This window comes from Prunus avium, chromosome 7 (assembly GCF_965620075.1).
Source record: "Prunus avium chromosome 7, drPruAviu1.hap1.1, whole genome shotgun sequence".
Taxonomy (NCBI): Eukaryota; Viridiplantae; Streptophyta; class Magnoliopsida; order Rosales; family Rosaceae; genus Prunus; species Prunus avium.
Genome location: NC_142290.1, coordinates 22,807,234 through 22,879,007, shown reverse-complemented (window position 1 = coordinate 22,879,007; position 71,774 = coordinate 22,807,234). Strand labels below are relative to the sequence as shown.

Genomic DNA, 71,774 nt, shown 5'->3' with positions numbered 1-71,774 from the left:
GATGTAACAAGCTGTATTGACAGCTTCAGTCCAAAAATGTTTAGCAAGATTTTTGCTATTTAGCATCACCCTAGCCATCTCAACAAGAACCCTATTCTTTCTCTCCACAACACCATTTTGCTGAGGTGTAATAGGGGCAGAGAACTCATGTTTAATTCCCATCTCTTCACAAAATTTAAGAAACTGAGAATTCTCAAATTCAGTTCCATGATCTGTTCTAATTCTAACAAGTGGCAGATGACTAGTCATTTTCTCTTTTTGCAAAAGATGACAAACAGACTTAAACCTTTGAAAAGTTTCAGATTTCTCACGTAAGAATGAGACCCAAGTGAACCTAGAGAAATCATCAACCATGACCAGAATATATTTCTTTCCACCAAGGGACAAGGTTTGGATAGGACCAACAAGGTCCATATGAACAAGTTCAAGACTTACATGTGTTTGAATGTGTTTGACCTTTTTGTGTGACACTCTAACTTGCTTACCCATTTGACATCCTTCACAAACATGTTGATCAGATTTGTCAAGCTTTGGTAGACCACTCACTAACTCTCTCTTGGACAATTTATGCAAGTCTCTAAAATTCACATGTCCAAGTCTTTGATGCCACAAGACACTTGTTTCATTCACAACCTTGTTGCAAACTACTTCTTTTGCATCATTGACACCATCAATGCAATAACAATTGTCCCTAGACCTTGACACACTCACAATCTCATTGCCACCCTTTCCAATGATTTTGCAGCCATGCTTGGAGTATCTAACTTCTACTATTCCATCATCACACAGCTGACTTACACTAATGAGATTGGATGTGAGACCCTCAACAAATCTAACATTCTTAAGCTCGGGTAAACCAGGGATACAAACAGTACCTTTCCCCACAACTTGAGACTTGTGACCTCCACCAAAAGTCACAGTGCCTCCATCAAAAGGGCTGAGAGATGAGAAAACACTCCTATCACCAGACATGTGTTTGGAACAGCCACTATCAAAGTACCAAGAATTGATGTTTGAAGCAGCAAAAGCATTTAGCACAACAAGACATTTGGCATGACCTTTTGTAATCCAAGTAGACCTAGGAACAATGGGTGAACTTATTTTAAGGGAGACAAGTTTGGCAATCTTAGTGACTTCATTTAGCAAATGATCAACCTGATCTTGCAAAGATCTGGGATTCCTTTTAGATTTTGAAGACAATTTTCTAGTCTTATCCTTTTTGTACATATGACAGACTGGTCTAATATGACCAGTCAACCCGCACCTGTGACAAGTTGGAACAAACTTAGGTTTTTTGACTACCTGCTGAACATCAAGAGGTGCAATGGCTGGAGTTTTTGACTTGACAAACTTAGTGGTAGAGCTGGAAGACTTAGAATCAAAACGATTAAATCCAAGACCGCCTTTGTCCCCATGAAGTTTTCCCATATTCAACATTTTGTCAATTTTTGTGGCACCAATGGTCATAGATATAACCTTACTTTTTGCTTCATTCAATTCACCTAGGAGCTGTTTGTTTGAGTTCTGGAACCCAATGTTACTCTCCTTGAGCACATTAACTTGATTTTCAAGATTACTCCTAATTGACACAAGTGCAACAATTTCTTTTTCTAGAGACTCAATTTTGTCACTCAACTCCTTTTTGGTTTCTTTTAAGATGAGAAGGTCATGTTGAAGTTCTTGGTTATTGGCCTCAAGTTTGAGACTCTCTTCTTTCAAGGAAAAAGTCTCTTTGAACAAGCAATCATATTTTCTTCCTAATGACTTGTATGACAGGTCATTAGACTCAAAATCAGAATCATCAGACACAGGCTGCACAGGGGCAACGAAGGCAACTTGTTGGTCTTCATCATCAGAGGAAGATGAATCCTCTTGAGACACTTCACTTTCACTCTCACTCCAGCTCACTTTCATGGCCTTGTCCTTTCCTTTGGAGTATTTTTTTCTGATTGTTTGCACAGTCAGCAGCATAATGACCAATGCCTCCACATGTGAAGCACTTGACAGATTTTCTAAAGTCTTTAGTGAAAGGTTTGACATCCTTGTTCCTCTCATTAGACCGATCAGTTGATGGTCTAAACTGTCTCTCACTACCAGAGCTACCCTCTCTAGCAAACTTTCCCTTATCCTTAAGAATTCTCCTAAATTTTTTGACAAACAAGGCCATTTCATCCTCAAAATCTGAGGATTTTTCACCACCTTTCAGAGAGGAAACATGCACTCCTTGAAGTGCAACACTTTTTGATGTTTTAGTGTCATTTTCTTCCATATTCAACTCCATCTCATAGGTTTTTAATTTTCCTACAAGCTTGCCAAGCTTAATTTCATTTAAGTTTTGGACCTCCATGATTGCGGTTTTCTTTGCTCTAAATCTAGATGGTAGAACACGAAGAATTTTCTGAACAACAAGAAGCTCTTGAATAGGTTGACCAAGACTCATGATATGGAGAGGATCTTGAGTTATTCTTTTCTTGAAGTCTAGCAATGCCAGGCGATCAGATTCAATTCCAGAAGTGGATAGTGTTGCAGATTGCAGACACGTGGTCCACCATAAAAAAAGGAAAAACCTAAACAAAATCTGTTTAGAATGAGTTTGTGAGTGTTCCATCTTGTTCTGAATGCAAATTTTATGCATGGAGAAAATCAGAAACCAAGTCTCATATAGATGGAAGTATAAATTTCTATCTATCTATAGAGCCAAAGGGTTTGTTGCAGGATCACACAAATAGTAGACTATTACTTATGGATGGTCCCAGAAATAATCAATTTATTATAGTGACATGGTTGAAGGCTGTCTCAATTACAAGAGGACTCTGTCTCTTCATTATTGGAATGGTAATGTACAGCTTGTCTGAATTTCATTATGGAGCTGAGATTTTTAGTTGGGGAGCCATTATTAGTCTCAGCAGGCCCAACCATTGTGGTCCAAAATATTAAATTCATCATCATGGAGATTAGTTTTCTAGTTGTTAAACTAGATGTAGCTTGAATTATTGTTTTTTCTCTCATGTATTCTTGGTGGATTGCTTGTCCACGTTTCTGTACAGTTTTCTGCTGTGAAATAAAATTTCATCTTTTTGTCCGAAAAAGAAAATGAGCAAAAATGTTGATTGCAGGACCACAAACACTTGAGAAATATGAATGAGAGAAATCTATTATGGTGATTTGGTTCAATGAAGTCTTCAGTTTTAATTTGATTATGTAGATGATATTTTACGTGGTGGGGAAGCAACCACTGATATCCAATTTTAATTTCATTATGGAGAAAAGATTGTCTGGAATTGGAAAGCACAAAGGCTTGTTACTCAAATCAAATGTCTCTTGCAGGTTCCTATTGGAATATAGAGGAATGCTAAACCATGGCTGTGAATTGGTGATTGCTTAGACCATCTTTGAGCATGTCATCGGTTCGGTTGGTCTTTTTCCTCTGAATATTTCTAGCTAACAGTATCCCATAGCTATAAACATCTCCTCGTATGGAAACTTGGTCTCTCATGCCATACTTTCAAGGGCGGCCCTGGGGACAAGAAAGCAAGGCGACGACCTCCAAATTGGGAGGGCTTCAATTTATATAATTCATTTATATACGTACTATATACTATGATATGAAAAAGAATTTGTCAATGAGGGTTAGTGAAATTGATACTTAGGTGACGAGGGGTAAATTTAACTAAACAAACAAGACACAACAACTCAACAATCAAGAGAACACACAGAGCATGCCACAAAGTACCTGCAGCCCTAGAAGATTACTAGTGACAACCTAGGCACTCAGAAGGACCCATCAATCTAGGCATCCCCTGTGCTAGCAACAACTATGGTGAAAGTGTGTGAAGTCATCATTATCAAGTAAACAGCAAACAGCAGATACAGATGACTAGTCAACCACCAAGAACACAAACCCAGAAAAATTTACAGATATGCAAAACATATTTTGTTTACCCAGAAACCCACTATTGGGAAAAACTGGGAGTCATCAACCGACTAGGCAATCCACTAAGTAGAAAAAGATTCTTACAAAGGAATACAAGCAAGCTCAAGCAAAACCTAGATCTATTTAGGAAGATGAGCTTTACCTCCTTTGTGCAATCTTCTTCTCCAACTTAGCAAAGCTTGAAGCTTAGTTCTTCATGGCAATGGCAGCTCCTTCTCCAGCTCGTTCATCCCATGGCACTAGCTTGCAAGCTCCAACTCAGACCGAAACCAAACTTTGGATTCAAGGGAGAATGACCAATTTCTTCAAGAAACCATACTCTTGAAGAAATCAGTCTTGAATCTGACCTAGATCTAAATGAGAGAATGATTTAAATAGCTAGATGCAGATTCATATTTCAAAAGCAGTTTTTCAAAAAGAAATCAATTAGAAAAACTCATAGATGAAATATGTGGTTCACTCTTTAGGAAGAAGAAGAGAAAGATGGCAAGCCAATCTTTCCAAAACTTCCACACAAAAAAGAACGGCTTCCAAATAAAGAATTCACTAGCCTTTACAGACAAAAGAATCCCTTAGGTCAGACTGACACATGGCAGCAGAGAGAGAAAAGAGAATAGGACAAAACAGATGGTTAACCAGCTGGAAATCCTACAGAGCAAGGATGACTAGTCATCATTTATGAAAACAGTTTTAATGCATGATTTACCTTTGTCAAATTGCTTGAACCTCCATAGGATAGATGAGAGATAAGAACACTTAGAGATGCTATTCTTAATCTAACCTTGAGCTTGATAAATACATATAAAAGTCCTATTACAAAATTGTCAAGGGAAGCCAAAAGAATTAATCAAAATTCATACATTAACAGTTAGTTCAGTTGGTAAGGTCCATGTACTATGTAGCCCCGTCTCGAGGTTGAGTCTTCCCTGGCGTTGGTGGTGAGAGTAGCCAATCTCCCCTTAAACTTTTATAAACCAAAATAATAATAAAAGAATTTATATCTAAAATTATGTTACAATTATTAAATCCAAAATTTAGAAGAGCCCAACTCAAAAAATTCCCACTAAAAAAAGAAAAAAAACTAAAAGGACATCATTGACATTGTATACCATCTGGTGAACAAAATTTGACATTTGAAATTGACATTCGAAAAAGAACATCATTGACATGTATTGTGTAGCCCCATCTAGTAAAAGGACAGCATTGATATTGTATACCATCTAGTAAACAAAGAGGACTTTCTTAGAGCATTTCCAACGCTGCGCCCCAGCCCGGGCAAGAGGGGGCCTAGGCCCACGAAGGCACTTCTAGAGCATAAATGCAGCCTGAGCAAGACGTGGGGGCCACCAACCTAAGCAAGGCCCAAGACAAAACCAGCCCATTCTCCTACTTAAGGGCTGTGATGTCAGTGCACGAATTTGAATTTATTTTTACCGTTGGGGCATGAAGTATACGCGAAGACCGCACGAGTCACGCACGCCAACAATGAAAAAAAATTCGAAATTTCATCGTGCTTTCCCCCAACAGATAGAAGCCACGTGGAGCTTCCTGGGATGTTTGATCCATTCTTTCTGCTCCAATCCAATGGCTGCCAATTTTTGGAGCAAATTGCTATCAACAACACACTAAGAATTGAGAGAGACATGAAAAGAGATAAGGCTAACAAGACAAGAGATGAAACATTTGCAAGAGAAATAGAGTATGCACACAAACAAGACATGGACAAGAAAGATTGGGAAACCATGGTCATGAATACAAGCCATATGTCCCCTGAAACAAAGTCATTTTGGAAGCAAGAACGAAGGGATGTTATGAGAAGAAGGCTGTCTGCCGCGCAAATCTCACGGCCTGGAGTTCGGGGCCAAGGGGATGTGCGTTGACACGCGGTTTCCTGCTTTTGGGTGCGGTGCGGTTGTGCGCGGGCGTGCCAGCACGGTCTACTGTGCGTCGAGATGATTGATATGTATGGGAATGGTTAAGTGGTGCGCCTGTTTGAACTCGTCTTCTAATCAAACGATTGTAGCCGAGAGAGGAACTAGTCTCGGCTGTTAGGTTCACGGCCTGAACTACAAGGTCGTTGAGTGATGGTGTTGGTGGTGGGTTTAGGGCGGTGCTCCGGCGCGTTGCTCAGGGAGCGACGGTCGTATGATATATGGGGTGAGTGAACGAACAACAGGGATGGTGCTCCGGCGCCTTGAAAATCAAGGGTCGTATGATATATTGATGAATGAAATTTCCTTACAGTCTAACACTACTCCTAGGAAAGCAAGTAAAGATATTGAAAGTGCATTACAGGAAAAATAAGTTGCTCCGTGGGAGGCTTTGGTTTGGTGTTTGAACCCTTCGAATGTAGCTCGAGCCTTGTATTTATAGGAAGAGTTCTTGGAGGAGTAATCGAGGCTTAAAATCTGCATGGTGGAGCCTGATTAGAGCAAGTGGGTGGTCCAATCAACATTTGGGACCGTGAAGTATGGTGGTGTGACCCCATAAATCCTGGTGAATCTCGGCCGCCGCCCTGATCGTGAGTTCTGAGCTTCTGGCCATGGAGACGCATTTATTGCTCTGATAGCTGGTGATCTAATATCTCAAGCTGCCAGAATTCTTGTGAGAATGTCTACGTCTAATCACTCTGATCCTCATCACCAAATCCTGACTTCAATCACTTCCCACCTTCCCTCATGCATTAAATACTTATTCGTGGTCAGTGGGTTTGCTGCATTAAACAGGCACTACTTCATTAAATGAAGCATGGGTCCTTGCTATCACGTGATGATTCGCCTTTAATGCCTTTGGCCGTGATTTTGTTCGGCCTCGGCCTTGGCCTGCACTCGAGGCCGAGATGATCATGCCTTAGCATTTTTCTCTTGTCTTCAGGAAGGCAAAGCACCCTGTTGAAACACCGCGTTCCAGCTTTACGAGCAAATGCCAGGGCCGAGAAAAGGGGCTCCTTTGGCCAGCTCATGGCCGTGATTTATTAGGCACAAACAAAGGCTTTTCCGTGACAATGGACCTAGCAACACGAATTGGTTAAATGATGAAAACCAGGTTGTATTGATAGAGTTGCCATTTCTTAATTAGTTGTATTGCTTGTCTTTTATTAATTAGTGTAATTTCTTAATTAGTTGTATTGCTTGTATTTTATTGAATTAGTAGTATTTCTTAATTAGTTGTATTTCTTGTCTTTTATATAAAGAAAGCATTCAATAATATAGTGTGATGCAATGGCTTCTAGAATGATACTTTTTTGGCCCTTCCTATTCCCATAATCCCCTTGCCAGGAAGTTGGGCAATTCTTCCACTGCCAGTGCATGCAGTCGATGCTTCCAATCATGCCTGGAAAACCTCGAGCCTTGGCTTTTTGTAAAAGCCTTTAGAGGTCCCTAGGCGTATGTTTGCAGAGATAATCCCTCGTGTAGATAGTTTCGATTGCATCACAGAATCTGACCAAGCTCTCTAGGATAATGGATAACCCATCCTAGCAATCTCATCCACCTAGTCTGCAGATGCACCAAATGCCAGCATTAGTAAAGAAGCTGTAAGTTTTTGCTCTGGGAGAAGACCAAAAACCCCAATACATCATACTTTTGAAAGAAGTGTGCGTCGTAATTGCAAACATCATGTATGATTTTATTGAACAAATGAAGTTGCATTCTATATTGCCCTAGAAAATCAAAACTAGAGTACAACGAATTTGGGATAAAGTAATATTCCAAGAGATTCTTACCCCAAGAGTGCCTACGTCTGTCCACGTTCCGGCCACGACCGGGTTGTGAACCACGGTGGTGTTGGTTTGATTGATCGAGCATACCCACTGCCATGGCAACTTGATCATCATCTGCTTCCCACTCCCTTTCTTCTTCAGCTCATTTGTGCATTCTTTCTTCATTTTCTCGCTCGGCTCTCTCCAACAACGTCCTCGTGTAATACATTGAAAGTAAAATGTGTTTTGTAAAATTTGAAAAATGAAAGGATAGAGAGGATTTATGGATGATTGTTGTGAGTTGAGGCTGTGGTTTTATAGAGAGATTTAGAAGATAGAGATGACACATGGCACAATTGTAGCAACTGAAAATCTTATTCGAAATATGAGATGTGAATTTTGTAATAAATATTGACACCTGGCAACCGAAAATCTTATCCAAATTAATCATTTAAGTATAAAAAATAAAATTAATTTAAAGTGAATAGTAACTGCCCTTTGTCATGGCAATATGTGGAAACTCAACTTGCCTATTGCAAGAGCTGGCACTAGTCACATAAATAGTAACTTGCCTCCCCTTGCCCTTTGCCATGACAAATGGGTGGAAATGTTCTTAACATAATATAGAAAATGCACTGGTGCTCTTTATCCCTAGTTATTTTTTTTTTTAAACATTTCTAACAAAAAATTGTTGCTTAATTGCCACTGAAATAATCAAATATACTGTATTAAACTTTGAATATGAGTAAATAGTTCATGTCAATTGTTTGGTGTCAACTTGTATTATTTAATTACCTGACTATTTTAAATTATTTGGACTATTAATACTCTCCTTACCTGACTAACTAATACAACCCACACACCCCGGTTTAGATAATACATGTTTAATTATAAAGCCAGGGAAAAAAAACACGCGTGAAACATGATACGCTTTCATCTTCTTCTCCCTATAATTCTCCTAATCAGCAGTTGGGCAGGTTGACTCTCGCTTCATCGACTTCGACGACGTCCAAGTTCGTGAAATTGCAATTCCATGGCCTGGTGGGGTTTGCATACCCAATTGAAGGGAGAAGTCCCCAGGATAAAGAGAACACCACAAAGTCAATTCTGCAATCAACGGATATTTATCCACCTATCGAGGGAGATTTTAACAAGTCCAAGTTCGGCTTTGACGTTCTCTCCTTTCAACAAGTACGTTGTTTGTTGCTTTCATCAATTTTCTTCATTTTGATTTAAAGTTTGGGAAATAGCTCAAAATGCCACCCATTTTATAATTTTTTTTTTTTCTGAAAATACCACCCCTCCCTATTTTTTTTTGCAACTATCACCTATAAATATATATTTATTGTCCACTTATTGGACGCATATCACATTTTCAGAAATTTGGTTCTCTCTCAGCTTGCTCATCCCCCTTTTCTCTCTCTGTCTCTCTGTCTCTGTCTCTGTCTCTGTCTCTGTCTCTCTCTCTCTCTCTAGCGCAGCTCTCTGTCTCTCTCTTTGCTCTCTCTCTCTCTAGCGCAGCTGTCTGTCTGTCTGTCTGTCTGTCTCTGTCTCTCTCTCTCTCTCTCTCTCACGCAGCTCTGTCTCGCTCTATGTTCTGAATCACAAACCCCTTCCTCGACCCCATATTTTAGGTATGTCTTCTGAATAGCTGCTTGCAACGTTGAAGCTCTACTGGATCGCCGACCTCGAATAGGTAGTGTTGATGGTTATTTTCTTAATATTTGTTGGATTCTGTGAAATTGGTTTGATTTTCATTGCTTGGGTTTCTGTTAAATTGGTTTTGGTTGTAATTGCTTTGGGTTAGGTATTTTGAATCTTCATGGGTGGAAGCACATAAAGATTGAGGACGATGATGATGTCAAATTTTTTATGAAGTACAACTGTGAGGTAACACCTTCAAAGCTAGCTCCCTTACTCGTGAGTATAGAAAATAATGGACTGACAAATGATGTAGTAGATAGTATGCATATGACGATAGATAGTAGTCGGATGGGTCGTTCTTCAGCTGCCATTGTTGAAAGCGATGAAGTAACTAGGAATATTACAAATGTCGCTGATGTGGGAGGTGATGTTGGGACAGATTTTATGGATATGATTGATTTTAGCACTGTGGAGGAGATGCATGGTGGTGATAATGGTACTGAAAGAAATGAAGTGTCAGTGTACTCTGCCCCTCCTATTTTGGGCCCCTTGAACACATCTGCCCAATTGCCAATAATGCGTTTAGGAGGAGAATCTGAACACAGTCGTGAACATTATTTGAGTCAAATGGGTGAACAGAACCGGTAAAATGTGGCCGATGTAAATGATGGAGAAGCATATTTGGACACAGGGTATTCGGGAAGTGATTGGAATCCGAAAATTACAATTGGGCAAATTTTCTCTAGTAAGGGAGCATTGTTGACTGAGTTACGGTTGACGGCATTGAGAGGCCACTTTGAATTTAAGGTGCAATTCTCTTGCACTAAGAGGTTGATTGTGGTTTGTTGTCAATGTCCATGCCTATGGCGGGTCCAAGCATCGAGAATTGGAGAATACAACTTCATGATTGTGAGGTGTACAACTGTCCATGAATGTAATTTGAGGTTCGTACATGACAACCATCGTCAAGCAACCGCAGCACTTGTAGCCACTTCATTTAAAAGGAAGTTGAAGGATTCTCGGACAATATACACACCAAGTGACATAATGAGAGATGTGAAACACAACTTTGGTTTCACCATCCATTATTCGAAAGCTTGGAAAGCAAGGGAGTTAGCTCTATTGTCCATTAGAGGATCAGCCGAGGAGGCTTATTATATCCTTCCAGCCTATTGCTATGAATTGGAGCGTATGAATCCCGGCACAAAGACACACATCCAAACTGATGAGAACAATCACTTTGTGTATTTATTTATGACAATTGGCGCATGTATTAGATGGTTTTGTTCTTCCATGCACCCAGTGATAGCCGTGGGTGTTATGTTTGTAGCAAATGCATCCGATGGCAATCGAAATATATATCCTCTTGATTTTGGGATCGGGGATTTGGAGACGGATGCATCATGGCATTGGCTTTTTGATCGGTTCATAATTGTATATCATTTTGTACCCTTCTAGCTTATGATTTGGTTATGTTTTTGAGTTAAACTTGTGCTTTTAATTCTTTTTGTGTTTATCTTTCAGCTTTAGGTAACAATGATGGCTTTGGATATGAAATGATGTAATCCATGTGTGTTAAAGCCTGATTTGGATAAAGGGATGAAGAGCTTAAAAGACAAACTCATTTTGGCTACAGCCCCCTGCCAGTCCAGTTCCGTAGGTCATATTGCAAGCTTTGTTTCAGCAACCTACACAGCTCGGATGAGGCAGCATTCTTCATGAAAGTTGTTCCAATGGGTGTGTACTATTACACATCCAAAATTCAGCCCCATTGGATAAATATGGAGTCTGTTACCTAGCAAACACAGAGCCATGCTCAGGATGGATTTTATCAGCGCGCAAAATGAGTTAGCAATTTGTTTTGGCCTTAACTTCCTCCTCCGACCTTGGATTGGCCCAAATGATATATGGCTGGAAAGAAGACATTCTGAACTTCAAGTTTGAGTGCTTAAAGTCTTAATTTGCTTAAGGGAAGCCCAATTCGTAAGCCCTTGAAGTTGCTGGTCATGCTGACCTCAGGATGAGCTATTGTTTCTGGTTGGAAGCTTGGTCATGGTGAGCTAGGCATGAGCTATTGAGCTGGTTGGAAGCTTGGTCATGGTGACATGAAGATGAGCTAGGGCTGCTGGTGGGATTTATTGGTGAAGTGCATCAACCAATTCAGATTTTATAATGCAAGTGTTGTATGCATTAGTGAAGTGCATCAACCAATTCATCTTTTATAATGCAAGTGTTGTATGCATTAGCCATATTGAATTCAGATTTATCACTCCCCTCTCCCTATAAATACCACATCCATTCCACATTCAAGACACAACAAATCCTGGGATTCACAACCCCACAATTCACTCCAACCATCCTCAAACACTCTCAAAATCCCAAACACTCCAACAATCACCAAAACAACTCCAGCAAACCTCTCTTCCATTTCCCTACGAATTTCATCTTCCTTAGCCATCACCACTCACTCAAACTCATCCCAAATCACCTCCATATCCTTCATACATCTTTCTAGAAGTGGGGAAGCTCTTGGAGAAGCATTAGAAGTGGAGAAGCACTTGGAGAAGCCTTGGACACCACAAGAACTTCAGAAAAAGGGTTTTTCTACTCTTATTGCATTCATTTTGTTTTCTCATTTCTGTTCAAGTCTCTTTTCCATTATGAGTAGCTAAATCCATAACTAGGGCTTCGATGTAACCTAACATGAATATTCTGGGTTTATAAGTTTGGAGTTTCAAGTTTGATTCATGATTCATGTTCTTATTCATTATGCTTATAAGTTAACATGCTTGTTTGAATGATTGATCACCATTAGAACTTGTTTGTTAACTATCTTGGTTTGAATTAAGAGTATACACCATGCTTTAATTCGAATTGAACTATGAATAGGAAGAGTATGTATGGACATTCGACAACAGGGATTAGATACATACTTGGTTGTTTAAAATGTTCTTCTATGCTTAATGGGTTCCTAATGCTTAATTTTAGGTTAGACAACAAATGATCAAATTAGGGAATTAGGAACACAAGGTTAGGACCAAACACCATGGCCTAATCATACTTTAGCTAGAATCAATCTTTGAATCTGAATTAGACTTGTTACTTGAATCTTTATAACCCAGAATTGAATTGTTATGGTGATTCGAATGCCCTAGTCTCAAAATCTGTTTTCCAACTCTTAAAACCACTCTTTGTTACATTTGTTTACTTGTTTTTGTTTGCAATTTCATTTTGCTTCTTTTGTTCAACAATCACAACCACTCTTGTTTTAAATTCTGTTTTAGACATAACCTCCTACTTTCTTGAATTTGGTAATCTAAGTACATAACTAGTTTTAACTTCTCAGTCTTCGTGGGTACGACCTCGTACTTGTCTTGCTATACTACTAATTGCCCCGTACAATTGCGAGTTAACATAATATTAACAACAAATTTTGGCGCCGTTGCCGGGGACTGAACGAAAGTTCTTCCCTGGTTATGTGCCCAAGGTTACCCTATTCTTTTTAGTGTTTCTAATTAATCTAATTTTCTGTTTCAGGTAGTTTATGTCTAAAAAGCCATTACTTGAACAAGTGAGGTCTTCGTTCCAACGTTCTAGATCTTTGAACGCAGGACCATCATTGCAACCCAGACGAGTGACCTCTGAAATTCAGAATCGTCTAGAAAGGGAGTTGTCAACTGCAAAAGAGCAAGCTCTTGCTACATTTACAAGTCTTGCTCTCCACACTGAACTTCCTGGTTCTTCACTTTCAAATTCGGAAGCAAGTTCAGACCAAGAAGAAGAAGAAATGATGGCTGCCATTGAGTTCATGGGAGAACTTGATATCCCAACAATTCCAGCATCTCCTTCAAGCATTTTGCTGCCCACTGTAGCTCGAAATTATGAGCTTAAATCTTCTCATCTTAATATGCTGCCTTCCTTTTATGGTTTACCTAATGAAGATCCATTAACCCATATAAAGGATATTTTTAATGTTGTGAGTTCTTTTCCCTTGACAGGTGTGACAGAAGATCAACTTCGAATGAGAGTGTTTCCATACACTTTAAAGGATAAGGCGAAGTATTGGTTGAATTCTTTGAAGCCTGGTTCACTCACTACATGGTCTGCCATTCAAAAGAAGTTCCTGGAAAAATACTTCTCCACGCAAAAGACCGACATGCTTAGGGACAAGATCTTGTTATTTGCACAGCAAGATGATGAATCGTTTTGTGAAGCATGGGAGAGATTCAATGGGTTGCTCAACCAATGTCCTCATCATGGGATTCCATTGAAGCTTCAAATGCGTATGTTTTATAAAGGACTAACCCCTTCTAGTCATAATATAGTCACCAATTTTGCAGGTGGTTCTTTTAAAACCAAAACTCCAGAAGAAACGTACGAACTCTTTGAGGAGATAGCAATGGAGACCCAACATACGGATACAAGAGGTAAACGTGTTATTAGTGGTTCTAATGATGCTTCTAGTGTGCAGATTTCAAAACTGGAACAAAAGCTAGATGCTCTTCTTGCATTAAACTCAAGAAGCCCTCCGAAGGAAGTGTGTAGCATTTGTGAATCTCATGACCATGCTACCACAGCTTGTCCACTTGGGGCTGGATATCCAGAATTTGTGCAAGAACAAGCTAAGTTGGTAAATTCCTACAACCAAGGTCCAAGAAATGATCCATACTCTCAAAGTTATAATCTAGGTTGGAGAAATCATCCAAACTTTTCATGGAGAAATACCCAGAATCAAGCAAATCCCCCTTCATTCCAAAGGCCACAACAATCATCATCATCATTGGAAGATATAGTGAAGCAGATGGCAATCAACCAATCCAATTTTCAGCAAACTACACAAGCTGCCATCTCCAAATTGGAAGTCCAATTAGGCCAAATAGCTGTTGAAATAACTCAAAGAGTGCCTGGGAAATGGCCAAGCCAAACTGAGATCAATCCAAAGAACCCAGAAGCCAAGGCCATTCATGTGCTCAGATCAGGTAAGATCATTGATAATAAAGATAATTCTAATCTTTCAAATGATGTTGTGATTGTAGAAGATAAAGACGAGGAGACCATGGCCACGGAAGGAGAACAACTCAAAACTTCTCAATCTGCTCCTAAGGCCAAATTAGATTCTCAGAAATCCGATCAATTCCAATTGCATAAAAGGGATGACAAATTTGTGCCACCACATCTTCAAGAAGATAGATACGTGCCACCCGCTCCATATGTTCCACAGATTCCATTTCCAGGCCGTCTTAAGAAAGCAAAGCAAGATAAGGCTTTTAAAGAGATTTATGATATTTTGAGTAAAGTTAATATCAATTTGCCTTTGCTTGATCTTATTGAACAGATTCCTGCATATGGAAAATTCATCAAGGACTTGAAAACTCACAAGCTCAATTTCGCTCCAAATGAAGGAGTAAAGCTCGACCAGAATGTAAGTGCTGTATTGCAAAGGAAGCTTCCACCAAAACTAGATGATCCTGGCAGCTTTGACATTCCCATTAACATTGGAGGCAAGAAGGTTGGAAGAGCCATGTTGGACTTGGGAGCAAGCATCAATGTTTTGCCATATTCAGTTTATCAAGAGCTTGGCTTAGAAGGGATGAAGAAGACTTCAATGCGACTTGAACTAGCTGATCATTCTATAAAATATCCAAAAGGTATTGTAGAAGATATTCTAGTTCAAGTTAATACACTAATTCTCCCTGCTGATTTTGTAGTGATGGACATGGAAGACAATCCAAATGGAGATCGTGTTGATCCCATTCTCCTAGGCAGGCCATTCATGGCCACTGCAGACACAATCATCAAAGTGAAAGATAGCACCCTCTCCATGACTGTTTTGGGTGAAACTGTTGAATTTAAAATGCTTAATGCTCTATCTCAACCTCCTATCTCTCTTGATTCTTGCTTTTCAATTGATGTTGTGGATCATGAGGTTTCTTCCAAAATTTTGCAGAGAAAGTCTAATGATGCTCTAGAAGCTGTCTTAACACAAGAAGAGGAAGATCTTTGTGAACCGGAGTTCCAAGAAGTGGTGGCTGCCTTAGAAGTGTTTCCGCCATACCCACCATCCATTAGGCCACCAATCGAGCCTCTTGGACCATCATCCACGAAATTGGAGCCATCCATTGTCATCCTACCAAAGCTAGAACTTAAACCTCTTCCCAATAATCTTAAATATACATATTTGGGTGCTAACGAAACTCTCCATGTTATAATTGCTGCAGGTCTCTCCTCACATGAAGAAGAGAGCTTAATTAAAGTTCTAAAAGAGCATAAAACAGCCATTGGGTGGACCATAGCAGACATCAAAGGAATTAGTCCAAGCATGTGCATGCACCGGATTTTAATGGAAGAAGACAGCAAACCATCTCCTGATGCCCAAAGGAGGCTAAATCCCAACATGAAAGAGGTGGTTAGAGCTGAAGTTTTAAAGTTGCTCGATGTAGGAATCATCTACCCAATTTCAGATTCTAAGTGGGTGAGCCCTGTGCAAGTTGTTCCAAAGAAGTCCGGAATCACCGTTGTGAAGAATGAGAAGAATGAGCTAGTTCCTACACGAACTGTCACTGGTTGGAGAGTTTGCATTGATTACAGGAAGTTGAACACATCCACTAGAAAAGATCATTTCCCCTTGCCTTTTATTGATCAAATGCTTGAACGTTTATCTGGCCATGCTTACTATTGTTTTCTTGATGGTTTTTCAGGTTATAATCAAATTCCCATTGCTCCGGAAGACCAAGAGAAAACCACATTCACATGCCCATTTGGTACGTTTGCTTATAGAAGGATGCCATTCGGTTTGTGCAATGCCCCAGCAACTTTCCAAAGATGCATGATGTCAATCTTTTCAGATATGGTGGAACGATTCATTGAGGTATTTATGGATGATTTTTCAGTTTTTGGTTCCTCTTTTGATAATTGTCTTCACCACTTGTCTCTAGTGCTTAAAAGATGCCAGGAAATAAATCTGATTTTGAATTGGGAGAAGTGTCACTTCATGGTGAGACAAGGCATTGTACTAGGCCATGTGATTTCAAGCAAGGGAATCGAAGTGGATAAAGCCAAGATCGATCTCATCTCAAATCTTCCACCCCCTACCTCTGTTAAAGGAATTAGAAGCTTTCTAGGTCATGCTGGATTCTATAGAAGGTTCATCAAAAATTTCTCAAGCATTACAAGGCCATTGTGTAATCTCCTTGCTAAGGATGCTGTTTTTGAGTTTAATGAAGCTTGCATGGAAGCTTTTTCTACCTTGAAGAGGGAGCTAACTTCAGCCCCTATTATCATAGCTCCGGATTGGTCTTTACCATTTGAAATAATGTGTGATGCCTCTGACTTTGCTATTGGTGCAGTTTTAGGTCAAAAGAAGAACAAGCTGCCCCATGTGATTCATTATGCTAGCCGGACCTTGAATGATGCTCAAATCAACTACTCCACAACAGAGAAGGAGTTGCTTGCTGTGGTTTTTGCTTTAGAAAAATTTCGTTCTTACCTTGTTGGTTCTAAAGTAATTGTTTATTCTGACCATGCAGCTCTTAGATACTTGCTCACTAAGAAGGATGCCAAACCACGCTTGATTAGATGGATTCTCTTGCTGCAAGAATTCGATTTGGAGATTCGAGATAAGAAGGGATGTGAGAATGTGGTAGCTGATCATTTGAGCAGAATTGTGGTTGAAGAAAAAGGAGCAGCTATGCTACCCTTGAATGAGACTTTCCCTGATGAACAACTATATGCTGCCCAAGTCAAAGAGCCATGGTATGCTGATTTTGTTAATTATCTTTCTTGTGGTGTTCTTAGAAATGATCTAACTTCTCAGGACAAGAAGAAGTTCTTTTCCATGGTGAAACATTATGTCTGGGATGAACCTTTCTTATTCAAGCATTGCCCGGATCAACTCATCAGAAGATGTGTTCCAGAAGAAGAGCAAGAAAGCATACTTAGGCATAGCCACGAATTGGCTTGTGGAGGTCACTTTGGAGCTAAGAAAACAGCACTTAAAATTCTGCAATCTGGTTTCTTTTGGCCCACTCTATTCAAAGATGCGTTTAATTTTTGTGTTAAGTGTGATAGGTGCCAAAGGATGGGGAACATAAGTCGCAGGAATGAAATGCCATTGAATAACATACTTGTTGTGGAGCTCTTCGATGTGTGGGGTATTGATTTCATGGGACCATTCCCATCTTCCTTTGGTTATACTTACATACTTGTTGCTGTTGATTATGTGTCTAAATGGGTGGAAGCCATAGCCACCAAAACCAATGATTATAAGGTGGTGCTGAAGTTCTTGAAGGATAATATTTTCACAAGGTTTGGTACTCCAAGGGCTATCATTAGTGATGGAGGCAGCCACTTCTGTAACAAGCCATTCGAAGCACTCATGAAAAAGTACAACATCACCCATCGAGTCTCTACACCATATCATCCGCAAACTTCTGGTCAAGTGGAAATAAGCAATAGAGAAATTAAGCACATCCTGGAGAAGGTGGTGAACAATACAAGGAAAGATTGGGCAGCCAAGCTCAATGATGCATTATGGGCTTATAGGACTGCATATAAGACTCCCATTGGAATGAGCCCTTATCGTCTTGTGTTTGGGAAAGCTTGTCACCTGCCAATGGAGCTTGAACACAATGCTTTTTGGGTCATCAAGAAGTTGAATTTTGATCTAGACAAGGCAGGCCATGCAAGAAAGTTTCAGCTCAATGAATTGGAAGAAATTAGACATGAGTCTTATGAGAATGCAAAGCTTTACAAAGAACGAACCAAGAGTTACCATGACAGAAACATTCAACGGAAAGAGTTCTCCAAAGGTATGTCAGTTCTTTTGTTTAACTCACGTTTGCGTCTCTTTCCAGGAAAATTGAAGTCTAGATGGCAAGGCCCATTCACCGTGGTCAATGTTTCTCCCTATGGAGCTGTGGAGATTCAAAACCCTAAAGATGGCTCGACTTTCAAAGTAAATGGACAACGTTTAAAGCCATTCTATGAGGGAGTTTCAGCTGGCATCCAAACTGGCCATGTGGTAGATCAACTTCCCTTCGTACCATCAAATTAGCTGATTGCACAATGTCTTGCCAAGACAGTAACTAAGGCGCTTCTTGGGAGGCAACCCATGTGTTCAAGAAGAAGGTGCTTGGTAGCAATCGACCTAATCGCATCAAGGGGAAGCATTTCAATCCTTTCTCTTTACTTGTTTTGTTTTTATTTTAGTCATTTTAAGTTTCTGTTCCTTTTTATAAATAAATAAATATAAAAATAAAAAAAATAAAAAAAAATAAAAAAATTTCTTATAAGCTAACTTTTGGTAACCCCAGTGAGCACCTCCGTCAATACAGTGTCTAGGAGTTCTTTAGGCGACACCTTCGGTGTCTAAGAAGTTTGGGTTTTAAGCGGGACCATTGTGACCCCTCCAACCTTCCCGGATCCCCTGGCTGTGTTTTCTGAGGGCCTTAACTGGTCATCCATGAGTTGCTTATATATTCATTTTTTTTTATTTATTTATTTTTCTCTAAACCTTTTTCTTAACTTTTCCCTTTATCATTTACTTGTTCTCAATCATCTTTACTTTGCTTTAACATTGAGGACAATGTTTAATTCAGGTCTGGGGGGAAGGTTTTCAAATTTCATTCATTTGTGTTTCAATTTTCGTTCATTTGCCACTAATTTTTTTTTCTAAATGTCATAAAATCGATGCTATGGAGCTGCCATTGAGGTTTTCATATCAGAATTTTGCACTTCACAAAGCTTTGGCTCTTAGAATTCTGGTGGCTAAAGTACCATGCTCAAATTCTTGAAGGAAAATAGTGGAGACTACCCTAGTGAGCTATATCGAGCCTAATTGCTTTCTTGAGAGGGTTTAAAGTGTTCTATTCCATACTTATTTTCTTCAATTCACTCTAATTGATCTCATCATTTCATTTTGATCGAATACTAAGGATGATTCTCTTTTGCAAATATCATATGCTTGCTCTCATTCATGAATGAACTCATTGAAGTGATGCTAGGCTATGTGTGTATAACCATTCTATATGCTTTCTTTTCACCCTACCCATATGTGTGTTCCATTAGCCCTCTTGAAGCCAAACACTCAAAGCCTTTTCTTTTATCACCCTCATCATTTTCCCTACCTTTGTATCTCAATCTGAGATACTTAACCTCTTGTAGCCATACCCTATAACTTAGAAATATACCAAGGTGTGCCAAGATAAAGTTTGATGCAAGGAAGTTGCTGCCGTGTACCTAAATGAAATTTGGTGTGAGTCTGTGCAATAAAGTTAAAGAAGTTGCAAATCAAATCAGCAAAGATGGAAGTGTTTCAATATGATCTAAGTGTGAAAAATAAAGTCTATGCCAGGTGATACCATGAAGTTTGCTGCCATGCCAATCTAAATCAATGATGCCTTGCAGATTAATGAAGCATGCAACCTTGGTATGTTCTTAAGTTATTTGTTTTTCCTTCCAATTCTTCCATTTCCCCTAAACCTTAGCCTTTCATTACAACATTGTGAAAGACCTAGCTGATCTTTGAGGATGTATTCATGGGTGCTGGTAAGTATGTGTATATCTCTATTCTTAGTATTTAATTCCTATCATGAGATCTAACCAAATTTGTGCTTCTATTTCATACACTCACTTATGCTTTCTTGAGAGAATTAAAACATAGGTTCTGAGTGATTGAGTGTTAACTGTGAGAATTAGAGTCGAAGCATGTTCTCTATTCAAGGTTTGAGTATGCTTGCTTTGAAACTGTGTGCCTTTGAGCTATAGCTTCCACTTGTACACACTGATTGATGACCTATCTTGGTGTTGGAGGTATGACTAAAGTTTTCTTTCATTTTCATTAGTTGATTTCAAAGTTGTTTTTCTAACCATTTTGTTTTGTAGAGTTAGAAAAACGTTTGTGGGTATCGTATCTGTTAAACCCTCAGGAGACACAACTCCTCCTACTAGGGATGCCTAGAGGTTTAAAGGCTTGTTGCATACGCTCAATGCAATCGAGTTACCTACGAAAGTGGTCTAGTTAGTTTTGTTTTTCACTTTGTTTTGTGTTGTTTTGCTCGAGGACTAGCAAAATCTAGGTTTGGGGGTATTTGATCGGTTCATAATTGTATATCATTTTGTACCCTTCTAGCTTATGATTTGGTTATGTTTTTGAGTTAAACTTGTGCTTTTAATCCTTTTTGTGTTTATCTTTCAGTTCATTGAGCTTTAGGTAATAATGATGGCTTTAGAGAGCATAATTCATGCAATTCAAGCATGTTAAGGCCTAATTTGGATGAATGGATGAAGAGCTTAAAGACAAACTCATTTTGGCTACAGCCCCCTGCCAGTCCAGTTCCGTAGGTCATATTGCAAGCTTTGTTTCAACAACCTACATAGCTCGAATGAGGCCACATTCTTCATGAACGTTGTTCCAATTGGTGTGTACTATAACATATCCAAAATTCAGCCCCATTGGATAAATCTGGAGTCCGTTACCTAGCAAACACAGAACCATGCTCAGGATGGATCTTATCAGCGCGGAAAATGAGTTAGCAATTTGTTTTGGCCTTAACTTCCTCCTCCGACCTTGGATTGGCCCAAATAACATATGGCTGGAAAGAAGACATTCTGAACTTCAATTTCGAGTGCTTAAAGTCCTAATTTGATTAAGAGAAGCCCAAGTTGTAAGCCCTTGAAGTTGCTGGTCATGTTGACCTCAGCATGTGCTGGTTGGATGCTTGGTCATGGTGAGCTAGGTATGAGCTATCATTTCTGGTTGGAAGCTTGGTCATGGTGACATGAAGATGAGCTAGGGCTGCTGGTGGGATCTATTGGTGAAGTGCATCAACCAATTCAAGATTTTCTAATACAAGTGCATCACCCAATTTAGATTTTCTAATACAAGTGCATCAACCATTTCAGATTTTATAAAACAAGTGTTGTATGCATTAGCCATATTGAATTCAGATTTTCACTTCCCCTAGGCCTATAAATAGGGAAGTTCTCTAAGCTTGTAAACACACCCCAAGGGGGGAGCTCTCAAACACTTCTCTAGAGCTCCCTTCCCTTCTCTCCCTCAAATTCTCTTAGTTTCTCTTTCTAGTTTTCAATTGTTATAATGAGATCTTTGTGCTGAAATTCTCCTTAAGTTTTTCCAAGTTCTACTTAATTTTCATTGTTATGTAAATTCTTTTCTTTAGTTTCAAGTTTGATTAGTTTCCAAGTTTCAATTATGGTTTTTGTTCTTATTCATTATGCTTATAAGTTAATATGCTAGTTTGAATGATTGATCACCATTTAGGCTTGCATGTTAGCTATCTTGGTTTGAATTAAGAGTAGACACCATGCTTTAATTCGAATTGAACTATGAATAGGAAGAGTATGTATGGACATTCGACAACAGGGATTAGATACATACTTGGTTGTTTAAAATGTTCTTCTATGCTTAATGGGTTCCTAATGCTTAATTTTAGGTTAGACAACAAATGATCAAATTAGGGAATTAGGAACACAAGGTTATGACCACACACCATGGCTTAATCATACTTTAGCTAGAATCAATCCATTAATCTAATTGAACTTGGGAACTTATCTGCTTGAGTTAGTTATTTCTTTCTTCCTTGTTTTATTTATTTCCTTTCTTTTTCATTTCTGTTTTGTGTAGGAAAAATGAATTGGATCATTCAATCACCAATCCTCGTGGGATCGACCTCGCACTTACATATGCTATACTACCAAACGGCTCGTGCACTTGCGAGTATCACAAGTTGAGGATGCAACTGAATCCATTTTGGTGCAGCTGTATCTACGCAACAAGTTTTTGGCGCCGTTGCCGGGGATTGGCAACATAGTTTGGTTCTATTTCTTTTCCCTACTTGTTTTATTTTTATTTTTCATTTTCATGTTTTTCTAGACAATTTCAAGTTTTAAAGTTAATGACGTTAATGGACAAGTTGTGTTTGTAGTCCAACAGAAAAGGACAATTGCCCAACAAGCAAGAGAACTGGGTTTAAGTCCCAGCTTACACAACCCATTGGCGCTTGTTGCTTTGAAGCATGGAATTGGATGTGTGTTGATTTTCCTTTTCATTTTAGTTTTTATTTCCTAATCCTTTTAATTCCATTTCAAGTTTGTGTGTTTGTTTTAGCAATTGATGACAGCTTAATAAAAATGGAGAGAGATGGCAACCTCAATCATAAGAATGGGAAGTGTGGAGCAATGGGAGAAGTCGCGACCTCCAAGTGCATCACACTCGACCTAATCGCTTCAAGAGGGAGCATTTCAATCCTTTCTCTTTACTTGTTATTAATTTAAATTTCTGTTTCTTTTTTTTATAAAAATTTAAAAAAAATAAAAAATTTAAAAATTTAAAAAGATTTTTCATATGAGCTGACTTATGGTAACTCCAGTGAGCACTTCCGTCAATACAGTGTCTAGGAGTTCTTTAGGCGACACCTTCGGTGTCTAAGAAGTTTGGGTTTTAAGCGGGACCATTGTGACCCCTCCAACCTTCCCGGATCCCCTGGCTGTGTTTTCTGAGGCCCTTAACTGGTCATCCGTGAGTTGCTTATATATTCATTTTTATTTTTTTTTTCTTTCTAAACCTTCTTCTTAACTTTTCCCCTTATCATTTACATGTTCTCAATCATCTTTACTTTGCTTTAACATTGAGGACAATGTTTCATTTAAGTTTATGGGTGCTGGAAAGTTTTTAGCTTTTGTGTTTGTGTCTGAAAACGTAGGCTTCTTCATTGCTACAATTTTTTTTTTCTGCTACTGTTTTGAAAGTTTGGTCCACGTTGTGTTCTTCATTTTTTCATGCTGAATCCAACGACATAAAAAACGTTAAATTTGACCAAGTGGTTTGAAAGTTACATGTCAAAACAGATTATATGTTGAAATTGAGCAAAACAGCAATTTGAAACCTCACGTTTTTCTTTCTGTTTCTTTTCTTTGAGTCATTTTCAGTTTCCTTCCCACACCAATGATAAATCATGAGTCTAACTTCTAATATGGCTCTTAGGAATTTGATAAGCATTGTGTTAGGTCTGAATCTTATTCTTTTGCTAGCTAAGTCTCACATAATTATGCTTGAGCTTTCTATGCACTTTAGCCATGATTATACAACTCTTGCATGTCTTACCCAATTGTATGCATTTTTGCTTGTGTGATTCACTGGAATGTTAAGTTATAACTAAGATATGATTTAGGCCATCTTTGTTAAGCCTATTTCTTTTTCCTCCATCAACCCATACAATACATATTCCATTGTAAACCCTTTTGTGCCCAAACACTTAGCCATTTCTTTCTATCACCTTATCATCCATTAAACATCCTACCATCTAGGGGACATGTAGAGTATGATTGTATTTCAGATTGTAATGTATTCAAGGCAATAAATGAGCTATTAAAAAAAATTCAAAGAAAAAGAGAAAAGAAGTGTGGCCAATGTAGTCACGACCCTAGGGTGATATAAGGAGAAATCAAGGTGATCTAGGGTAAAGAGCCGCAAAATTGGGCCAAATATTATACAAAGTATGTAAATGTCAAAATCAAATTGTGAAGTGATTCAATTGCAAAATCTGGTGTTGTGAGCTTTTCAATTTATGTGCCTTACATTTCAAATGTCCATGATCTTGTTTATATGACATGCTCTACTTTGTTCCTTAGACTTTGTGCTTCATTATCCATTACTTTTCTAACCATTACATTACATCCATGAGTAAAGTCCTATTGATTTTGGTTTAGCTTGGCAAACTTGTGTTCATTCTTGCAGGAATTCATATTGTTGTTTGGGAAGCATGAGTTGTATCTTCATGGCTACTTCACACACACACCTTGAGCATGATTTTTGTGAGATTGTGGTAGCACTTGAATAATGTTTAGAACTTCCTTAGTGCTTGTTTTGTTCCTTGTTGAGCCATGTCTATGAAGTTTAACATTTTTGTCCGGTTGGAAGGTTAACGTTTTTGTTTTTTTTTGTTTTTTTTGTTTTTCTTAAGAACTAACAAATCTTTTAAGTTTTCTAATTACTTTGTTTTACAGAGTCAGTAAAACGTTTGTGGGTATCGTATCTGTTAAACCCTCAGGAGACACAACTCCTCCTACTAGGGATGCCTAGAGGTTTAAAGGCTTGTTGCATACGCTCAATGCAATCGAGTTACCTACGAAAGTGGTCTAGTTAACTTCTTATTTTGTTTTATTTTTCTTCGTTTTCCTTTTGTTTTGCTTGAGGACTAACAAAATCTAGGTTTGGGGGTATTTGATCGGTTCATAATTGTATATCATTTTGTACCCTTCTAGCTTATGATTTGGTTATGTTTTTGAGTTAAACTTGTGCTTTTAATCCTTTTTGTGTTTATCTTTCAGTTCATTGAGCTTTAGGTAATAATGATGGCTTTAGAGAGCATAATTCATGCAATTCAAGCATGTTAAGGCCTAATTTGGATGAATGGATGAAGAGCTTAAAGACAAACTCATTTTGGCTACAGCCCCCTGCCAGTCCAGTTCCGTAGGTCATATTGCAAGCTTTGTTTCAACAACCTACATAGCTCGAATGAGGCCACATTCTTCATGAACGTTGTTCCAATTGGTGTGTACTATAACATATCCAAAATTCAGCCCCATTGGATAAATCTGGAGTCCGTTACCTAGCAAACACAGAACCATGCTCAGGATGGATCTTATCAGCGCGGAAAATGAGTTAGCAATTTGTTTTGGCCTTAACTTCCTCCTCCGACCTTGGATTGGCCCAAATAACATATGGCTGGAAAGAATACATTCTGAACTTCAATTTCGAGTGCTTAAAGTCCTAATTTGATTAAGAGAAGCCCAAGTTGTAAGCCCTTGAAGTTGCTGGTCATGTTGACCTCAGCATGTGCTGGTTGGATGCTTGGTCATGGTGAGCTAGGTATGAGCTATCATTTCTGGTTGGAAGCTTGGTCATGGTGACATGAAGATGAGCTAGGGCTGCTGGTGGGATCTATTGGTGAAGTGCATCAACCAATTCAAGATTTTCTAATACAAGTGCATCACCCAATTTAGATTTTCTAATACAAGTGCATCAACCATTTCAGATTTTATAAAACAAGTGTTGTATGCATTAGCCATATTGAATTCAGATTTTCACTTCCCCTAGGCCTATAAATAGGGAAGTTCTCTAAGCTTGTAAACACACCCCAAGGGGGGAGCTCTCAAACACTTCTCTAGAGCTCCCTTCCCTTCTCTCCCTCAAATTCTCTTAGTTTCTCTTTCTAGTTTTCAATTGTTATAATGAGATCTTTGTGCTGAAATTCTCCTTAAGTTTTTCCAAGTTCTACTTAATTTTCATTGTTATGTAAATTCTTTTCTTTAGTTTCAAGTTTGATTAGTTTCCAAGTTTCAATTATGGTTTTTGTTCTTATTCATTATGCTTATAAGTTAATATGCTAGTTTGAATGATTGATCACCATTTAGGCTTGCATGTTAGCTATCTTGGTTTGAATTAAGAGTAGACACCATGCTTTAATTCGAATTGAACTATGAATAGGAAGAGTATGTATGGACATTCGACAACAGGGATTAGATACATACTTGGTTGTTTAAAATGTTCTTCTATGCTTAATGGGTTCCTAATGCTTAATTTTAGGTTAGACAACAAATGATCAAATTAGGGAATTAGGAACACAAGGTTATGACCACACACCATGGCTTAATCATACTTTAGCTAGAATCAATCCATTAATCTAATTGAACTTGGGAACTTATCTGCTTGAGTTAGTTATTTCTTTCTTCCTTGTTTTATTTATTTCCTTTCTTTTTCATTTCTGTTTTGTGTAGGAAAAATGAATTGGATCATTCAATCACCAATCCTCGTGGGATCGACCTCGCACTTACATATGCTATACTACCAAACGGCTCGTGCACTTGCGAGTATCACAAGTTGAGGATGCAACTGAATCCATTTTGGTGCAGCTGTATCTACGCAACACGCCTGTTTGAACTCGCCTTCTTAATCAAACGATTGTAACCGAGAGAGGAACTGGTCTCGCCTGTTAGGTTCACGGCCTGAACTACAAGGCCGTTGAGTGATGGTGTTGGTGGTGGGTTTTGGGCGGTGCTCCGGGGCGCTGCTCAGGGAGCGACGGTCGTGTGATATATGGGGTGAGTGAACGAACAACAAGGATGGTGCTCCGGCGCCTTGAAAATCAAGGGTCGTATGATATATTGATGAATGGATTTTCCTTACAATCTAACACTACTCCTAGGAAAGCAAGTAAAGATATTGAAAGTGCATTACAGGAAAAAAAATAAGTTGCTCCGTGGGAGGCTTTGTTTTGGTGTTGAACCCTTTAAATGTAGCTCGAGCCTTGTATTTATAGGGAGAGTTCCTGGAGGAGTAATCGAGGCTGAAAATCTGCATGGTGGAGCTTGATTAGAGCAAGTGGGCAGTCCAATCGACATTTGGGATCGTGAAGTATGGTGGTGTGACCCCAGAAATCCTGGTGAATCTCGGCCGCCGCTCTTGATCGTGGGTTCTGAGCTTCTGGCCGTGGAGACGCATTTATGGCCTGGATAGCTGGTGAACCAATATCTCAAGCTGTCAGAATTCTTGTGAGAATGTCCACGTCTAATCACTCTGATCCTCACCACCAAATCCTGACTTCAGTCACTTCCCACCTTCCCTCGTGCATTAAATGCTTATTTGTGGCCAGTGGGTTTGCTGCATTAAACAGGCACTACTTCATTAAATGAAGCCTGGGACCCTGTTGTCACGTGATGATTTGCTTTTAATGCCTCCGGCCGTGAAATTGCCCGGCCTCGGCCTCGGCCTGCACTTAAGGCCGAGATGATCATGCCTTAGCATTTCTTCTTCTGTCTTTAGGAAGGCGAAATACCCTGGCGAAACGCCGCGTTTCAGCTTTACGAACAAGTGCCAGGGCCGAGAGAAGGGGCTCCTTCGGTCAGCTTATGGCCGTGATTTATCAGGCACAAACACCTCCCATGGCAAAAGTCATGCCAGGCAGACGGAAGAAGCTAAGAATTCCCTCGCAAGGAGAGGGCACCATTACAAGAAAATGCTCAAGGTGCGGTTTCACAGGCCACAGTAAAACCACCTGTAAAAAAAATATTCCACTGCGCAATGTATCTTAGAAAATATGATTTCTGTTGCTTTGTTAGGTAATGTCAACTTTAATTTTATTTGTGGTGGGTTTCGTGTTTTTGGTGAATGTGAATTGTGTTAAATTTGCGTAATTTGGGTTGCATTGCTATACAGCATGCTGTGTTCCCTATTTATTGCGACAGTATCGCTATCATATTATAATTTTATTGCCGATGCATGGGGGAAATAGGGAGCAAATACAAGGTCAAATGTCCTATGTGTTTGACTATATATAGTTGGTGAAGGAGCATTATGACTGTTAACCCCAACAGATTGTTGATGTCTTGCCAAGAACACCCTTGAATTTATGCAATGTGCCCAAGCCAGTCCCAAAGCTAGACTCACCCTTCTGCCTGATGTGTGCAGGCACTCCAAGTTTCCCAACCTCACCCTATTCACTCCATCATGTGGCCCAATAAAATCCACCACTTGGTTGGTGACAATCACCGCCAACCCAAACTTATTTGCTAAAGCCTTCAATGTCCCAGATATGTTGAAGAACATTTTAGACCGCCGTTTCAAATCTGCCAGTGTTGTCTGATACTGTGATCTGAACAATGCAGCAATGGAGTCAATGACAATGAGTTTCACAGGTAACCAGGTGTGATCAATAGTAATAAATGCTTGTATGTCTTGAAGGACATGGATGAGTTGTTGAGCATCATGAACGCCATGAACATATATGTCTTCCAATGGCTCCATCCCTATTAAGTTGGGGTATGATGCATGATAAAGGTTGCCTACTTGTTGCAATCGACAAAATGAGAAGCTGAATTCTGTGAATATGTAGAGGAAGGAGCCCCCTAGTCCGCCATGTGAGGGTGGGAGCTGAGCTCTAACCGTAAGTTGGAGACAAAGTTGCGTCTTTCCGAACAGCTCTCCCCTACCAATTCTGTTATGGAGTTGCAGGGTATCCCACGGCCCAAGCAGCCATCTAGTATTGGGCATTCAATGGATAATTTAGGGGTTGAAAAAGGAAGGAGCATGAGGTTTTGTGGTGTCATGTTTCTGTAATTTAGGGGGGGATGTGATGGTGATGCAAGGCATGATTTGTATATATAGAGTCCATATTGAAGGTGTGTAATGTAGGCCATCTGTCTTTTAAGGGATGTATACTTCATCCCTTTTCCATTTTTTAATTTAATTTTGGTTTACTTTTTTGTAATTTTTTCTTCTAAGATATTTTAAAAACCATGCTGATGCAGTACCAATTGCAATAGGATCGTATTGCAACTCTATTGTACTCTTATTGACATCATATTGCCATTAAACACATGCTTATTGTGGATTTATTGCCTCTATATCGCCACTGAACTGGACACGGATAAACTGTATAAGCAGAAATACAAAAAGAGGCTTCATAATTCCATAAAATCTAATTTTCAAACTTACATAATACAACTAGAGGCCACCCCATAGTTACATAATACAAAAAGAGGCCACCTGAACATGATTCCATTTTACATGTTGTTTCCACTACATTTTACAGCTAGTCCAAAGTCATATTAAAGTGTCACAAATTTCATGCTGTTGCCACATTCCAAGTTGCATACTCTTCAATTGCGGCGACCGCGACCCATGAAATTCATGACCCCGCCCACAGTGATGTTGTCCCAGTTTCCTTTTGGATCCACTATTTTTGCAAACTTACGAAATAGTTCGAATCCGGTTTCCACTTGTTGTTGCTTCAACTGGGCCATTTCATCAGATTCCTTGAATACCATAATTGCAGGGGCAATTTCAATTTTGGCTTTCATACCCTTTATATGGAGGAGATGCATGCGGGCATGATAACGAGAGCAAAATGTGCGCTTTCTTATGACATCCCACCTCGCTTGGCCCTCCACAATTTTTGAAACTATGCTGCATGGAGATTTTTCCAAAACATGGTATTGCCTCGACATTGCTGAATGCCATGGACCAAGTCTGCAGTGAGTGAATTGGGTGACTTGGCTTCTGTTTCAGTCTCCCTTCCTTCAGTAATTGAAAGCGTTGGGTTTGGTGTGAGGTTATGGTCCATGGTTTTGGATATTTATTGTAGGCTGGTGTAGGACTTAATTGGAGAAAAATGGGACTAAATGCGATGTGAGTGAAATCAGTGGGGAAGGTAATGGCTGCAAGGAGTTAATGTCATGCAAGTGTTTGTGCCTGATAAATCACGGCCATAAGCTGACCGAAGGAGCCCCTTCTCTCGGCCCTGGCACTTGTTCGTAAAGCTGAAACGCGGCGTTTCGCCAGGGTATTTCGCCTTCCTAAAGACAGAAGAAGAAATGCTAAGGCATGATCATCTCGGCCTTAAGTGCAGGCCGAGGCCGAGGCCGGGCAATTTCACGGCCGGAGGCATTAAAAGCAAATCATCACGTGACAACAGGGTCCCAGGCTTCATTTAATGAAGTAGTGCCTGTTTAATGCAGCAAACCCACTGGCCACAAATAAGCATTTAATGCACGAGGGAAGGTGGGAAGTGACTGAAGTCAGGATTTGGTGGTGAGGATCAGAGTGATTAGACGTGGACATTCTCACAAGAATTCTGACAGCTTGAGATATTGGTTCACCAGCTATCCAGGCCATAAATGCGTCTCCACGGCCAGAAGCTCAGAACCCACGATCAAGAGCGGCGGCCGAGATTCACCAGGATTTCTGGGGTCACACCACCATACTTCACGATCCCAAATGTCGATTGGACTGCCCACTTGCTCTAATCAAGCTCCACCATGCAGATTTTCAGCCTCGATTACTCCTCCAGGAACTCTCCCTATAAATACAAGGCTCGAGCTACATTTAAAGGGTTCAACACCAAAACAAAGCCTCCCACGGAGCAACTTATTTTTTTTCCTGTAATGCACTTTCAATATCTTTACTTGCTTTCCTAGGAGTAGTGTTAGATTGTAAGGAAAATCCATTCATCAATATATCATACGACCCTTGATTTTCAAGGCGCCGGAGCACCATCCTTGTTGTTCGTTCACTCACCCCATATATCACACGACCGTCGCTCCCTGAGCAGCGCCCCGGAGCACCGCCCAAAACCCACCACCAACACCATCACTCAACGGCCTTGTAGTTCAGGCCGTGAACCTAACAGGCGAGACCAGTTCCTCTCTCGGTTACAATCGTTTGATTAAGAAGGCGAGTTCAAACAGGCGTGTTGCGTAGATACAGCTGCACCAAAATGGATTCAGTTGCATCCTCAACTTGTGATACTCGCAAGTGCACGAGCCGTTTGGTAGTATAGCATATGTAAGTGCGAGGTCGATCCCACGAGGATTGGTGATTGAATGATCCAATTCATTTTTCCTACACAAAACAGAAATGAAAAAGAAAGGAAATAAATAAAACAAGGAAGAAAGAAATAACTAACTCAAGCAGATAAGTTCCCAAGTTCAATTAGATTAATGGATTGATTCTAGCTAAAGTATGATTAAGCCATGGTGTGTGGTCATAACCTTGTGTTCCTAATTCCCTAATTTGATCATTTGTTGTCTAACCTAAAATTAAGCATTAGGAACCCATTAAGCATAGAAGAACATTTTAAACAACCAAGTATGTATCTAATCCCTGTTGTCGAATGTCCATACATACTCTTCCTATTCATAGTTCAGGCCGTGAACCTAACAGCCGAGACCAGTTCCTCTCTCGGTTACAATCGTTTGATTAAGAAGACAAGTTCAAACAGGCGCACCACTTATCCATTCAACACTCATCAACACATCGACGCACGGTAGACCGTGCTGGCACGCCCGCGCACAACCGCACCGCACCCAAAAGCAGGAAACCGCGTGTCAACGCACATCCCCTCGGCCCGGAACTCCAGGGCGTGAGATTTGCACGGCAGACAGCAAGTTTCCCTTCATATAGCTTTTTATTTTGTCCAAATCCCTTCATATAGCTGGGTTGATTAATATAGGCAGCCGTTAATGATGTGGAGTAAATGAGATAGTAATTGGCGGGAGGGATTGGGGGGAGTAATTGGCTGGAGTCTTGGGCGGGATAGTATTGGGCGGGAGTTATTGCCCAGTTGGCTTTATGCCCTTTTTTAATATATTTATATTTTGGATTTTCCGAATTTGGTAAATTTCCCATTATGTAATTGAAATCATTTGCCTAATTCACCAACTAATACAAATTGTCCAATATGGTAATTTTCTTATTTCTCATTTCCGCAATTTCAATTCGTTTCCAATGTTCCATTTTTCCTATTATCCAATTTTCCAATTTGCCAATTTTGCAAGTTTCCTATTTTCCATTTTCCAATGTTCCTATTTTCCAATTTTCCTATTTTGCAAGTTTCCTTTTTTCCTATTTCCAATTTTCGTATTTTTCAAGTTTCCTTTTTTTCCTATTTCCAATTTTCCAAGTTTCCTTTGTTCCTATTTCCAATTTTCCTATTTGCCAAGTTTCATTTTTTCCTATTTCCAATTTTCCAATTTTCCAGTTTTCCAGTTTTCCAATTATCCAAGTTTCCTTTTTTCCTATTTCCTATTTTAAAATTTTCCAATTTTCCAAGTTTCCTTTTGTCCTATTTCCAATTTTCCAATTTTTCTATTTCCAAGTTTCTTTATTTCCAATTTTCCAATTTTCCTATTTTCCAAGTTTCCTTATTTCCAATTTTCCAATTTTCCTATTTTCTAATTGGCCTATTTCATATGTGCCTAATTTACTTTTTCTATGTTCCAATTTGTACGTGGGAATTTTCGTATATCCCCAAAGTTTCATATATTCCTCTATATATATAATTGGTTAGTTACATAGTCCTTTTTTGGCTTCAAATCCACAATTTCCATTTTGTCATTAAGGTTTGGTTTGGTTTCGTTTGTAAGGCACTTTTATTGCTGTTATTGTAATGCTCTACTGCTGTAAATGACATGCAAGTAGTAAATGGTGTAGTTTGCAATCCCATCAATTTAATGCACCAACTATATACCAATATACTTCAGACAAGTTCGTACATATAACTGAAGCTTCCTACCATTTGTTAGTTACATAGTCCAATTTTGGCCTAAAATCCACAATTTCCATTTTCTCATGAAGGTTAGGTTAATACAAATTGTAAGGCACTTTTATTGCTGTTATTGTAATGCTCTACTGCTGTAAATGACAGCCAAGTAGTCAAAGGTGTAGTTTGCAAGCCAATCAATTTAACGCACCAACTATATACCCAATATACTTCAGACAAGTTCCTACATATAACTGAAGCTTCCTACCATTTATGCAGCATAGGCACCTTCTTAACGGGAAAGGTAATTATTGTTGCTGTTATTGTTGTTCACAAGTTTTCATAATGTGAAACTGGAGACTGAATGTACGTTTATTTGTTTTTTTGCAAACTGCAGTTGTGACTTGTCCCCAGCGATACTTAAAGATGTCGGACGTACGCCCTCCAAACAACCATGTCTGTTACCCGGGAGACCTGCCGTGGCATGTGCCGTTCTCATCTCCACCTGTGACTCCCAATCACGATCCCACTTCATCTGGAAGTGAGGCTGAGAGCAATGATCCGCTTGACAAAATCTGTGCCGTCAAGCAGGATCTCCAATATTTGTCAAAGCCAACAGATTGGTGGCAGGCGAAATGTGATATTCATGGGCAAGTTATGGGAAACTTGTCAAACAAGTTGAATAAAGCTTATGCAAGCGAAGTTAAGCAAACTCTAAAAGTAATAAGTCGGAGCAAAGAGTTAGAGGCCCTCAAGTTAAAATTGGAACACAGAAAGAAATATGCTGTCGAAAAATTCTCAAAATCTGAAGAATATAACCATGACATGGTTGAATGTTTCAACAACGGCTTTGAAATGTTCCGAGATTATCCTTCGGTCATCTCACCAGACTACAATTGGAGTGAAATTGATGTAGTTGGTGTCTAGGAGGTGCTGAATATGGGTGGAGAGGGAATCGCTCATCATAGCGTCGTGCATGCATCGAGGAGGAAGGCCAAAGACATGAATCTTTTGATGGACCTCTAGTAAGGGTAAGTGCTGGTTCGGTTCATGCGGTGCTGGGTGATGTGATGTGAAAGTGTTGCCTTCCTTTTCCCTTCGCGGGATAGTATTGTGAGGGTTCGGTGGCGATTTATTTTGCATGTCTAAATTGTAGTGTGTAATGGATGTGTGTATTGTATGTAGATTGACTTCATATTGATTTCCTATTGCATGGGTATTGACTAATATTGCCTTTGTATTGTATAGATATTGTATTCATATTGCCACCCTATTGCATGTATATTGTGATACTATTGCTGTCGTATTGTGTTTATATTGCCCTAATATTGTCTCTATAGTGAATGTATATTGGCCTCATATTGCTATTATATTGCATGTATATTGAATACGGCTCATGAATGGGTTTACGGTTTAGGCCCGACTTCGTTCAAAAAGAAGACGAGGACGAGAAAGAAACAACGTGCCTTTCAAAAACAGGCAGTCAGGTGCATCATAATTGCACCGTAAGACATTGTAAGAAACTATTTTAAAAAATAATAACAACAAAAAAATAATTTACGGAAAAAGGAAGGTATGAATAAATAAGCAAATGCTTCGTGATGGGTTGAAGAAAAGGATGATTACATTTGGTGGTTTGATTATGTTTGGTGATACGATATGTTGTTCGTCTTAATCTTCATATATGTAATTGTTGTATCGATAATTGACACAAATTCATCTCGTAATCATCCAATTATTAAAGCTAAGTAAATGAAATGAAACAAAAGAAGAAGCCCAAAATAAACAAAAACATCAATTTCTAGCACCCTTTTATCACTTCTGTATCGCCCCTGTATCACCAAGGTATCACCAGTTTATTGCGTTTTAGGCATAAACGAATTATGCACTTCCTCTGCTTTTCATTTTTGACATATGTCCATTGTTTGACCTCCATTTTCCTGTAAGGAAAACAAAGAACACATGAATTTAATTTGGAATGGATAGATAGCTTTCCGTTAAACCTTTTGACAAAAAAAAGTAAACAGCAGAGCTTCTCCAAGCAAGCAAAGGCAACATTGAGTTCATGACCATTAGTTCAAACATTATGTGATCTAATAGGGATAACTAATTTTTGGAACGACTAATGAATCTTCAAAAAGATAAAGAACAACTAGTAAACCAATTTCTGCAGTTTAACTTTGCACGGGTCACAGTGCTCAACATGATATTTGGTAACCATCTCTATGCTTAGTGTATATTGCAGGCTTCTATGCATTCCAAACCTTCATTCTTCTGTGATAAAACTGTTAAATTACCATGATTTCTAACACATGGAAGTAAACAAACGAATGTGCACATTTATTTGTACATGCACACTGCGCATTTCACATCTGCGCATCTATTAATCACCACACCAACGTTTCAACGATTGAGTTAGAGGGCAAAATGATCGATTACATATTTCAAATTAATCATCTGCTCATACGAACTTGGCCCTAAAACTGTATGAATGGTAAATATACTGACAGAATAGCTATTAATCAAAAATTCTGAACAAACAAGGGACTTATTTTCCTAATATTGTGGTGGAAGCGTGTTAAGTGATTTTCCACATTTGTTCATGGGGGTAAAGTATATCTTACCCTTTTCTAAACATGATGAGGTTCCAAATTCCAATAACAACAGAATGCTAAGTAGAAAAGTAGAATTGCTGCAGAAATTGTTTAAAAGGAACAAAGTTAAAACTAATTGGAGACATCTTAAGAAAGCTGTATGCTTCACTAAGTCCAGTAACAAATTCCCAGTGCAGGAAATGAAATACACCTATATCACATAAATTGCAAAGAAAACCAAAGAGACTAAATGTCAACAATGGATACAAAAATGAGCAGAATTTAGTGGAAACGAACACGTCGTTTCAAACAAGTAAACTGTTATACATCCATAAAGAGCAACTATTTTTATATATGGAGGTGTACGAAATAGTTCAACTTGAAAATGGAAACAGTTTATGTGCCATGTAAGGAAATTAGCCACCGCTTGTAGACTGTACAATATTACACTTCACAATGTACAACAGGGCCGAAGACTCGGGAAAAATGATTTGACCTTGCTACACATAATAACTAAACTAACTAGCTCTATCAAAAAGGTTGGATTACCATATAAAGCACCTCCAGCAAAGCTTCTATGTGCAGTCTTCATATGAAGGACTTTCTGACATAATTAAGGAGCACAGTGAATTCCCAAGTCATAAGTCCAGACTGAACTCAATTCACAGACATTATGACATTTACCTCATATATATGACTCCCCCCTTAAACCCTCTATTGCAAGCTTGAGTCGGTAATATTTGATCTTCGAAGGGTCAACTTTATCCAACGAAATGCCAGCAATGAGATGCTCGATGAATTTGACGGTCATGATTCCGCAAGAGGCACTGTCGGGCCAAAAAGTTCAGAAATTAGAACTGCAGTTATGTACAATATCGATAAACTACACTAAATTCACAAAGCTTACCCATCCCGTTGTTGTGGCACATCTCCAATGCTGCAAACTGAGAATGGCGTAAACATCAACATCTTCATCCCCTTTTGCTTCACCTCTTCAACCTCAGAAGCGTCATAAAAGCGCATCTCGTACAGCACCCGTGCGAGAGTTTCGCTAATAGGCTTCAGAAATTTCACCAGCTTCGATTTTGAGGTAAAATAAATGTAAGAGTCATAGACAGTCGCCGTATGTCTAACGAAGTCAAGTTCTATGGCCACCCAATGGGACCCTTGAAGATTATATGGAAAATACACCCTCTGGACTTTGGTCCAAGCTTGCGCATACCCATGCTGCCATGTACCATGCACAAAGTGATGTATCTTCTTCTCGTAGCTGGGTGGAAGGTCAACAGTCTTTAGAGCAGCGGCTTTCCTGGATCCTAGTTTCTTTGGAGGTGCTTTGACTGGCTCTAGAAATTGCTGCAAACATTGAATATAAGGCATATTACATAGGCTTATTTACTGTAGCGCCCCCTGAAACTTTGGTCAAATCTCACTTTGCCCCCCGAAAGTTAAAATGGCCCACTTAACCCTCTTGACCATGGTTTTGTGTTCCACTTTGCCCCTTGCTGTTATCTCCATTCATAACTTCGTTAATTTTGATGACATGGCAGGGCTATTTTCGTATTTTTACCACAAATGATGATGTGTCATGTACATGGCCCACTTTTTTTCTAAAGTTAAATAACATATTAATAAAAATAAAAATAATATAATTAAATAATGTATTTGCTATTTAATTAAAAAAATCTCCTGTTCTTCGTCTCTCTCTCGACCTCTCCCCTGCTTCCTCTAACTTCACCGTCATACCACAACCACCACCCAACACAAAGCTATCCTCACCACCACCACTCCAACACCACCGGAAAATCACCCACCTACACCACAATATACACCCATCTTCAACCCCGCAAAGATACATCATTGAAAATCACCAACAGAAAAACCCTCTGAGTAATGCTTCTAAGATTTCAACCTAGAGAATTTATCAATCATCCATGTGAATGCTATAGACACAAGCTCCCCAACTTTCTTAGCCACCATTTTTGGTCTAACAACCCGAAATAAATGTGGACAAAATTAATTTGCTTATTTTCTGAACCATTGCCCTGTTTTTGTTTTTGGTTGGCGTTGATTTTGAGTTTTGAAGAAAATGTTCAGTGATGAGGAAAAGCAAATGGGCAGACAAAATCTGATGATATGTAGATTGTCTGCAACTTCCACTTGTGGAATGGCTCTGAGGATCTTTGAATTTTGTATAATTCCACTTGTAGGTTCAGATCTAGGGCTTTCTTGGCCCAAGCTGCAGAGGTCTCAAGCAAGCGAAGAATGGCCGGGGTTTGAGCAGCGGCCAAGGTGTGGAGGCTGGGAGCGCTTGGGACACGAAGCCATGGTCGTGCTCCATGTCAACGACGACAAAATCGTAGCCGGAGGGGCCATCGATCTTGGCGAGGGTTGGGGAGAAGGAGATGAGGTAGTTGTTGCAGTGGAGGTGTGGTTGGAAAAGGTGGTTGATTTGATGGGTGAGGAGGTGGCGGTGAGGTTTAGGGTTTGAACTGGTGGCTGCTTTGGGTGGCGTTGGGTTGGGTAGTGCTGTGGTCTGATGGTGAAGTTAGGGGAAGGAGAGGGCGCAGAGAGACAGAGAGAGATGAAGAAGAAGATATTTTTTTTAAATTAAATTTTCCATTTAAATTTTTTTTAATTAAACAGTAATTACATTATTTTTATTTTTATTAATATGTTATTTCACTTTTGCAAAAAACTGGGCCATGTACATGACACATCATCATTTGTGGTAAAAATACGAAAATAACCATGCCACGTCATCAAAATTGACAGAGTTATGAATGGAGATAACAGCAGGGGGCAAAGTGGAACACAAAACTTTGGTCAAGGGGGTTAAGTGGGCCATTTTAACTTTCGGGGGCAAAGTGAGATTTGACCAAAGTTTCAGGGGGCGCTACAGTAAATAAGCCTATTACATAACGACGAACCAATGCAACTGAAACAATGAATTTAACATGTTCACATGTTTACCTGCAAACAATAATCTGCAGTTGTCCAGTCAGTTCCAAATACTGAAGGATGAGACAGTTGTCTTTTCCGTATGAGAAACGTTGCCATGTCAAGGTGCTGGAAGTTGAAGTACAAATTATGACCACAATTTAATACAGATGTACACATAGCAGAATTCAGGTGAGAAAACAATTGAATTATCGTAATGAAGTAGAGTTCAAATTCTTACCCTGGAGCTAATCTATGTCGTATCATCTAGAAGTTTGTAGAAAAAGTCCGGGCCCACTGCACATGATTCCAACTGCACCTCCGCACTACAATACGCAAACTTCCAACGGTGAATTTTGTAATCATTTAATCATTGGAACATTGCCAGAAGATGACAAATAGAGACATGTATATTAAAGGTAGCTACATTTTCTTATTGGTATATCAGTGCATACTAAAATAACATGAAAATTGGATTTTGCAGGTAAAAAACTCTAACCTTATATCGTTTTTCTAGGCAGTGCAAAACTCTATTACTGCCTTGACATCATCAATGGGCAGGGGTTTAGTTGGATCAAAACATGGCAAGGTTGCCTCCACATCCGAACCAGTCATCATCCTCTTCTTCCTGGAAGGATCGGTAAATGGACTCAACAATGTCTGCGCTAGTCGCTTCTTTCTACACCCTTTACCTTCCACAACATCTATTTCAACATTAGCACTACCTTCGTCATCACCACGCACAATAACATTGGGTATGATGGGAGGATTCATCTGACCTCCCGACAGCATAATCTCGCCCTTTTTCCAATCCTCTAACAAATACAACAGTTTTTGGCAGATTTCTCCGCACCCATCCACATTTTCCGAAGTAGGAAGCTCCTCAGATTGTGGCTGGTCAGCTTCTTGCTGCACTTGAATGTGAGGAACTGAAGCGCCCATTTCTGCCTCTTGGACTTCCATGGCTGCGCAGGCTTCGGCTCCATCACCGGGGACTTGTGCTTCCATTGCTGCCGGTTCTGTAGTCGGAGTAACATATTCATGTAAGGGCGACATGTCATTGTCGCCCCCTTCATTCATATGAGGACTACCGACTTCCTCATGTCCTTCCCCACGTTCATTGAACCCACCATTTCGTTTGTTCAACTGCTCTATCTCCAGCTTAAAATAGTGTTCCATTGAAGTGAGGGTCTTGCCAAAATCTTCCACACACTTTTTATTTTTTTCAAGCTCCTTCTCATGTTTCAACTTCTCCTTCCGTACCATTTCTTCCAAGTCATGCACTCTGTTTTGAAGCGCTCGATTTGAACTGGCTACCTTTGTCAATTCATCCTTTGTCCTTTGAAACTCACACTTCAAAGTGCGTAACTTAGTGGACGGGACATTATCCTGCATTCAGTTATAATGCAACTGTTACATTACTCACAAAATATAACCCAAATACAGCTACTGTTTTGGTATTGTATTGTCTATATATTTACTATATACTGATTATATAGCAGAGCCATTAAGTTTATTATGACGTATATATTGAAAAAATGTCATGCTTACCTTAGAAGACGACGAAAGGGTAGCAGTTTCGTCAAATTCATCATCTTTTTGTTCAACAGAAGTGCTGGTTTTTTCTTCGACGTCATTGCCAAATAATTCAACAATGTCTTCACTGTTCGCAACACTGTCACCCCAAGTCCAATAGGGCTGCTGCTTGTCAATTACACTTGGGCGGATAAGTTGCACATTAACCTGCAATTTACACATACAAAATACATATCAGTAAACTTATTATATTTTCATATGCATAACATTATCATTAAAAACATAACTAACCTCACGGTTCTCGAATACTTGGCTCATTAGCTCATGAAAACGAGCCGAAGTATTGGTCCTCCATTGTAGTATACGAGGGATGTGGGCATTCTCTTCGTGCATGACAAAATGCAGTGCAGCCAACGCTGGGAAGACCTCAAAAGCCCAAATCTAGTTTGAAGAATAAAACGTAAATCACTGAAAACAAATGAAATTGAACTTATACATTAATGGAAATATGCTTACCTGAAATGCAAAGCCAAAACCTTTGATGTGGTACTCTCTTGGTCTACCACTTGCCGTTGTCTTTGCTTTCTTTTCAGATTTTTTTGTTTTTGTAGCTTTTTGGGGCACTTTTACTCGCTGGTAATCCGCACAAAGTGCCCTCAAAAGTGAGGCATTTGTCTTGGCATAAGAAACAGCACCCCATGGATACTTCACAAACTCTTCAAGGTCTTCCGCCAATTTCAAGTATTGTATGTCAATGTGGACATGTTTTTCACTACCCAACAGCACAAAAACAGCAAAGTATACAAATCCAAGCTTCAATACATCCTCCTCATCAGCGCAGGCGAGGAAGGCTTTTTCTAGTTCCAAAAGGGTGACAATTTTATCATCGCAAAAGTACTTCCTTTTCAATTAGCAGTTCTCATTAGTTGCAATCAGGATGAAAGGCAGGTTTCCAAACCTTAGCCCTGTCATGACGCAAAATTGCTTTGCCGTGAATCGTATCACCTTATTGCCAACGATGAATTTTATCCCATTGACTTGCGAAACTGTCTTGGGATCAGCCTTCCTCAACAACAAGCCGTGGACAATTTGTGAAGTCCACTTAAGCTCCTCAATGAGTAATAGATGACCAAAACAGCTGTCTTCGAACCTTTGTAACTGTTGCCGACTCAATTTCTCCTTAATTGTGCTGATCGCGGTCTTTGTATGGGAAAGGGACAACGCCTTTCCCTGGAACTTTTCTTCCTCAGCAATCATCAGCTTCAATTTTGAAACCATATTTCCCTGCACACCATTAGTTAATATTAAATTTCCAACAAAAGCTACTGCAACTGCAAAACAAACTATAAAGATTCATGTGCCTAATGTAGAGACTATAAATGAACATCTACAATTTCCCTTCTTTGGATGAAACAAAACAACAAACAGACAGAATCCAATTGCATAAATCGCCAAAACCATTAAACTCACAATGGAACTGGAATAAAACCATAATAAACTAGCAATAAAACAGCACTACGATGCCAATATAATGACACTAAAAAGGCAATCCAACAACAATAAAATAGCAATACAACACCAATAACAACAGCAAACAACAGCAGTTTCAAACAAAGAACAAAGAACACACTCCTTCACTGTTTCAAACAAGGAATCATCAGAATCAAACAATTTCAGAGATACCCCTAAACCCTAAACCAATTTCAGAGAAACCCCTAAACCAATTTCATAGAAACCCATAAACCCTAAACCAATGTCAGAGAAACCCCTAAACCAATTTCATAGAAACCCATAAACCCTAAACCAATTTCAGAGAAACTCCTAAACCAATTTGAGAGAAACCCCTCAACCCTAAACCAATTTCGAACGAACCCCTATATCAATTTCATATAAACCCCTAAACCAATTTCATAGAAACCATACACCCTAAACCAACTTCAAAGAAACCCCTAAACCCAAAGAAAATGACGATGAACAGTACATTTTGGATGTGAACGGTGGAGTTAAGCTTCGATGAACAAACACTGCTGAGGGAGGAAGAACACTGCGTCAGAGAGAGAGAGAGAGAGAGAGAGAGAGAGACAGCTGCGCGAGAGAGAGAGCTGCGCAAGAGAGACTGAGAAAGACCGAAGACAGAGTGAGAGATGAGCGAAGACAGAGTGAGAGTTGAGCGACAGAGAGACAGAGCGAAGAGAGAGTGAGAGTGAGCGACAGAGAGAGACGGAGCCAAGAGAGCTGAGACCTGAGCAACAGAGACAGAGAGAGCTGAGCGACAGAGAGAGTGAGAGGGGCGATAGAGAAAGTGAGAGGCGCGATAGAGAGAAAACAAAATTTCAGCAACAGTGATATGTGTGCAATCAGTGAGCAATAAAAATGTATTTATAGGTGATAGTTTTAAAATTTTAGGGGAGGAGTGGTATTTTCAAAAAAAATTATAAAATAGGTGGCATTTTGAGCTATTTCCCTTAAAGTTTTATACTTTCTTCATTTTTTAAGTTTTATGTTTGTTTATTTATATGCAAATTAATATATGACTTGTTTGTTGGGTTGGGTTGCTGTAGATGTTAGAGCAATTCAACCAGGATTTGACTCTATCTGGTAAAATCTCAACTGGCCATTTCTATATTGCATTTGAGTTTACAGGAAGATGGCAAAAGGACGATGTCAACACAAAAACCATCAGAATTTTTTTTTTTTTTTAATATATCAAAATGTTTTTTTTTTCCCATCAATAAACATCCCAAGTTCCACAATTATGAGAATGAGTTGGTTGATGTAATCTTGTCTTATAGATTTTGGCAAAAACAAAAGAAAAAATAAAATCTTATCATATGTATAACTTGGTCAGACTATTTATCCGGAACAACACCAAACACTTTATAATATTATGGATAAACAGTCAGTACTATTCGAAGCAAATTAATATTATTTGACATAAATTAGTCAGTACAATCCAACGTACCAAACAAGTCCTATATATGTAAAGGAATTTAAACTTGCGTGCAAGATGACGGGCCACTACCCTAACCCACATTTGCTTATCAATGTCTTTTTATATCAATTTAATCATAAAATCTTTCGATGAATCAATGGGTGAATAAATCATGAGTCGCGTAATATGACCTTTTTTTAAGTCTGAACTATTTATTTATTTTTAAAACAAGTTCAGATGTGAAAAATAAAGATAAAATGCCATTTTGGTAATTACGTGTTTTAAAAAAGGAGCGTAGTGTAAAGTCATATAAAGTAACCGTTGAAACCCCATTCATCATCTATCATTTATTTTGAACTGAGCCGGACAAAGAACCAACTTTGCAGCATCTGACCAGTTTTAGAGAATTCGCGTTGTATTCCAAAGTCGCAAGATATCGATCGCTTACTTGAAACACTTTCGGTGAGTTTTCCCACATTTTTAAGAAATCTGTATGATTTAATCTAATTCGTTTATTAGGGTTTAGGTTTGAATTGTAATTTGGGAAATTACAATTCTTGGGAATTTTTTTTGAATTGTAATTTGAATTGTGGTTCTTAACCTTCTAATTGTTTCGGTTTCAAGAAAAAAAGGAGTTATAATTTTCAATAGACTCGGTGTTACAGAACTTTTCTGGGATTTGGATTTGGATTTGGTGTTCTTGTTTTATTCAAATATTTGTACAGTGAAAACAAGAATTTGAACTTAAGATTCAGATGGTACCCATTAGAAATGATTGAAAATGATGGTGAATGGTGATGAGGGATACATATTAGTTGTTGTTATACATATCTGGTTGGTACTAGAAATGTCCAACTAGAAATGTCATACCAGAAATAGCCCACCAGTAATGGCTTACCAGATATTGCCTAGCCAATATGGCCTACTTGAAATGTCTTACCCGTTTTAATATTGCCTAGCCAATATGGCCTACCCGAAATGTCTTACCCATTTCGATATTGCCTAGCCAATATGGCCTACCCGAAACATCCTACCCGTTTCAATATAGCCTAAGCCAATATGGCCTAGTCAAAATGTCATACCCGAGCAATATGTGCTAGCCAACTCCTACTGCCTCAGCCATGTGCACACCACCACGCATGCCTTTGATGACAGATCACCACGTTCGTCCTGACATTTCACCAGGCCACTACCTCCGGTCTCCTGACAGCCCATGCCTTCCCCATGTGCTCAGCTCATACCCCACTGAGGATGACCCACGCCTTTGCCACTTGCCCATTAAACAATGGCAAGTGGCCCTCATCTCCTGCCTATATAAGGGAACAGACCCCTCTCCAGCAGAGGGCTCCAATTCTCCTCTCCATGCGCATATCCGGAGACACCCAAGCTCTCCCTCTTCCTCTTGTATTCAGGCTCTCAAGCCTCTCTCTATGTATAATGTAATACTCATTTATAATAAATACCAAGCTCTATAGTGGACGTAGTCCTATTCATGGGTGAACCACTCTAAATCTGTGTAATGTGTGTGATTGACCATATACCCTCTAGGACCGTGCTAAATCACCCGTTAACAGTTGGCGCCGTCTGTGGGAAACGACACAAAAAGTTTATGTCGTTCTCATCCTTCTCCACCTTGAAATCCATCTCCATCGAAAACCATATTCATGGTCCAGCTACTTCTAGCCGACTGTGACGAGCAGAGCAGGTTGCTGCTCAGCTGCAAAATATGCTTGAGACACCTAGGTCCCTCCACCTATGAAATTCAAGGGTAGCAAGCGAGACAAGAAATGGAGAAACAGCTCAACTCGGTCCCAAAGCATCCCACTAAAATTCTTGGCTACTAGACCCAAGGATCGAACTGTGTGCAAGGTCAGACCCGATATGGCCGACCCGGTTTCTGGCTACAAACTGCTAGCTCTAAGTTGAACCACACTTGCTCTGGTCTAACCACCTAGCTCTAGGTATGATCCCAGCCGACCCGATATCGTCTGGGTCGACCAGGTACGGACCGAGCCGTCTAGATGTGCCGACCTGGCCTTATGGACCTATCAGAAATCGGGGGTTGTCGAAGCTCCAGTTGCGTCAACTCCATCCTTGCTACCTCGCGCCATTACGCAATTCCTCCTCCCAGGCGTCGCTATCTGTTGAAGGGCATAAACAGATAAGAAATCTCTTGCTTTAATGATTAATTATTATTAAATTGGTCACATATAGCATCTCCACGGCACCCATTTCATGAACCATATTATAATGTGGGTCATATCTCCAAGAGCATTTGATGTCTTTTTATAAATATTCCCATCCCCTATGTAGGACCAGGATACCCATGTGCCCTCCTACTCAATTTCCTGCTCCAATCATGCTTGCCCACTAAAGAGAGAATAAATCTCTTCCTGCTGCCATGATATTTACATTAAAATACTATGTACTATCTTCCTCCCTCTGTTATGCAAACACTAGTATTAAGAGGCCTTGTGGTCGTTGCCATCAGGAGACCCTTTTTAAGGCCTACCACGTGAAGGCACAAAATATATTTTTTTTTTACATGTTCGAAAATGACCGACCCACTTACACAACATTATTATGTGATTAGCTCAGCACCACACCTCCAGTGTGCCCAAACCAGCTCGGTACTGCAACTCCAATGTGCTCGCAAATCGGCTCGGTATTACGCATATGTGGATAGAAAGGCACCACCTTACCACCTTGCATGCACTAACATTAGTGATGCAAATAAATAAGAATTTGGTGTATTTTTTTCCCATTGCCATTTGAGGTTCGTAGTTTTATAAGATCTTGGATTCTGGATAGAATTTCTTTCACTTCAGTTTAAGTGTTCAATTAGTTTCAGAATTCTGGATATATATTTCTTTATCTGAGGCCACATCTTGTATGGAAGTTTGTGATGTGAAGGATTGTTCTAAGTGTTTTTATTTTCATTTGTTTCTGCAGTTAGAAGAAAATTAAATCGAAAAGTGGGTACAGAAAACAACAATGGCATCACAAGTTGGTCGTGTGATTCACGATCAGCATCTTAATGTTCAATCTAATGGTACTTCTCAAGCCTACCAATTATTTTCTTTTGCCTAAAATTCTTGTTGGGCAATTTTGGTGTAACCCTTATAACATGTATCACAGGTGCTTCTGTTGTGGGAAAGGGTGATACAGTTAAAACACAAAGGAAAGGGGGCCTTGGTGGAAGGAAACCGCTCGGTGATTTATCCAATTCCGGGAAGCCTGCACTCAATCAGGTATCGAAAAATCAGCATTCCAAGAATTCTGCCACAGGAGCTTCTATTGTGGGAAATGGAGATGTTTTAAAAACACAAATGAGAGGGCTTGGTGGAAGGAAACCGCTTGGTGACATATCGAATTCGGGGAAGCCTGTTCTCTCCCAGGCATCAAAAAAGCAGCCTTCCAAGATTTTTCCTGTCGTTGAGGAAGTGGCCAGCCTTCCTAAAATCGTTCATGATGCAAGCACTAGGAAAGGTGTTTTTAAAGCCTCAGAGAAAGTGCAGACCCGTAGCAGGAATACGCTATCTCACATTTCAAACTCAGTGAAACCAAATCTGCAGAAGAACCACAGCATGAAGCTAAAGGTTATGGCAGAAGAACCCCTTTGTCCTAGTGCTATTGCAGAGGAAGGGTTCTTACACAATCATCAAGAATGCATCAAAGCACAGAAAAAGGCCATGGACTTGGATCAACTTCTGTGAATTTCAGCGAACTTAAGGCAAGTCTGCATTTCCTTTTTCTTCCTTTTCTGAAGTTATTTTGTCGGTTTGGATTTCCTAACAATGCGGTTTTTTCGTCTTTGTTTTCAGCCAGAGAGTCCCTTGAGGTGCAAGAATTTGGAAGAGATGTCTGAAAAACTTGACTCTCCACCTCCTGTATTTGAATCACCAAAATACTAACATACAGTTAATGTCATATTGATTAATTAACTGATTTGTTTGATATTTTTGATATTTTTACATGAATTTTGAAATTGCTATGTATTGTCATTATATATAAAATGTCAATTAGATCCTTATACCTAATTAAAACATATATATATACAGTTTTTCTCCTATTCGGATGTTCGCACGTTATTATCGTGCGGATCTTATTGTAAACAGGCAGGAAAATAGAGAGGGATAGTACAAAATACATGGTGTCCAGATGATAATAACGACCGGATGTCCGCATAAGAGAATTTCTATATATATATATATTAAAATTGCTGATATATTTCGTAACAGCAAATGGTACTGTAGGTAAACATCTAACAATTTATCTTTTTTGTATTAAAAAAAAAAGGAACCGTTGATCTGATCTGACGGTGCAAAAACTTGATGTATCCATACTATAAAGTATCTTAGAATTTCCCTTACCATACAGTACAATATCTGTTTAATTATAAAATAAAAAATATATAAAAAAGCCGACATTCAAAAGTCCCATTTTGGGTTTAAATAAAAAATACTTGAAAGTTTCCTCACAAACCTATAAATACCAAATCCAATCCCAAGGGAATTCCCCCTGAGAATTGAGACTCAATCATTTCATCATCCGCAATCACAAAATGGAACAGATGTTTGACAAATTTTTTGACTCCATCGCTAACCTTTTCGGCGGCGGAGATTCGATCCCCTGGTGCGACCGCGACGTCATCCACGTAAGTGCACACTACAAACCCCCTAATGCTCATTTTCTGTTTGTTTCCCGAGAAAATGAAGAACCCTGAAGGAAAAACGAAACAGAGATCTGGGTTCCTCTTTGTTCAGCCAATCCAATTCGGTTTGGTTTTTGTTTGCTTGAATTAAAGACGCTTGAGTGTTTGTGAATTGTGGGTCAGGGGTGCGAGAAAGAAGTTGCGGAGGCCAACAAGGGTGACTCAGATGAGCAGAAGAGCGAAAGCATAATGAGGTCATCGTGGGCACTTGTCCACTCAAAGCAACCAGAAGATGTGCAGCGTGGAATTGCCATGCTTGAAGGTATTATCATTATTCTTATTAATATTTCTAAACGTTCAATGCTGCAAGTTTTTACTTTTTAGGTAACATAAGCGTATTGAACCATTGGTGTTGTCAATTCATTTCACTTCTTTTTACATTTCCCTATCGTCTCGATTTTGATTCTGTACATGTCTTTTTCAACCATAGAATTCCCGATTATTTTCATGGGTTATTCATGATTTCTTTCATTATGAGTTTTAATTAATCTTCTCTAATTGGTCGTCATGGTTATAGTTATACAAACAAAATTCTGTGTAAAATGTAGGCCAATTTGGGAGCACTTTTGTTTTTATTTTTTTTATTAAAGAAAGAGAGGGGAGAGGGAGCTGAAAAGGAGAAGAGAGATATGAAGGAGAAAGGAGGCTGAATTTATAAAATCTCACATCTCTAGTTTTTCTTCTATTTCTCCTTTTCTCCGTCTTCTAATATTAAAACAAACAAGAAAATAAAAATAGCATAATGTTGTTATTTTTATTTTCTTGTTTATTTTAATATAACATTATCAAATCTGCCGGCAATTCTTTATATTTTGCAATGGTTTGACAGCCTTTTTAGAATTTGTATGCCTAAAGACATTCAATCAATTCTAAGCTAATGGAACAATCATTTCTGTTGCTCCTTTGTGTGGGGTATTAGACACTGCAGGAATAGGAAAGACTATTATGAGGGCTCACACTGCCATGAATCTTCCCACTTTTCACCCTATTGCTCTTCTGTACAACAGTATTGATGGTGATTGTACACTTTCATAATGCATGCCATCTTTTTTCCTGATTCTCACCAACAAAATTGTTCTCCCGAGAAATTCATTAGAGTATCTTTTTCTACTTCATTCTTTCATAAGAATTTGGAACTAGACCCTCCATGCCACAAGAAAATTTATAAATTACAAGACGCTGAGCCCTTCTGGATTTCTAGTAATGATTACTTTCGCAAAAAAAAAAAATGTCATCAATCTTATATTTAATTGGTTAGTCTTTTCCATATTAAAAAAGTTAAATTACTAAATATATTTTCTCTTGTATTGTGATTGTTTCTTGTTTTGCTTTTAACTGAAGAACTTTCGTTCTAGCTTGTCGCTGATGCTTGAGTTTCCAATATTAGATACTGGCAGTGTAGGTTTGCATTCTCTAGTGGTTTCTACATCCTAAAATTGTTCATTTAAAAATACTGAAGAATATGATTTTGTACAGCTTCATTGGCCAACACTAGCTCCCCTTTGCATCAGAGAGAGAAGCTTTACCTTCTGGCTGTTGGATACTACAGAACAGCTGAATATTCAAATAGTCGGCATCTTGTGGAGCAATGCTTAGAGGTTTGTTCTTATTTTTCGTTTCATTTGCACCTCATTTTCCAGCACCCTTTGGTGGCATTCATCTCTCTTTTCTGTGACATGTTCATGTGTCTCTTACATTTAGCATATGGTTGGCTGACCATCATTCAGTGAAAATCTGCCCTGAATAATACTATTTGTTTCATAGGATTGTCATTTAAATGTTCAACAACACTTGACTCTGCTATATAGGTGGTAAGTTTAAAATGTGTCGTCCTTTTCTAAAATTTTGATTGCGTGCTGTGTGCTTGTGCATGTATTGTATTAGCTCTTTTCAGCATGGTGTAATTTACTTATAGTTAATTATCTAATTCTGTACTGTAACTATAATATCTGTGTGGACTTAACCTTTAGCTGCTCATCTATTGTAGTCTTACAGACTAGACTACTATGCTCCTTTTCACTATACAAATAAGTTGCCTTCAGCCTGTTGCAATTTTAATTTCTACAATTCCTACCAACGATTCGTCCTAATATTGTTTTAAAATTATTTTTTTAACCTTTTTTCTTTGTTTTGCAGATTGCTCCTGATTGGAGACAGGCTCTGACCCTTAAGAAGACTGTTGAGGATCAAATTGCTAAAATTGAATCGAAAAGTGGGTACAGAAAGCAACAATGGCATCACAAGTTGGTCGTGTGATTCACGATCAGAATCTTAATGCTCAATCTAATGGTACTTCTCAAGCCTACCAATTATTTTATTTTTTGCCTAAAATTCTTGTTAGGCTATTTTGGTGTAACCTTTATAACATGTACCACAGGTGCTTCTGTTGTGGGAAAGGCTGATGCAGTTGAAACACAAAGGAAACCCTAAACCCTAAGGAAACCGCTTGGTGATTTATCCAATTCTGGGAAGCCTGCACTCAATCAGGTATCGAAAAAGCAGCATTCCAAGAATTTTGCCACAGGAGCTTCTATTGTGGGAAGGGGTGATGTTTTAAAAACACAAACGAGAGGGCTTGGTGGCAGGAAACCGCTTGGTGACATATCGAATTCGGGGAAGCCCGTTCTCTCCCAGGCATAAAAAAAGCAGCCTTCCAAGAATTTTCCTGTCGTTGAGGAAGTGACCAGCCTTCCTAAAAACCAAACAATAAAAGCTTCCTTTTAGTCTCTCTAGTTTCCTTTTAGTCTCTCTAATTTTTTGCTGACCTTGTGCTTTCTCTTACTAACTGACAATTGGATGTTCACTTGATGTTGTACTGCAGAAAGAGTGCTGTAATTTTCTATGAATTGCTTGATTTTCATTCCTCATCTGTACATCTACATAGGAAGCCCTGCTTATTACCTCCTCTCTCATGCTTACTATCCTAGGATTGTCTACCCTTCATGTATGTGAGTTTTAAATTTTCATCATTATATATGTTATTAAACATTAGAGATTATTTAAGGCATCATCTATTATCTGAATTCTGCTTAGTCTTAGTTCCATGTGCATTAATTAACTCTTTAATTCATACGTTTACATTTTAGCAAATTGATGTGATTATTGTGGCTCATACCAAAAAGGCAATCTTAGGCTCATCAAGGAAAGTCGAGCTTCCAAGTGACAAGTTCTATAAAGTTTGAGACCTACACTTACTGGATATTAGATCATTTGGTTTATTTCCCTATGTTTATATGTTTTTAATATCATTTGCCTAGATAGTTGACATGTTATAACATTTTTGTAGTGTTGAATATTTATTTATATTGGATGTGAGATTTCAGTTTGTTGCTTTATATAATTATTTAGCAATTTAATTATTTCTTTGCACCTTTTGTTTACAAAGCTTAAATTTTATTTTTCAATCATACTATTGTTCATCGGAATTGTTGTATTATATTGAAGTTTGATATAATATTTAGGCGTGCAATTACCAAATTGTAAGGGGTTTTTGGCAGTTGGTGTACGTAACTTAGCATACAATTGGCAACCTTTTTGCATTTTCAGAATGCAATTACCAACTGACTAGTCTGTTATTGCAATCACCAATTCCTTGTAATGTGGATCCATATCCTTGTAAAATAAGGATTTAGAACAGTAAGGATTATGAGAACCCTAATGTTGTAATTGTTGTGCAAAAATCTGTAAATCACTATCCAAATCGTGTAATTTACATGTTTTTGGATCATCCTTACAACGTTATGGTACTCTCGTATCTCAAAATTGTAAAATCGGCCCTTAATCTTGTAAACTCTCATTTTATTATAATAAGGACCCAATTTACATCCTCAAGGTCCGGAGTTACAAATTCCTTATAATGTGGATCCATATCTTCGTAAATGGGGATTTATAACATTATGGATTATGTGAACCCTAATGTTGTAATCCTGGTTCAAAAACTTGTAAATCGCTACTCAAATCATGTAACTTATGAGTTTTGGGATTCTCTTACAATGTTATGGTACTCTCATATCCAAACTCTTGTAATACCGATCCTTAGTCTTGTAAACCATCGTGTTTACTAGAATAAGGACCTCATTTTATATCCTAAAGGTCTACACTTATCAATTCCTTGTTATGTTGATCAATGTCCTTATAAAATGGGGATTTACATGGGAAGCTAGGGGATTGGTAACTTTCTTTTCCTTCATTATCTCATTTAGTATTTTATTATGTTACTGTAGGGGCTTTTTCGTTCCGGCAGCTATTGCGGGCCTGGGCTGCCGTAAGGAGAAAACTGAAGAAAATATCCCCCTTGTGTCTGAGTTCAAAGATCAAACCCCAAAATGTTTCGAAAGGGTTGTAAAGCCTTAGGAAACATCTTGGTTACCTTCACCAACGAAAATAATGGCTGCTTACAGATAAATTCTTGGCTTGGCATGAGAAGCTTGTGGCATGGGAGCAAAATCGACATGAGTTTAGCACCGAAGAGAAAATTATGTGTACTTGGGGGAAAAGGGGAGTGTTAAGGTAAGAAAGAGAAGGTTTGCAATAAGATTTGGCTGAGAAAGGAGGGAGAGAAAGGGATGGGTGGCTTGATTGTTTCTTCCGGCAACTTGACAGAGACTTTGTCAAGTGTTGGAACAATCTGCCAGAAGAAGAAAAATGGGGGAGATGGGCAAGTAAAGCACGAAAATTACTGAGTTTGCAGGTGAGAGAGGAAGCTTGCTCTCCAGATGTGTGTTGTCATGATGGGTAGGAAATGCCTCTTTTTATAGGCGCTGGAAGCTACCATTTTCCAAGAAACCCTAATGGCTTCTATCCAATTTGGCCAAGTCTTTCCCTTCCTTTCTCCCCTCATCCCTTCAATCATCTTATTTTGGTGAAATCCACTCTGCCCAATCCCACAAAATCAGGGATTTTTGGGAGCTCAAGGCCCTTTCCCGCAGCTACCTCAGAACTCCCATTTTCAGCCATCTCCTTCCTTTCCTTTCTTCCTTTTTTTATGGCCAAGTCTGATGAGGGAAAGAGAATGGGTATGCATGCTGGTTCAAATGGTGATCTGCGCTTCAATATCCCTTGGTCCTTTGGAAGTTTTTACTTGAAACGTGTTCCTCTCATGTGCTGGAACTTCCTAGCAACTTTGCATAGTGGACCTCCAGACTTCCTTTCGTGGCTTTGTTCTTCAGCCAGGTGCTAGAGCTTTGCAGCTCTTCTATTGTAATTGTATGGGCCAAGTTGGTTTATTGAGTAAGTGGACTATCTCTATCAAGCATTGGGCTTTTTTGGTTGAGTCAATAGGCTATTTTGGTTGGGCTATTTTGGTTAGGATATTTTGGTTGGGATATTTTGGTTAGGATATTTTCTCTTTTGTGCTCACCCACATGTTTGGGCCTAAGAAATGGGCCTGAGTTCCGAGGCTCCCAAGCAACCCCGGGACTTCCATTTCTTGGCCCATCAATGGGCCTTATGTCAACTTATTATCATCCATACCACAACCCACTCAAGCAAGCCCAAGGCATCTTGCGTGGTTTGGGCCCACTTAAGCTTGTAGCGTGGCGTGTTGCTTATTTGCTTGGCAAACTTTCGCGTGCCCAAATCGGGTTTCTTCTCGATAAGGTATTACATTGGGCCGAGAATTTATTTGGGCCGAACTGTGGATTTTTTGGGCCTCAACAGTTACAATACATAAATAAAAAATTTAGTATTTTAGTTGAAATTATACATATTATATGTAAATACTATCTTTACGAGTGGATATTCTTATTAAACAATTGTTTTATGGATGGGAAAGGGGAAACCTATGTAACAAGGATATGAACCAAAAATCAGAGGAGGATCATAAGGGAAATTTTTGTGGGAACATGAATATGAGGATAAAAATGTATTAAATTATTTATTTAGGCATATAAATAAGTTTGTAAAAGCATATTTTGAATATGCTATGAGTCATATACAAGAAATAATATATAATTTTAGTTTTAAGACATTTCTCTCAAATTATTTTAGAATTAGCTTGAGTTCTAAAATTTCGTACATGAGAAGCGAATAAGATGGTAACTCAATCACTTTCTTCCCCTTCATTACCTCATTAAGTATTTTTTTATGTTACATACTTATATAAAATTTCAAGTATTTTAATTGAAATTGTATATATTATATGTAAATATCATATTTATGTATTATAAATTGACTATAACGTGCAATATATATTATTGAAGTATATATTCTTATATATTCTTATTTAACATTTTTTTTATTGATAGGAACATGAACCAATTATATTACGTGATATGAACCAAAAAACAGAGAAGGATCATATGGGAAATTTTTGTTGGAAGATGCTATGAGTCATATTTTATTATTAGACATTTGTTTAAAGTTATTTTTAGAATAAGCACGAATATATATATATATAGTGTGGCTTCAGAGTATGGTCATATAATATTTATTATAATATAAGTCGATATTTATTGATATTATGTCTTAAAAGTTGAATATATTATCATTGATTGATATTAAACACGTAAACGAGTTATACTATGTAGTCGTATTTTGGTTCCTTATAGTAATTTATTCACATTTAAGAAATAACAAAACAAAAAGAATAGTTTAGATGTTCAAAAATTGTTTTTGGTTACAAGTAAAAAAAAAAAAAACAATTTCAATTTGGCCAATTGGATTTATATAAATTTATCCAAGTTTTATTGATTTTGGTTACAAGTTATATAAAGCGACCCCTAATAACTCATGAATTATGAAAGAATCTGCAAATGTTGTGAAATAATTAAAATAATTGTAACAACATTATGGTCCACCCTAATCTATAACACTGTAGTGCCCTAATTTACAAAGAAAATGACACATAGTACCAAGTAAGAATGGACTTTGAGGAGTATTGGCACTAAAAACTGAATAGATGGAGATGAGTGCAACTTACAAGAGATGGACGATCGAGAGATCGATTGAATGTTGAATGCCGATTCTTCCTGTCCTTGGATGCTGATCCTGAATAGAAAGAAGTCGAGACTCGTAAGGTCTATGGACCCGGTGTGGAACCAGCCTAAGACCCTCCGATGCCGAAGTAAGTTTGTTGTTTTAAGAGCTCTTGCTGTTGACCATATTAAAGTATAAAAGTCAAGCTGAAAAGTCTTACCCCTGTATTGTAGTGGAGGGGCCTATTTATAGAGGGCATTTAGTATGCTTAGTGATCATTTTCGATGTGGGACTTGTGGGAGGGCCTTCTGAGGTCGACATGAGTCTTTAGATATTTTGGGCGAGTACTTCGAGGTTGATTCTCTACAATCGGTAAGGGATGTCGATTGTAGACGAGTTGGGCTCGTAATGGCTGTTCGCAGCTTTGAGACAATGCCATCGGTGGCCGATGCCGATTGTCCGAGGCCTTGGGTACTTGGGCGAGTTTATAAGATCCACGTGTCGTTGTACGAGTGGAGTGTCAGATATGGTACAAACAAGGAGTAAAATTATGTCATTATCCTTGTAAACACAATTGAAAATCTTGTAATCTACAAGAAAATTTGTAAACTTTCTACTTTTATACTTGTTTTTCTTGACTTGTAATCCTAACAATGTACTATAAAATCCATGGCCATGTTAGGAAAAGAATATAAATTTATAATATTTTGTGGATTTCTACAAAAGTACAACCATGTAACATAGAGTTCAAGTAACATAGTTCTTATTTTAGAAATTGATTTCAACCAATTACATAGACAAAACTCGAGGTGAAAAAATTTGATGGATAAAGACTTTCGAGCTCTCAAATAAATGTTGATGCGCATTCACCAATTCTATGAAACAAAAAATTAAAACTATCAACCTCAATTGATTTTTAAAAACTAGGCATAAAATACAAAGGAATTAACCACAACTAGCCATCATAATTCATATAAATAAAACCAGAAACTCATAAGAAACTCATAATGAACTTGAGTAAAGTTACAATGAGGTGATATATCGAAATCAAAAGAGAAAAAAAAAGTCAAACAGGTCTCATAAAAAAAAGTCTAAAACGATAACTTTAGAGTTATATAAGTAAACAATTTGACAACTTGCATAACAGGTAACCAATTTTTTAAAAAATCTGGAAATATCATAAAGGAATGTATAGTGCATACCACAAGCCCTCCTACTTTCAACATTTATCGCTTTCACATTTTTTATACCACATTCATACCACCTCTCTAATAGAGGTGGGCCCCATTGTATTGGTGGGCTCCACCTCTATTAGAGAGGTGGTATGAATGTGGTATGAAAAATGTGGTAAGCCTAGCATTAACCATTCACTTATAGGTAAAAGCGAGACGACGAGGGAAGTCAGCATGATTGACTTGTTGCACAGGTGGGTGGGTCGGTCATTCTAGCATATTCCTCCAGCACAAATGGATGATTTAAGAGCTGGGTAGCAGTGGGACGATCACGTGGATCAATTTGCAAGCATCTCTGAATGAAATCTAGTGGATGCTTCGGGAGAGAATCAGGAATGTTAGGGAGGATGCAATATAACGCACGTTCCTGTCAAAGAGAGGATGTATCAGTCAGAGCTATTAGATCTATCATCATCATCATCTTTCCGAATCATAAATAATTCAAATTTACGTAAATAAATCATGGTACGTACCCCGTCAAACTCCCACGGATGGTATGGAACCTTCCCGGTTAACATCTCCAACACAGTGCAACCAACGCTCCATATATCAGCTGCAATCCCATAACCTTGGCCTCCTTTATTCGTCTTAAAAACCTGCACAAGCATAAATTCTGAAAAATTCAGACACGACAACAAACTCCATGATTTTAAAATTTTAAAGTCTAGGCATGATCTTAAATAAAGAACATCATTAGATCCTTTACCTAATACATAAAAAATGATATTCAATCTAAGAGCCCACATATCTTCTTACACAATTGTGGAATAGTCCGCAAATACTGTAGAAAATTTCTAGAAGACTTGATAAGAGCTCATATCATCGTAGACGGTAACAGAATACATATTATATCACTACTAGAAAAAAGGGTAAAAGCCACAGTTTTCGTAGCCACAGCATGCAAACAGTGGCTATTACTATAAGAATTCAACTCTCCAAAAAGACCCAACAAATATTTGTAGTGTGAGAACCCAACAATAACCCTTCCAAGTGAAAATAACAACAGAAGAACTTTAACCTAGAGAGAGAGAGAGAGAGAGAGAGTTATAACCTTAATTTTCATTATTTGTGGGTGATTGGTTCATTATTTGTAGGATAACATTATTTTTCAAGGTGGGTAAACTAATATTTGCTAGGATGTGTTTTTCTTTTCATAATCTTGCACTCAAAGTTATTTAATATTTGTGTTTCATTAGTGTTTGAAGCAACCATAAAATCTATCAGTGTCGGAAGGATGAACTTTTGAGAACTGACACTACACAAATATATAAAAAGTTAACCTAAGGAGCCATCCACAATACAGATCCACTGAAAGAATGACTGCTTCTCCCATCGATTATCTGAGGACAAAAATTCACCATCATGCATTCTGGAAATTACTGAAGGCAACAAACAGAAAAGGTTTGGAGCATTGAAAGACAAACCCTTGCCAATCCAAAATCAGCAAGCTTCACAGATCCACATGTATCCACCAAAATATTTGCGCATTTAATGTCCCTAATTACAAAAAACGAAGAGATTTGAGAATGTAGCTCGACAAATAAGGACATTGTTAACCCACAGCCACTCTTCTTTTATTTCTCATTTTTTAGGATGACTCTACATGATATGGTGATATTCCAAGTAACAAATGCTCATAGGGAAATACAGAATCTTCTAATGATCAAACATCATTAACCATAGCTATACATCATGTCACATGAAGTACCTGTGAATCACTTTCTTGTAATGAAGATACTCCAAACCTTGCAGGATCTCTCTTGTGTATTTAGAGGCCTCAGAATCTGGGAGACCTAATCCTGAGTCACTTAATTTCGAATAGAGTTTAGATAAGCTTCCCAGCTCTACAAGCTCCAGGAACATATAAAGTTTTGATTCGTCCTGCAAAGATTATTTAGACAATGTATATAAACAACAAAATGGTGCTCACAAACAAGTAGATTTGAGACAAGTACAGGGGCTATGGAGATCCAATGCCTTATAACCTAAAGCACGGTATGAGAAAATTTATGTTCAACAGGAAACCGTAGTGAAGCATCAGAAAAGTAACAAGAGAATGAATCCTAAGTTAATAGTCTAAGTGTTTCACAAGCCAATATACTCACTAGTATTTCATACTAAATACTTTTGGATACAAGAGAAATAGATCAAATATGCTACGGTTAGCTGCTTCAACATCTTTCAGGTAAATTGTGACAAGAAGTCAGTGATTGATATTGCTTATAATCCAGTTTAACAAAACTTGTTGAGGTGGATAGACATTTCATCAAAGAAAAATTTGAGAACAAGATCATCTGCCGATCCTTTGTAAAGTCAAAATATCAGTTAGCGGATGTCTTGACAAAGGATGTCTCTGAACGAGTGTTTCATGACTCACTTACCAAGTTGGGCATTAGTGACGTGTATGCACCAACTTGAGGAGTGTTGACGTGAGTTAACCTAACAAATAAAGGAGATTTATTTCCTAAGTTAATTAAGTGATTTATTTACTTCTTTCAATACAGTTGACAATCCTTGTATAATTAGGGTATATTCTCCTACTTAATTAATGTATCTAATTCCTTATAAAGCACACTTGTAAATTCCTATATAGTCCTCCTTACTAAGAAGAATACCATCATCCAAAAGTATTCAAACCAGTCATATTTTAGCACACCTAGTTGTTGCTAATGCGGGGAGTGTTAGGTTGTGTAGGTTGTCACGAGTGAGAATTAATATGAATGATATTTGATCTAATTCAGTGTATCTTTCTTGATTGTTTTTTGTGCTTGTGGTATAAGTGCCATCCATATCATAACTCACTCAGTTTGTGAGTGTTGATTTTTTGAGTGTTTTTGAGTCATTCCTGTTTCAACGGAGAAACAAGCCGAACTTCCAAAAGCACAACCAAATGTTGTTGAGGATGTTTTGGATGTCAAAGAGGTGAAATTGAGATGGGGTGATTCTAAGTAGTGCCACCGCACAGGTTCCTCAACTTTAAAGGACCACCAATTTTTTTTTTTATGTATATATTATTTATATTGTATATATATGCAAGCATGTATACATGTACATAATTATGTGCTTGGCGAAGTTGGTTGTTGTCTTCAATGAATATTTTTGTGATCATTAGTATCTTTATAGTTGCATGTTGTAACGCAAAAAACCAAAAAAAAAAAACAAAAAGCAACAAAAAAAAAAGGACACATCAACTAAAACCACTATAGCCGTGCACATATGAAACTCTATTTATCAATCTCAAATTTAAAGTGCTTTCTCCCACTCAGAACAAAAATTTCATGTTGGTTCATTTGAATGTCCCCATTTAAGTTTCACACAGAGCCCTTAAAATCTCAGGATTTTATTGTTTTATATCCCTATTCTTTGTTGCCATTTGTTTCCTACTGAGTAAAGCTTTCATTATGCTCGTATAAATAATTTCAACACACACGCACACACGCACATACTAAAGTGTGGAATGTCCCCATTTAAGTTTCACATAGGGCCCTTAAAATCTCAGGTTTCTATTGTTTTATATCCCTATTCTCTGTTGCCATTTGTTTCCTAATGAGCGCACGCATGCACACACACAACCATTAATTTTTTTCGCCAATTTGCCCCCGGACATCAAAATTTGTCACTTCCCATCCATCCTGCAGTCAAGTTGGAGGTTACTTTTGTCATTTCGCATCTCCACCAAAACACCAACTTGACGGCAGAATGCATGGGAAGTGGCAAATTTTGACATCGGGGGGCAAATTGGAGAAAAAAATTAGTTCAGGTCCTTAATTTTCTTTAAAAAAGGATATGGGGTAAAACGAAACTTAGGTACAAGTTCAAGGGGCAAATCACCAGTTAAGCCTATATATATATATATATATAGGGTTTAGGGTTTAGGGTAGTGTTAATTTGGTGGATAAGTGTGTATCATGACTTTTGGTGTACAAATTCAAGCTCAAAAGCAACAACAATAGATTGTACCTTATCTGTGCCATAACATCGAACTATGTTCGGGTGCTGAAACTTACTCAGAAGAGAAATCTCCTGGAATATAGCAAACAAAACCAAGAATGAGAAGAAATATAAAAGAAACAGTAATCAATGCAGACCTCTCTAATCATATGAAGGAAGCTCTAACTCATCATCACAGTCATTCAGATCTTGACTGAGCCGTTGATCATGATCTTGAGTTAATGGCTGATGATGAGTCAGAGCTTTCCCATCATACACAATTACTGAATTATTTGAGGCCCGTTTGATACCCATTTCAAATTTAGTTTTTAGTTTTCATTTTTTATGCTAAAGTATAAAGGAAAATGAGAGTGAGAATGAAAGTGACGATGAGATTGAGAGAGAGAAAGGATGGGAGGGAGGAGTAACAAAAGTGAAAACAAAAACTTAAAAATGAAAACAATTTGAAATAGATTTCAGTTTTTAGTTTTCATTTTTTATGCTAGAGTATAAAGGAAAATGAGAGTGAGAATGAAAGTGATGACGAGATTGAGAGAGAGAGGATTTGAGGAGTAACAAAAGTGAAAACAAAAACTTAAAAATGAAAACAATTTGAAATAGATTTCAGTTTTTAGTTTTAGTTTTCACTTTTGTTACTCCATCCCATCATCCTCTCTCAGTCTCATCTTTACTCTTATTCTCACTTCCATTTGTTATAAAAGTTATAGTTTTCCTCTTTTTGTGAAAGCCAGAAGCGAAACCCTTTATAATAAAAATAATATATAAAATGCATTGGAAAGTCTTTTATTAAGACTAGCCCCTTAGCACATGCTCACGCATGTGCCAATTGGTTTTTTTTTTTTTTTAATTTTATTTTTAGAATTAAGAAAAGATAACATGGGTAGTTATGTTCCATAAAAGTAGGACCTATTATCTGATTTTGTTTTTATTTTTATTTGTTTTTATATATAAAAAAAATGTGAATTTACTATATTATCCTCATTTAATTAATAATTTCAATTCTTAATGTTTGAATTAACAAGGGGCATTTTCTGGCATTTTGAATGTTTCACCTTTCTCTGTCTTTTGCTTTATATATATAGATAATAAGTAAAACTAAAGTAATAAATAATAGGTAAATAAAAGTAAAATGAATTAAGATTATGAAAGTAAGCTTGGTATAGTGAAACACGTCAAAGACGTTATCCTAAAGCCTTTGTAGCCTCCGTACATGCAGGTACTGATGGTCTACAAGACCCCAAAATATGACCTCCAATACACAAGCTCAAGGTCCGCTATGAGCACGTTCACAATCGGATATATAAGTTTCCAAGTCACAGAACCGTTGCCCAAAAATAATAATATAAGTAGAGAAAGTACGAAATATAGAAGAGGAGAGAAACAGATTGTGGTAATGGTTGTGTTATATGGTAGTTTCATATTGTGGTAGTATGGTATATAGTGTTGTCTTAAATGTGAATGAGGAGTGGCCTTTTATAGGAATCCAAGAACATATAACCCGTACAATAAGTAAAATAAAACAACCAAAATAGTTAAACAAATCAAAACGGTAAATTTTTTAAAACCTTTTTAAAATTCCAACACCATTCTCCCTCTTTTCATTCTATACTTTAGCACAAGATCCTGAGCACTAAAAACTAAAATTGAAATGGTTATCAAACAGGCGCTTAATAGCTGAGTAAAAGAGACATGCAAAATCAGGACAAATGATGCAACACAAGCCTCTGTCACGGTGTCACCTGTTCAAGCTGCTTAGTTGCCTGTTCACTTAAGGAAACTTCCTTAGCAGCAAATAAGAGGTCGCCTCTGCAGGGAAACATGAAATCACAATCAAGAAAGATGTGATGAAATATCAGATACTGAAGGAAAGATAAGATATATAGAACCACTTTCTTAATAAGATTTTTATATGAGTAGAGGTATTAACTATCGGTGTTGACGGAGATTCTGACTAGAACATGGCTTAATAAGAAAGCTGTGATGAAAAAACATATTCTAATTTCTAACCAGCCAAAAACATGGCCCAACTCGTCAGCAGCCGCGTTGCTGCCTTGAATGGCAGAGCCACCAGATCGAAAATTACAACTAAATGAGAAGTCAATTTTGGGTTAGATACTCATATTTTAATATAATATTAGAGCTTTACCTTCAAGAGGGTGGGGTTGGAATCCTCCAAACCAAAGCCTCATCCCCACATAATTCCAAGAGGCTAGTGTTTGTGTGTACATTTGATATACATTGTTAACTAATTCCTTGACAATTTCAATTTGGAATTAGAGCGAACATGAATCGAAGTGAATATGAGGCATTCTCATTATATTGTTTCACACTAAAGGTAATGCGATAATAAAACTTCAAACATATAACAGACAAAGAAGTCGCGAACCTTCCGATAATAAAAGCAACTTTCATACATGCATATACATCTCCAAGCTACTAAAGAAAGCCTGAACGGGCCGTACCCTCTGTTATTTTCTCAACCGCTATCTATAAACTTGACAATTAGTCGCAATCAAACCAAATTTATCTTTTAGTTTTAAATGCTGATCATTACTTCCTGATCTTATTTTGTATTCCTCCAAAACCTACTCGATTCAGCCCTATGACTCTGCTAGAACGATTCAGCACTACATATCAAGAAAATATTACCACGCGGAGCCAGAAATTTTATCAAAGAGGGTCAATCTTAAATAGCGAGAGTGAGAATTTTGCCTAATTCAATTAAAGAAATCACGAGAAATCTTAGGAATTATAAGGTGTGTTTATGTGTTAGAAAAAAGATACTACTAGAGCCAAGAGGGATTTTGTAGTGTACTTAATTGTTATAGGATTTAATTAATAAACAAAGAAAAGGAGAAAATGAAAAAGTTAGTAAACTCAAAAGATGAGAAAGGTCAGCTATGTAATATAGAAAGTAATTCAGTAAAATGCAACACATATAAAAACAAATTATCAAAGGGTGAGAAGGGTCAAATGACCCTTGTAGGCCTTAATTGGCTCCACCCACGAAGGAAATATTTTGACAATCTGACACCTGAACTTCACTTTCGATATGTAAATCTACCCTGAAGCCCCAATTATCAAAAATTAAAAATAAAAATAAATAAATAAATAAATAAGCCAACAGTGTGCAACTAACAAAGAGATTCACAGATCAATTGAAGTCAGTGTAGCAGTTAAGAGATCTATAATAAAATTGAGGATCTATATATCCATTATAAAATTGACCAGTACGTGAGCACTTACGGAGCCATTACGCTCCACACAGTGCCGTAAGATCCGCTACCCAGCTCATCGATCTTTATGCATTGATTCATAAAAAGCTTGATATCCTCGTATGGAGGAACGTCCGGGATGGTCAGTAGGGGCAGGGGCGACGTGCTGGAGTGAGCAGCCATTGACAGAGTTTGCTGAATGAGGGGATCGGGTTTTAGAAATTAAAGATTTTGAGTGCGTTTCTGCATTTCTGACATTATATTGGACGATCATTAGAGTTTCGTTCACTTACGACTTCTTATGTCGGCAAATGATTTACAGTTTTGTTACCAAAAAAAAAAATGATTTACAGTTTTCTTTTCTTTTTATTTCGATTCACTGTCTGAAACCTCCCTGGCTGGGTGAAGTGTGACTGGCGCAGGAACCAACCCGGTAAAAATAGAAAGTACACATTCGACCGACCAGCGATTTTTAACACTCGCGCCCTCTTCTTTACTTTACTTTTCTTTTCTCTTTGCAATAATATCACAAAACGTCCCTGTCTACGAAACTATCAGATTGCATCATTATTGTTTTTTTTTTTTCATTTCTGGTCCTCAAGATTAATATGTGTGCTCACAGAATTAAAAATGAAAAAACCTTGGTGCATAAAATTTTGGTTTTTCATTTCTAAATTTAATAAACACTCTTAGTTTGCTCATGTGGCATATATGTAGAGCCCACGTCTCCAATAAAATAGTGCCGCATGTATTTAAAATACAATATATATATATATATATATATATATATATTTAAATCATTTAAAATTTATAAAATATTGGTTTTTTCATTTTTAAATTTTATGAATTTTAAATTGTTTTTTAAAAAGTCCATTAGTTTGTTGATGTGGCATATATGTGGAGCCCACATCTCTAATAATATAGTGTCACGCGTATTTAAAATACAATATATATTTTTAAATAATTTAAAATTCATAGAAAGAAAAAAAAGCCAAAATTTTATGAATTTGAAATGAAATAAAAAATTTTCATAGGGACCATTTGTGAGCATACATATTAACCTTGAGGATCACGAATAAATTATTATAAAAAAAAGACTCAATTTGATAGGTGCGTGAACCTCAGGGACATACTGTGATATATATATATATTACACATCAACAAACTAACAGAGTTTTTTATGGAACCTCACGACAAGGACCATTTGTGAGCATTCATACTAACCTTGAGGATCACAAATGACAAAAAAAAAAAAATTAAGGACTCAATTTGATAATTCCGTAAACCTTAGGATTAAGTGGGCATCTACAATATTTTACTATCATGAAACACCCATAAACAAAGGATTAAGAACAATTTTGAAACACATTCTGTATCAAATAGTACATAAACATTCCTGATACAAGACATCATAATCCAAAAGGCATAGAGACATGTAATGCCCACATATATAGAGATAACAAGACCAATGATCACTACTACGACAAGAGCTTCCCCCTGATGAACATAATAGATTATTCCTGATGCAAGACAACATCAAAGATACACCAAAATACATTTTATTTATCTAATGAGCATAAATTAAAGTAAAAGAAAAGAAAATTGATCACAACTTTAAAAAAAACTCACCATTAACAATATTCTTGGTCATCACTCTCCATATCTTGTCACAAGTCTTCTGACTCTTCATTGCCTAAATTTAGATTCATAATAATCAAATTAAACATAAGTTTTTGACCTTACTATTAGAAATGTATATAAAACAAAGTGAACCAACTTACATAGATCCGTTGATTCATTCTTTCTTCTTTTCAGATTTGATGGATAATTTCTTTTGTCATGTTGTGCTATCTTTTTGCATAATGCGCACTTTCTTTTCTTCTTGTTTTGAGCCAACTCAATACCATTTTTTATCCTTTTTGAACCGCTAATATTGTCCTTCTTTCTACCCTTAGTTTGTGAGATATTGGGGTCCAAAAGCAACAATTTAGAGGAATCAATATTAGTACTACATGGATCACCTGTTGTTGAGGAAGGAATTGTTGCATACTGTTGTAAAATGCTCTTCTTATATTTTCATTGAGTCTTGCTCTGTCAATTACAAAGGAGAATGAAACCATATATTATAGGCAAAGCCTTGGCTAACAATTAGGTAAAAAGAAGGCTCCAGGTGTTGACCAACACGAATCTCACGGCCTGTTGGTACGGGCCTAAGGGATCTGTGTCAACACGGGTCGTCCTTCTTTGGTGCGGTGCAGTGATGCGCGGGCGTACCAGCACGGTTTACCGTGCATTTGAGGGTGATACGATTGGGTGAATAAACGAGTTGTGTGCCTGTTTAAGTCTGACTTCTAATCAGAGCGACTATGGCCGAGAGAGGAACTTATCTCGGCCGTCAGGTTCACAGCCTGAGCTACAAGGCCGTTGATAGTGATGTTTATGGTGGTTTTTTTGTGGTGCTCTGACGCATCGCTAGATGGCGACGATCGTATGATATATGAAATGAAAAAAAGAGTAACAAAGATGGTGCTCCAACGCCTTGAAAATCAAAGGTCGTATGATATATTGATGAATGGATTCTCCTACAAACTGCCACTACTCCTAAGAAAACTAATAAAAGTATTGAAAATGCATTACAAGAAGATAAATGACATGAAGTAAATGACAGGAAAATATAATCCGCTTCGTGGGAGGCTTGTGTTTGGTGTTGAACCCTTCAAATATAGTTGGAGCCTGGTATTTATAGGGAAGGTCTTGAGAAGACAATGAGGCTGAAAATCTGCATGGTGAGGTTAATGAGACCTAGTAGGTAGTCAAATCGACATTTGGGAATGTGAAGTATGGTGGTGTGACCCCCATAAACCCCGGCCGCCGCCCTGATGGTGGGCTCTGCGTCTCGGGCCTTGGAGGAGCATTTAATGCCCTAGTCTGATGGTTGGTGGCTTAACCTTACAAGTCGTGAGATTTTCACACCTAATCCTTGATTTTACTCGCCATATCTTGGCTTCATTCACGTCCCCTCTTTCTTGGCTCATTAAATGCTCCTACTTGGGTCATGGGCCTTCTGCTGTAGTCAGAGGCGTTACTTCATTAAATGAAGCGTGGGACCTTAACGCCGGTTGGCGACGCCACTTGACCCTCCTACCTTGGCCGCGTATCTGAGGAGTTTGTCCTCGGCTAGTATTACTGAGGCCGTGATGACTTTGCCTTACAAGCTCACCTTTGTTCTTAAAAGGAAACGAACAATGACTTGTAACGTTCGGCCGTGGGTAGGCGCTAGGGCCGAGAGGAAGTTCCCTCGGTCAGCTTCCTTGGCCGAGATTTAATAGGTACAAACACCAGGAAGGTGTATGGAGATTCCCTTCCAACATGTGGGCTCCACTTATTAGCTTTACTACTCTCCCTCTTGGAGGCCACAATGTATGGAATATGCCTCGTTAGAAACCTTGCAAGTAAAAACCCAGTGGGACAAAAAACTGGTCAAAGGGAAAAAGAGTACATAACCATGTGTAATATAGAATTCTGTGTATATTGACACGCGTGTGACACTGCCTCGTTAAAACCTTGCCAAGAAAAATTCAGTGGGATAAAAACCTAGACGAAGGAAAAAGAGTACAGTGTGTGAAGATCTTTATTGACAGCACGCTCCCTCTGATGCTTGGCAAAATATCTTTTAAGCCATACTGTTGATCATCTTACTGTCATAGTTGACATTGCTTCTGTGAGTTAATCTTGTAATATTATTAGATGCTCCCCCTGAAGAATATCTCTCCCTGATATCTTCATGATTATCTTTCTAGAGTGAAGATCTTTCGGACTGAGTGAATGATGTAGCCATCAACAATTCATGTAGTTGAGTAAGTAAATATATTTCCAGTGAGCTATCTCTATGTAAATCATAGAAATTTCCAGAGTCCGCGTATCCAACAAAACCTGGGCTATTTGTAAGTTTACTTGAAAAGAATATGCTCGTATATGGTTTTATGCAGAGATAACATCAAATATGTCTCACATCATCCCAAAGGGGTGGTGATGGAGCTGAGCTCTATCTGGAAAATACAATGTCCAATTCAGTGTACTTCCAAAACAACATTTAAGTGCCTAACGAATAACCCACATAAAAATGCTTCAATACTTTCTTAGTATAAGCAAGAATCTCATTGGCATAATGCTCGATCTTCAGGCCTAGACAAATATTTCTTGAACTCTTCAGGAGTTTTGATCATGTATTAACTCTTCAGGAATTGTACTGTGTTGCAACCATATCATAATTAAGGGTATACTGCCGAAATGCCCATTGAACTTGTACCTAATTATCAATTTACCTCCTGACCTTTTTTTTTAGCGAATTAAGGGCTCAAATTAAATTTTATTATCAATGTTGCCCCTGCTGTCTAAATCATTAACATTTCATCCAATAATCCATCAAATCATTAAAAAAAAATATTTTAAAAAAAATTAAAGAAAAATATATATTTTTGAAAAAATTAAAGAAAAAAAAGAAAAAAAAAATCCTATGGACCCACCCACCCCACCCCCTGCGTCTTCTTCTCCAACCTATCCTCCCTTGACCTGCAACAAAATCCCACCATTTTTTTTTTCTTGCCAAAGCAGTTTCTCAAGCTCATCTTTCTTTCTCTCTCTCTCTCTCTCTCTCTCTCTCTCTCTCTTCCCCTCTCTTTCCCATTCGAGCTCCCCCTATCCCCCCTCACAGACCCACCCCACAATGAACCCAGAACCCACAAACCCACCCCCCAAACGAACCCGGATTTTTTTCACCCACAGCCCCCCCCCCCCCCCCTCACCCACACCCACGAACCCATAACCACTGCAAACCCATTCGCGCCTTTCCCCTTTGATTTTTTCCCCACAGCCTTAAAGGTCCAGACCTCTTCACCTCACAAGTTCATTGCCCCTTCTCCCAAAATCTCAACCCTAAATCGCACAACTCATCAATGGATTCAAGATCTGAATAAAATGGGGCTGTTTGGAGGGTGGGGGCTGATGGGTTTGGTTGCATAAAGAGAGAGAGAGAGAGAGAGAGAGAGAGAGAGAGAGAGAGAGAGAGAGAGAGAGAGAGAGAGAGAGAGAGGGGCAGAGTCGCAGAGAGAGGGTGTTTGAAGAAAGGGTTTGGTGTTTGGTGTTTGGTTGGAGAGAGGGAAGAAAGGGTTTGGTGTTTGGTTTTTGTGTTTGGTTGCAGAGAGGAGAGAGTTGCAGAGAGAGAGGGAAGAAAGGGTTTGGTGTTTAGTTTTGGTGTTTGGTTGCAGAGAGGAGAGAGTTGCAGGGAGTCGTAGGGAGAGAGGCAGAGAGGAAGAAGAAAGGGTGGGTGGGTCCCACCCCTCTGTTTATTAAAATGATTTTTTTTTCATTTTATATGTCATACTATTGTATTTTACAGTATTTAATTATTTTTAACATATGAAATGACCAATTTGCCCTCATATTTAACGGCAACTTGAATGAAATGTTCGAATTTTGACGGTGGGGGGAACATTGATAATAAAATTTAATTCGAGCCTGTAATTGGCTAAAAAAAAGGTCAGGGGGTAAATTGAGAGTTATGTACAAGTTCAAGGGGCAATTCGGCAGTATACCCTCATAATTAATGTACTCACTGAGGCAATTTATACATAGGCTTTTTATCACAAATGGTCCTTGACGTTTACGAAATTATCGCGAATGGTCCTTGAGGTTTTTTTGTGACACTAATAGTCCTTAACGTTTGGACTTTTTATCACAAATGGTCCTTGCCGTCAAAAATTCTGTTAAGTGTATGATGTGGAAGATAAGTGGAGCCCACATGTACAATCACATCGTGACATGTGGATTAAATAAATAAATAAATATTTTTTTTTTATGAAAATCCATTAAAAAACCATTTAGAGAGTAGAGAGAGAGAGAGAGAGAGGCTAAATGGTTTTTTAATGGATTTTTATAAAAAAAAAATTATTTATTTATTTATTTAATCCACATGTCACGATGTGATTGTACATGTGGGCTCCACTTATCTTCCACATCATACACTTAACAGAATTTTTGACGGCAAGGACCATTTGTGATAAAAAGTCCAAACGTTAAGGACTATTAGTGTCACAAAAAAACCTCAAGGACCATTCGCGATAATTTCGTAAACGTCAAGGACCATTTGTGATAAAAAGCCTTATACATATTAGTATTGAGTACATATTTTGTGCTTCAGGCACATGTCCTTCAGGGGATTGCTTCATGCAATTTCAATCCTTCAGGGATTTCGTTTAGCGGATTACACTTTATGACGCACTAGCCTCTCCGCACGCGCTTCCGCGCCTGTGAGAGGCTTTTTTTTAAAAAAAATTAAATTTATTTTAGAATTAAAAAAGATAATGGATAGTTGTGTTCCATAAAAATAGGATCCATTATCCGGATTTTCTTTTCATTTTAATTTTCTTTAATATGAAAAAGTGTGAATTTACCATATTATCCTCATTTAATTAATAATTTCAATTCTTAATATTTGCATTAACTAAGGGCATTTTCTGGTAGTTTGAATGTTTCACCATTCTCTGCCTTTTGCTTTATATATATATATATATATATATATAGATTTTATAACTTTATATCCAGCTGTTTGTGCTGCTTATACATCTTCAGGGAGTCGCTTCTGGCGATATGGTCCATGCGTTTAGTAACCCTTAAAGATAACATGTTGGTCTTCGTAAATGTGCAATAAGAAGGCATGATTGCATCTGTAAATATGGAGAAACCCAACATTCCTTGTTTCTACCAGAATCGTTGTGTCATACAAAGTGGGTATATTCCTCTTTATTCCGAACACACAACTATAACTTTCAGGATTAATATCTTTTGGGGGTCGTACTATGAGTTTCTTCTTTCACGTTCATTCTCATCTGTAATGGAATTGCCTATTTCCATTTTGGCCAATGATATTGTCGACATTTAATAATAGAATGTGGTTCCAATCAACACAGCTCATTGATGATTTGAGTAGCTACCAAAAATTGTCATTCATCAATTCATGATCCCACTATTCTCATGTGCATGCGCATGCATCAATTATAGCATTTCTTTGCTTTTAGGTACCCAAGCCACTTCATGGGCTTTTATTGTCTTTTTCCAGACATACATCTCTTATAGGATGAATTATGTAAGAATGTGGATCTTAAACTCCAATGGAGCGTTATTTTATAGTAGGGCGTGGATAATCTCCATTTAGGGAGTTGGAACATTTAGAACCCATATATCTGTCATGTTGCAAGCATGCCACAGATTAATACACACATGTCAATTAATTGTCCTTCTGGGACTTTAAACCATGTAATTTGCTACGCATGATTTCTATAAACTCCACATAGAGTTTGATTGAATTCCTAGATTGATTTTAATGGTGTTTGTTAGAGTTTTATCATAGATTTTAAAAGAGTTTATTAAAGTTCTAAAAAGTTTTTTTTTTTTTTTTTTTTTTTTGGGACTGTTTATCGTTTTTCTAGATTTTCAAAAGAGAAAAGTACCTTTGCAAAAACATTTTGTAAAGAAAGTCCAAACCATATACATCCAAAGAAAATAAAAAAAAGGGCATCTATTTTGTTCAAATGTGCAACCAACTAAGGATTTATATCTGCATGTTTATGAAAAATATAAAAGTAATTTCATGACCAAAAAAATGAGAAGTAAACTATAATTCTAAATGCATAAAAACGAATAAGTATCTGCTTCATTGCTCATCTTTGACTCCGGTCAATCATAGCATCTCTTCACATATCTGAAGATATCCCAACCGTCCATTGGTTAGCATTCTCGCGTTGTTGTTCTTGGGTTTGAAAAACTTGGTCATAATTATTTCCCTCATTTTCTGGTAACGATGACGATGTTGAATGCTCGTTGTCTTCTTCAATAGGAAAATTCATCAGAACAACACTCTGTGCAGAGAAAATTGTGCAATCATGATTTAAATATACCGAATATTCTCTCAATTGCGTTTCTTAAGGAAAGCATGTCTAAGATTGAACAACTCAGCTGCATTTTCAGGATCACGACCTTGACCGGCAAAATCCTAAAGATGATATCGAACACCTCGAAATGGAGCTAAAAATTGACGCCGATTTGAGAATCCGCAATCCACTAAGAAATATTTACCTGAATATACGACACAAATCCAATTAATATTTACAATACTACCTAATATAGACAAATAAATAAATAAATACCTTGTGGCACTTTAAGTCTGTTCCTCCTTGATAAAGAATCATTTAACACTTTGGAATCATGAGCTGAACCCTCCCATCCACTAAGAACGTATATGAATTCCAAATCAAAGTTACAAGCAACTAACACGTTTTGTGATATTTTACTGCGATGATCACGATAACTACTTACTTCGCACCCTGTCAACATTGCCGGTATATGTGTGCCATCAATAGCTCCAATGCAACCCTAAAATAAATTATAAGGCATTACATATTATGTATTTTGAATAATGACAGTACTAAAACTAATACAAAAACTACAAAATAATAATAATAGTTACTATAACGAATGAAGTAGTCATTACTTACCTTAAAATAAAGGTGAAATTTTGTACTTTCTATTACTTTAGCTGGCACTGTGGATCCAGGTTTGACCATCATCTCTGGGGCTATTGTGTTTAAGGCCTTCAAAACTTTGTTGAAATTTTTGCTTGTTGTGAAATGTGATCACTCAAATGTGTCACGAGAGAGAGAGAGAGAGAGAGAGAGAGAGAGAGAGAGAGAGAGAGAGGGACCATTGAAATTGTGGGGAGCTGGGTTCTCACGATTTTTTTAGTTTCTTTTTCTTCTTTTTTTGGGGTCAATTTTCCTCTTTTTCTTCAATTGTTTTGCAAAAAAATAATTTTTAAAAATGATTTAACTAAAAATTGGATGAAATGTTGAGGATTTAGACGGTATGGGGGAAATTGGAGGAAAAAAAAAAGTTAATATCCTTAATTATCTATTAAAAAAAAAGATAGGGGGTTAATTGAAAATTAGGTACAAGTTTAGGGGGCAAATCACTAGTATACCCTTTAAAAAAAAGCCTTGCCTTCCACTTGCTCCTCTCCAAAATCTTCAAGCACAAACCTTAGCCATTTAGCCTGTGATGTTGCTTCAGCAACACTAACATATTCTGCTTCAGCAGTGGACAATGCCACTGTGTTTTGTTTGATTGATGCCATGAGAACATACCATATCCTAGTGTGAATGCATATCCTGAAGTACTTCTCATGTCATCTTCACTTCCTACCCAGTCATTGTCACAATATCCTATTAAAGTAGTTGTCTTCCCTTTGACAAATTCAATTTCAAAATCAAGTGTGCCTTGAATGTATCTCAATACCCTCTTGGCTATTCCCATGTGCTTTCTAGTAGGATTATGCAAGAATCTAGCAAGCAAGCTAG

General features: G+C 38.0%; 4 protein-coding genes, 1 non-coding gene and 2 pseudogenes across 6 annotated transcripts; 2 read left to right on the top strand and 5 right to left on the bottom strand.

Moving 5' to 3' along the window:
• Nucleotides 1–13,434: 13,434 nt before the first annotated feature.
• Nucleotides 13,435–13,541, bottom strand: LOC148293161 (small nucleolar RNA R71). Its single transcript, XR_015825996.1, has one exon. It is a non-coding gene; the product is annotated as a small nucleolar RNA R71 (small nucleolar RNA).
• A 13,679-nt stretch (nt 13,542–27,220) lies between these two features.
• Nucleotides 27,221–28,101, bottom strand: LOC148293160 (DNA repair protein XRCC3 homolog pseudogene; annotated as a pseudogene).
• Nucleotides 28,102–35,614: 7,513 nt separating this feature from the next.
• Nucleotides 35,615–36,909, bottom strand: LOC148293159 (uncharacterized). Its single transcript, XM_088244613.1, has 4 exons — nt 36,842–36,909; nt 36,668–36,743; nt 35,837–36,285; nt 35,615–35,756 (listed from the first exon to the last, which is right to left on the bottom strand). Exons 1-4 carry the CDS (start codon nt 36,907–36,909, stop codon nt 35,615–35,617), a joined length of 735 nt encoding a protein of 244 aa, XP_088100739.1.
• A 1,473-nt stretch (nt 36,910–38,382) lies between these two features.
• LOC148293158 (uncharacterized) lies at nt 38,383–40,683 on the bottom strand (annotated as a pseudogene).
• A 1,988-nt stretch (nt 40,684–42,671) lies between these two features.
• On the top strand, nt 42,672–46,053 carry LOC148293157 (uncharacterized). The gene is made up of 3 exons (XM_088244612.1): nt 42,672–42,799; nt 45,290–45,389; nt 45,476–46,053. Exons 2-3 carry the CDS (start codon nt 45,332–45,334, stop codon nt 46,051–46,053), a joined length of 636 nt encoding a protein of 211 aa, XP_088100738.1. The 5' UTR covers nt 42,672–42,799; nt 45,290–45,331.
• Nucleotides 46,054–46,395: 342 nt separating this feature from the next.
• LOC148293156 (mitochondrial fission 1 protein A-like) lies at nt 46,396–50,328 on the top strand. Of its 2 annotated transcripts, none has more exons than XM_088255855.1 (5): nt 46,396–46,994; nt 47,175–47,313; nt 48,528–48,649; nt 48,816–48,862; nt 49,188–49,265. In XM_088255855.1, coding segments are annotated over exons 1-5 (402 nt in total). In that variant the 5' UTR covers nt 46,396–46,901; the 3' UTR covers nt 49,189–49,265. The 2 variants fall into 2 exon arrangements, with proteins under 2 accessions (XP_088111981.1, XP_088111982.1); XM_088255856.1 differs by lacking the exon at nt 48,816–48,862 and adding an exon at nt 49,429–50,328 and having other exon boundaries at nt 46,869–46,994; nt 49,188–49,340.
• Nucleotides 50,329–54,934: 4,606 nt separating this feature from the next.
• On the bottom strand, nt 54,935–62,638 carry LOC148293155 (mitogen-activated protein kinase kinase kinase 1-like). Its single transcript, XM_088244423.1, has 7 exons — nt 62,396–62,638; nt 60,889–60,955; nt 59,159–59,221; nt 56,907–57,079; nt 56,623–56,695; nt 55,672–55,794; nt 54,935–55,565 (listed from the first exon to the last, which is right to left on the bottom strand). Exons 1-7 carry the CDS (start codon nt 62,545–62,547, stop codon nt 55,368–55,370), a joined length of 849 nt encoding a protein of 282 aa, XP_088100549.1. The 5' UTR covers nt 62,548–62,638; the 3' UTR covers nt 54,935–55,367.
• Between the last annotated feature and the right edge of the window lie 9,136 nt (nt 62,639–71,774).

Bases quoted from the DNA above. Each gene is read 5' to 3' on its own strand.
- LOC148293159 (XM_088244613.1), bottom strand. From the start codon at position 36,909: ATGGTGGCTAAGAAAGTTGGGGAGCTTGTGTCTATAGCATTCACATGG. The intron at 36,744-36,841 runs GTTGAAATCTTA...ATTGTGGTGTAG, and splicing joins ATGATTGATAAATTCTCTAG to GTGGGTGATTTTCCGGTGGT. The intron at 36,286-36,667 runs GTGAAGTTAGAG...CAATGTTTGCAG, and splicing joins GTGGTGGTTGTGGTATGACG to CAATTTCTAGAGCCAGTCAA.
- LOC148293157 (XM_088244612.1), top strand. From the start codon at position 45,332: ATGGCATCACAAGTTGGTCGTGTGATTCACGATCAGCATCTTAATGTT. The intron at 45,390-45,475 runs GTACTTCTCAAG...CATGTATCACAG, and splicing joins TCTTAATGTTCAATCTAATG to GTGCTTCTGTTGTGGGAAAG.
- LOC148293156 (XM_088255856.1), top strand. From the start codon at position 46,902: ATGGAACAGATGTTTGACAAATTTTTTGACTCCATCGCTAACCTTTTC. The intron at 46,995-47,174 runs GTAAGTGCACAC...ATTGTGGGTCAG, and splicing joins GCGACCGCGACGTCATCCAC to GGGTGCGAGAAAGAAGTTGC. The intron at 48,650-49,187 runs GTTTGTTCTTAT...TTTGTTTTGCAG, and splicing joins TTGTGGAGCAATGCTTAGAG to ATTGCTCCTGATTGGAGACA.
- LOC148293155 (XM_088244423.1), bottom strand. From the start codon at position 62,547: ATGGCTGCTCACTCCAGCACGTCGCCCCTGCCCCTACTGACCATCCCG. The intron at 55,795-56,622 runs GTTTGTCTTTCA...ATGCTTGTGCAG, and splicing joins CTGATTTTGGATTGGCAAGG to GTTTTTAAGACGAATAAAGG. The intron at 55,566-55,671 runs GTACGTACCATG...TCTCTTTGACAG, and splicing joins ATCCGTGGGAGTTTGACGGG to GAACGTGCGTTATATTGCAT.